The sequence below is a fragment of the Octodon degus genome, unplaced genomic scaffold (assembly GCF_000260255.1).
Source record: "Octodon degus isolate 3935 unplaced genomic scaffold, OctDeg1.0 scaffold00009, whole genome shotgun sequence".
Classification (NCBI taxonomy): Eukaryota; Metazoa; Chordata; class Mammalia; order Rodentia; family Octodontidae; genus Octodon; species Octodon degus.
Genome location: NW_004524585.1, coordinates 10,703,122 through 10,771,300, shown reverse-complemented (window position 1 = coordinate 10,771,300; position 68,179 = coordinate 10,703,122). Strand labels below are relative to the sequence as shown.

The window sequence follows — 68,179 nt, the reverse complement described above, 5'->3', positions numbered from 1 at the left end:
CTCAGTGCTGTCTGGTCACAGGCCTTCCTGGAGAGCTGATTTGTGGAGGAATTTGTGGTGGGTGACAGCATTTGAGTTTCTGTGCCCCTTCTGTTCTAGGTCCTCAAGCCCCACCCTGTCCCCTAAGGACGCAGGAGCGCTGGTGAGCTTAACACAGGTGGGCAAGGGCAGGAAGGGGCCTGTGCTCAGCTGTCTCAGAAGCACAGGCCCTGAGTAGGGGGAAGGGCTTCTGGCATGGCGGATGGGCTGGGCTGTGTCACTTGCTAATTTGGGCTCTTCTCCTCTCCAAACAATGCCAGGGCAGCAGGGGCTGACAGGTGTCTGCTGTGGAGCAGACAGGGCCTACCCCATAATCCGTGGCCTTACAAGGCCTAGCACTTTTGGACAGACATTTCCTTCCCTTACTCTGAGGACTTCAACTCCATGGAAGGACAAGGACGACCCTGGAAGCTGGGGAAACAAGCTGGAAACTCCTCCAGGTCCCCTTCTTCAGCTAACACCTATCTGAGTTTCTCCTGCTTTCCGGGATGGGCCCCTTCCTTCCTAGGCCTGGCTCTCCTCCCTTCTCCTGGTTGTGTCTCCTTAGTTTCCCACTGAGCTAAGAAGCCACAGAGCTCTGGGAGGTGCTTATGCTAGAGACCATTCTCGTGAGGCCCAGCTCTGGTCAGGGCCACTTCAGACTCCCTGGACACAATTTTACTTATGGTACCAAGGCCCCACACATGCTAGGCAAGTACTCTACCACTGAGCTACCTCAACTTCCCCCCTCTTTCTGTTTTCTTCTCTCTCTCTCTCTTTCTTTTTTTTTTTTTTTGTATTTAGTACAGGGTCTATAGGGTCTATAGGGTCTCACTATGTGGATCAGACTTACAGTGATTCTCCTGTTTTCAGCCACCCAGGTGCTGGGATTACAGGGGTGCACCACCACGCCCAGTCTCAGGTGCCATCTCAGTGCACCTTAGGTGGTAAAGCTGGCACGGCACGGTGGGGATCAAACCCTGGCCACTGCGCTCTGCCTAAGCAGGCACTTTAGTCCACTGAGATATCTGGCTGACTCTTCTTTCTGTTTTTTTATTTTTATTTTTATTTTTTGGTGGAACCGGGAATTGAACTCAGACCCTTGCACTTGCCAGGGAAGCGCTTATTCCACTGAGCCATCTCCCAGATCCCCTTCTCTGTTTTTTGAGACAGAGCCTCACTATACAATTCAGGCTGGCCTTGAACTCATTACATAGCCCACATTGGCCTTGAAATCACAGCAGTCCTCTTGCCTCGGCCTCCTCAATGCTAGGATTATAGGCATTCACCACCATGCCTGGCTTCTCCCTAGACTTTTAAGAGAATGTGAGGAGGGGGCCGGAGAGATAGCGCAGTAGGATAAGTGCTTGCCTGGCAAGTGCAAGGGCCCGAGTTCAATCCTTGGTTCTGCCACCCCCCCCCAAAAAAAGAGAAAGATAGTGTAAGGAAAAGCCAACCATGTTGTGTGAAGGAGGGGGCCTCCAGGAGGGGAGGGGGCACCCCTTGGAAGACAAGCTCATCCCAGGGTCACTGGGCTCACTTAACCCACTTTATAAATGAGGAATTCAGGGTTCAAAAAGTTGGGCCATTTTTGCTATGAACCCGAGTTTGGATCAGAGTTCAGAAGGGTCACAGATTCTGCAGAGCAGGGCTTGTAGATGAAGCTGTGAGAGGCGTGGGAATAAAACCAGTTTCAGCATTTTCCTGGTGTGTGAATGTTGTATGGATTAAAAGAGGGCAGGTGGCCAGCTCAGGAAACCAAATGAAAAACGGAGCGGGTCACAGAAGGTGCTAGGACAGTGGGGGCGAGCCTATGGCACGCATGCAGAAGGGGGCATGCAGGGCCCTCTCTGTTGGCGCGCGAGCCAAGGGTGTGAATTGTCTTTTCTAAACTAAAACCTCAGGGTTCAGGTTTAGTTGCAGTGTAGGCACTTTGAGGTAAATAAGTGAATTCTGGATTGCAGTTGGGGCACTCGGTCACTAAAAGGTCCGCCACCGCTGTGGTAGCAGTTTGGTGGGTGCTGCTGAGCACATGGTTCACCTCAAGTGGGAGCAGGGCCTGGAACAGCACACAGCTGGAGAAGCCCTGGACCAGCCAGGCAGCCTGCACCAGGAGAGGGCGCTGTCTTCCAATTTGCGCAAAGGCCATCTATAGGTTCTGGAGTCTGTCAGAGTAAAGGCAGGGACAGAGTCATATTAGGATTAATTTTGGAAAGGTTTTTTTTTTTTTTTAACAGGGCCTCACTATGTAGTTCCGGGTACCCTTGAACTCTGTACGAAGCTGAGGCTGGCCTTGAACTCATGGCGATCCTCCTGCCTCAGCCTCCCAAGTTCTGGGATTACAAGTAAGCACCACCACATCCAGCTATATCAGAATTAAAGGGAAGGATGGCAGGGGAATTAGAGGCTGAGCAAAGTGTCTGCTTGCAGGACAGTGTGGGACAGAAGCACTGGGCTGCCAGGTAGGAGACCTGAGCCCCTCTTCAGTTGCCTCTTCTCTTGGCCCTCATTTCCTTCTGGCACGCTGGGTGGACTGGATTTTCCTCCTCTAACATCCCAGGATGCTCTCAGCACTCTCAGAGCTGGAGTTTCGGAAGGCCCAGCCCCCAGGAGCCTGGATTCCAGCCCTGGAGGTGTGAGGCTGTGCCCTAGGGTTGCCTTGAACTGGGCTGGTTCTCACTGACCCTCCAAGTCCGCCTATGGCCTGCTGGTCCTCAGCACATCTGAACTATGACATCCAGGATCCAATAAGGCACGTGTATTAGTTTCTTATTGCTGCTATAACAAATCAATACCATCATTCTTCAGTGATTCAACACAACGTAAGTTTATTATCTTCCACTTGTGAGGTTATAAAGTCCAAAAGCAGTCTCAAGGAACTGAAAGTTGTTAATGGAGCCTGCTTGCCTCAAAACACCAGGAGAGGGGCCATACCTTGCCTTTTTAGCATCTAGAGAAAGGCTGTGTTCCAGGGCTCACGGCCCCTTCTTCCATCTTGAAGGCACACAGCATCTCACCTTTTCTTCTTTCCCCTGTTTCCTTTGTCACATCATCTCTAACCATCATCTTCATCCTTGGTTTGATGAAGGTCCTCAAGATTAGGTCAGGCCCATTTAGATACTGCAGAATAATCTCAATCTCAGCCTCTCTATGAAGCACATCTGCTTCATTCCTTTGTCATATAAGGTGACACATTTGCATTTCCACACAGACATGAGTGTCTCTGGGGGAAGCATTGTTCAACTGGCCATAAGGTGCTCTGTGAGAACTCTGCCTGAGCCATAACTTGACTTCTTGTGCGGGGACTGCCCTCCATGGCTCCTGGGCTACACACAGCCCCAAGGCTCCAGGACAGCTGTCCCTGCTCTGTAGGTAGAGTGGGAAGTGGTGTGCTGAGAGGAGGTGACCTCTGTAGCTAAGGAGGGCAGGAAAAAGGCTGCAGAACACACTTGGTCAGGACAGCATGTAGGGAAGGACAGAATCATCCCTTGGAGGCTTTGTTGGGGTGGGAACACCTCCTGCCACAGGTCACTGGGCCCGTGGTGGGCTCTGGGGTTTTCTACACCTGCTGCATAGATGAAGGAAGACTGGGGCAGGTGCACTGACAACTGGGTATAACAGTGTGTGTGTGTGTGTGTGTGTGTGTGTGTGTGTGTGTCTAAATCACTAGGGCTGGGCTTAAGCTTGTTATCCTTTTGCCTTGGCCTTAAGAGCACTGGGTTAGAGTGTGCACCACCACACCTGGCAAGTCTTGGTTTTGAAAGTCATCTGTGAGCAGACAGCAGAGCTTCCTAGAGGAGCTGGTGTGCTGGAGGAGGAAGCCATCACTTCCCTCCATGCCTGAACTAGTTAGTGTCTGAGGTAAGGGTGGAGCTGAGAGTAGACAGCTGGATGCCACACGGGGTACAGGGCTGGAGGGTGGGAATGGACTCAGGACCCTGTACCTAGGATGAGGGACACAGGCCCCCTCCTGTCTAACAGTCAGAGGATGAATAATGCTCCCCAAGATCTGTGGAGCCCATGACCTTGTGGTTGCTCCAGAAAGGAGGTCCCCTTGGTGGGCTGTGTAAACCACATCTTGCTGAAGACACCTGGTCACCTACTTTTTAGGTTTGGCTTGATCCTCCTTTGGGCTTCTACTTCTTGAGGCTTTATTTTTCCTTTTCAAAAAGCAGGATGATTCATTGTAGACAACTGATTTTTGGCATAAATTACAGTTTATAAGAAACTGATTATAAGGGACAGGGATTTAGCTCAGTGGCATTGCACCTGCCTGGAAAGTGTGAGGTCATGAATTCAATTCCCAGTACCAAGGAAACTGCCCCCATGATTCCTTTAAGACAGGTGTGGTGGCACATGCCTACAATTCCAGCACTCAGAAGGCTGAGGCAGGAGGATCATTGAGAGTTTGAGAGTTTGAGACCAATCTGGCTACAAAGTGAGCTCAAACCCAGCCTGAACTGCATAGTGAGAGCCTGTCTAAAAAAAGGAAAGAAAGAAAGAAAGAAAGAAAGAAAGATATTATATAAATTATAAACACAAAAAGACAAGGCACCAGGCATAGTGGTGCATGCCTATAATCCTACCTACTCAAGAGGCTGAGGCAGGATGATCCTAGGTCTGGGACAAGACTGGGCAACCTAGTGAGGTTGGAAAACTTCATCTTAGAAGAAAGAAAGAGGGATAAAAAAATACAGTTCAGTGTTCCCTGGGTTCAATCTCCAGTACACACACACACACACACACACACACACACACACACACACAATGTTAAGAAGCAATAAACTCTGGCAACCTCCTCTCACCAATCCCTAGATTCTCCTCTAACCTCCTTCCTAGCCACTCATGGAGTGCATTTTTCACCCAGCCCCTCAGCTTGGAATCCTCTGTCTCCACCCCATACCTTCCCAGACCTTGTCCTTGCTCCCTGGAAGTCTCCCAGCATGGAGCTTCCTGCCTAGAACAGGATCAAAACCACCTCTGGTAGGCAGCAGAATGTCAGTGTCCACAGGGTGGAGCCTCTACACTTCTGTGGGCCCTGAGGGAGTAGGGGTGGACACTCCTGCCCACTGACTCTTTCTCTCCCCAAATGAGGAGCATGGTGAGAGCCCCCTTTTCTTCTGCTGCTTGATAGGCCTCTCTGTAGCCTCCAAGAGGGGTCAGTGTCCTGCCTGCCCTGCTCCAGCCTGGGGTTCTGGCTCATGAGATGACCGACTATAATAGCCACAGGATTAACATAGCAGGCATTGTCTTTCTCTGACTATAGGATGGGTATTATGTGTTCATCAACAGTCCTAAAAATAACCAGCAAACAGGTGCAGTCCCTGTGGCCCCCCAGCCTCCTGCTGCTGGCTGGCTGATGATTAGGTGGGGAGAGGTGAGTTGGTCTTACTGAGATCTAGGCGTGGACAGAACCTGGGAAACTACACCCTGGAACCATGCCTGGAGGGGGTGTGAACCCTTAGGCTTCTGCAAGTGTAAAGGTGACCCTGTGCCATGGCTGCCCAGCTTGGCCCATGAACACCCCCAGAAGCCCAGAACCTTCCAGGCACCCTCCTACACCTACACCCTATGCACCAGACACTCAACAATTCTCCACAGCCAAATCTTTGGCTCTCTGGGGCTTTGGGGAACGTGGGCTGGGACTTGATTTCTGAATTTCCTTGCAGGAGAGGCAGGGTCATCTTGGTGGCTCCCTGCTGGCTTCTCTGGGTCTTCCAGTGTCCCCTGCTTTCCTTCAGTACCCTCTCCCGCTTCTGTCCAGCCCCCATATCTAGTCTGGCTCCTTCTCTCTCCCTCCCTGTGGGTGCTGGTTTAACTCACTGGGTGTTCTCTGTGTGCACAGCAGGTGTGTGTGCACACACACTGGTCTTCCAGCCCGAGCACCTGTTGCGTGTGAGCATCCCAGTGTGTGTGCCCCTGAGGTGTGTGTGGTGGGGGAGGGGCAGTGGGCTGTTCTATTTTTACTGGCCAGTTGCCTCTGGGCGCAGTTTTCATAGCCTGCCCCCGGCTCTGCCCCCTCAGTGTGCAGTCTGCAGGGAGGCTCAGGCCAGCCCAGCACTCAGGACTAAACAAGGTAAGTCTCTGCAGCCCAGGACTGCAGACCTGGGTTGAGGCCGGGCAGAGAAGTTGGGGTTTGGTTGGAGGAGGAAGCGAGGTTTTGGAAATGGAAGCTATTTCCTGCCTGTACAAGTGTGTTTGCTGGGTGAGCAGTCCCCTGACACTCCCAGTCTTTTGTTCTGTGTGGTGGCATCTCTCCCAAGAGGCAGCTGAGGGGGCTAACCTTTCCCAGCACAGGATGTCCAGCAGCCTCTCTAGAGCCCGAGGCAGGGCCTAGTGTATTTTGTTCTCACGAGGCACTGCCTAGTGGGTTGCAGAAGGAAGAGGGCACCTGGGAGAGGGTGACACTGAAGCTCAGAGAGCATGCAGTTTGAGATGAGCCTGGTAAGCAACAGCAGGAGGGAGAAAGAACTCATGCAAGTGGAGCTTAGGAATCCAGACCAGAGCCCCTGCCGCCCGAGGGCTCCCTCTTGCTTCTTTGTTCTTTGCCTTGGAGGGGTGCTCTTGGCTTCCTTTGTACACCCCATCTGTTCAGGAAAACATGAGCAGGTGAGGGTTTACTACCAGCCCTGCTTTCCCAATGAAGCTCTGAACTGTTGAGGTTCTTCTTGGGGTAGCAGTTGTTAACAGCACTGAGAGGGCACAAAGCTCAAGACCACGTAATGTCTAGTGTGGTCCCATGGTCTCTGGGGAGAGAACTAAAGACTAAAGGCAGCACCTGGCCCAGGCCTGGGGTAACAGGCCCAAAGCACTTCTGAGGTCAAGGCTCTCCTATTAGAAGCTCAAAGGGCAGGGGGTGGGGTGGGGTGAGGTGACAGGCGCTGGCCACAGGCTTGGGGTCCAGCCTTGTTAGCAGCCAGCCAAGAAGTACGATACCCTTGAACTGGGGTTCAAGGATGAGGGATAGAGAGCAGGGGTACAGCATGAGTCTAACTAGATATTTGTGGCTTCTCTTTTTTTTGTTATACACACACACACATGCACGCGTGCATGCACACACACCCCTATACTTACCTGCGCACACATACAGCCTTCATTTCACCTCTAGTTGACCGGCTTTCCCCCTAGAGGGCCAGGGCACAGAGAACCAAGCCTAGGGCAGGCAACATGGACTCTCTTCTCTGGCATCCAATCATGGACTTTCTAATTATCTCCTTGCCTTTCCCTTGCTGAGGAGATGGAATCCAGCACTCCTGAGCCTTGCATTTGTTGCTATCTGCATCCTGACTTCTTATCAGGCCCCTACTTATCTTCCCCTAAGCCTGTCAAGGGGTCCTGTCTGGCGGGTGTCAGAGTCCAAGCCAGGCCTCATGCCTGAAGTGAGACCCCTGGGCCTGGCATTTGTCAGCAGGGCGGGCCCTGGGGCTTGGCAGGAGGCCCCATGCTGGAGACAAAAGGAGCCCTCTGAGGGACGGGAGAGTCACTGGGGCTGAACATTCATCAAAAGTGAGGCCCATCCTGGGGAAGACAGATGCAGGACCTTCTCAGTTGAGACCTGGCTCTGCCTGGAGACTGGCACTCCCAGGGGACAGACAGACTTGGTGTCTTTGGAGGAGTGGAACTTAGAATAGGCAGCTGCCTATAAAATCTAATTTCAGCCAAGCATTTCTGGAATTTATAGATCGTCTCCACACCTCTCCCTTGTGCCCCAGGGAGACAGCTGGGACTCTAGGGTCACACTCCCCCCACCTCCTCTACCTCAGCCTCACTCTCCTCTGGGGCAGACAGAATAGAGGTGGGGTAAAGAAGGGTGTCTGACTCCAGAGAGATCCAGGGGAGGTGACCAAAAGCAGAAAGCCCTGTCACTGGGCCTTGGAGGATGCTTCACGGCAGGAAAGGAAAGGAGAGACCAGGGCAGAGGGAGAGGGGCTCTGGAATGAAATTCCTGGTAGGCACTTTGCAAGTGTCCTTTGGCTTCTCTCCCTGATCTGAACCAGGTTCTTGATTGAACTGAGTCCTGAGGACCTTGAGCTCCCTCCTCAATACACATGGCTTCCCACACCCTTACTTCATGACCTCGCAAGGCTTCCTGTCTTACCTCACAACCTGTTCCCAACCCCAGCAGCCCCCTTCCCCTGAGCTGTGGCACAATCCCTTCCTTTACCTCCCCTGGGCCAGGCAGGATGGCCTGTGAGCCTAGTCCTGGAGGATGTCCTCTGCACAGGAGGCTGCAGTCTCTGCTCCTCAGTCACACATACTCGCAGACCCTGAGGCTTTTGTGGCAGCCAGAGGCAGTGCCATTCTGCCTTAAGGACTGAACTTGTTTGGCTTTCAAGTAAGATGTGGTTTGAATGAAGGACTCAAGGGCTCATGTTGAATGGGAAACCACTTACCAGTCCTTCATTTTACAGGGAGGAAAACTGGCCCAGAGAGGGTAAGGAAAGACTGAAGTCAAGCACAGGGTCCATCCTGGCTGGCTGGAGGTTCACCTCTTCCCTTCAGGACCTCCCACTCCCCTACCAAGGCTTTTAGGCCCCCTGCACCTACTGAATGGTGCCCCCTGGTGTTGGGCCCTGATGTAGCTGACCAGCTCCTGCTGCTGCAGTTGCTTTCCAGCCTCCCCTTGAGTCCAGCCCAGTTTCAGTGTGGTCCTGGAGCCCCACTTTGCTTTCCAGCCATGACTACTATGGGTTCTCTTCTGTACTCCACAGAGGTTGGCAAGCTTTCCCTGGAAAGGGCCATGTAGAAATACTTTAGGCTCTGCAGATCACTTAAGGTTTTTGTTAAAAGATTTTTCCTTGTTTTATCACCATTTAAGCAAAATCAGATTTGGGGCAATTTGGCCTGGACACTGTGGTTTGCTGCTCCTTGCCTTGGTGGAATTCATTATATTTGATTTTAAAAAATTCTTTAATTAATTATTTTCTTTCTCAGTACTTGTGGTTGGTACAAGGCCTTTGCCCTTAGCCCTTTATTAAAAAATGCTTATTTTGAGATAGGGTCTCATGAAGTAGCTTTGAACTTGTTCAGGGCAGGTCTTGAACTTGCAATTCTCTTTTCTTAGCCTCCTGAACCAGTGAGATTACAGGTGTATGCTATTAAACTTTTTAAAAAAGATTCTTTCATGGGGCCGGCAAGATAGCTCAGCAGAGCAAGTGCCTGCTTAGGCAAGTGCAGGGACCAGGGTTCTACCCCTAGCACCACATGCTGCACTGGCCCAGCCCCGGTGTGTTGAAATGGCCACCGAGTTGGGCATAGTGGCACACACCTGTGATCCCAGCACTAGGGAGGCTGAAAACAGGAGGATCACGATGAGTCTGAGCTGGGTAGTGAGGCCCTGCACCAAACGCATAAAAAAAAAAAAAAAAAAAAACAAAAAACCAAAAACAAAAACAAAAAAAAAACCAAACCTTTCAGGCTGGGGAGATAGGTCATGACACAGCGCCTGCCTGGCAAGTACAAGGTCCTGAGTTTGACTCCCAGTTTAAATATATCTATATATCTATATATCTATATATCTATATATCTATATATCTATATATCTATATATATCTATATCTATATCAATGTATACCTACTTTAGCAGTATTTTTTATTTTTACTTTATTTTATTGAGAAATAAATATGAATGAGACAGTTTCAAAGCTGATTAATAGGACAGTTTCAATAATCAACACATTGTACATTGTTATCTTCTAAGTGGTTATCCATAGTACAAGATGCAGACAGGATACCCTGTCCAAACACTATTAGTACACCTCCTTCTTCTCACTGAATTAAACGAAAGTAGCTGTATATCTATCCTATTTTGTGTATACAAATACAAAATGTTCTTTCCTTTGTATCCCCTTTTTTTAGTCCTGTCAAAAGTGGGTATTCTATTGGCATCTAAATACTATAGGTGCTTGAATTGAGCAAAACAATCCAACACCGTCCAGCAGTCTGTAATAGTAGTGGGTTATCCTCAGAAGTTATTGACTTGAGCCATTTACAGCTCATCATATTAATATGGCTTTACTTTATATATCTTACTTTAGCAGTATTAAAATAGATTTCTCATACATATATTGCAATTAGTTCTTTTATAAATTCATAATACCAAATGTTGAGGAATGTCATAAATTATAATAAAAATTTAAAACCAAGTTCTTTAAGAATCAGACAAAAGACTTCTGAATTATTTTGTAAAATTTCTAGTGCAAATACAGAACACGAATAAGGGATATGAACGTTGATCTTCCAAGCAGCTCTTCCCCATTCTTCATTTCTCAGCTCCCCTTTCCTCTAAAACACTACAGAAGCATTCACTGTGTACTGGAAGCACAGAGTTCTTAAAAACCAATTGGATAGGTTGGTGAGATGGCTCAGTGGTCTAAAGCACCTACTTAGAACAAGCTTAGCAAAGCACAGGGTCTGCGGTTCAATCCCCCAGCACCACATGCCAGCCAGTCCCGCCCCCTGGTGGGCTGAGCTGACCACACACACACACACACACACACACACACACATAAATAAAATAAATAATTTTTTTAAAAAAGAGTAAAAAAGAGATTAAAAAAAAACAACTGGACAATGAAATATCTGAGTCTCTTAAGAGGTACACACTACTCTTCAGCAACCTAAAAGCCATTGAGAAAGTGAGCTTATATCCAACCGTATTGTATTTGGAGGCCTTCTTCCTGCATGTGACCTCCAAGTCCTGGCTGGGTGGGAGCATGAGTTGCAAGCTTCTCTCATTAACGATTCCCGTGTTCCCTCAGGTGCAGCGCCACCTCCACCATGCCAGAAGTGTAAGTCATCTTATTCCTGTCTGGGTTTCCAGGGACAAGTCATTTTGCTGCACATTTTAGCCCCACAATTGAGGATCTTTTGCTCAACTCCTGGGTGCCTGCATCAGTGCTGAGCAGTTCCCCGGGGGGCCAGGTGTCCTGCAAGCCTTTGGACAGATAGCAGTGGGAGGACCTTTGTGGCCTATGCTTTAGAGTTTGCCTGTCTGCAATGAGCTAATGAATGTGCCAGGTCGTGGCTTCACACTGACCAACAGATGGGCAAGGCTTTGGGGATTTAGCCAAAGCCCGGGCAGGGAAGCACCCTCATGGGTGCAGCCCTCTGTCAGGGCTCCCCTGACTTCCCACCAACTGTCTCCAACTTCCAGTGACCAAGGTTGTTGGGTTTTCATCCCATTCTGCTGCAACTCTCAGCCTCAACTCCCTGCTTAGTGCCTGGTTTCTTTTGGCCCATTGTTGTCACTGCCACTTCATCCCCCTAGCTGGTCGCCATGGTTCTGCTGCTACATATATGATGTACTTTGTCCTTACTCTGTGTTCTGGTCTCTCCTCCATCCTTCCTGTGCTGGATGCTTGAAGCGAGGTGAGTGATACTTTGGGCACCTGTGTGCTGATTAATTCTCGAGATGGGTGAAGGTGGGCTGGGCATCTCAGGATAGTAGAACATGGGGCGAGGCCAAGGTGGTGGTGGTGGTGCTGGTGCTGGTGGTATCCAGTAGCTTGGAAAAATTTCCAAGAGAACAGACACCTTGAGCAAGATTTTGGGTGTGGGGTTTCCTAGGATCCTGGGAGTTGCTGCCCAGTTCCTAATGTCACTAGTGGTGCTCCTGGGGCTGGGACTGCATGCAGCAGGTCTTGGTGTGACTTTATACCCTCCCTGAGCACAAGTTCCCCTTCAGTCACTCTGAAAGCTCTTCCTTTCCTGGCAGGTCCGTTCTGTCCCTTGAGAGGTGGTCCTGTACAAAACCACATTTTATGATAAAAGTTATTCCATTCTGGCCCAGTGCTGGAACACTGAGGAAAGAAGAAAGCTGTGCCCTCATATCCTTTCAAGTCTTTGGTGACCTTCACTTTAGATGTCACCCATAATCCAGCTTTATTCAGGCTGCCAAGGACACAGCCTATGTGTCTCCAGTGATAGAACATGTGGGGAAAGGCTGTGGACTCTGTGACAGCAAGGGTGTGACTTTGTGTCACTGACCAAGGGGTGACACTTGCCATAGCCTTGACAATGAGAATCAAGCATGCTGTTTTTCAACAGCCATGAGAGTTTCTAGGTTTTACTGCAGTTCTCCATTGATGGATAGCCAAGTGGTATGGCCCTATGCTCACCGTGTGTGGGGACAGAGGACTGCAATAGAACCTTCCACAGGTGCATGATAGGGTGTGAGCCATGGGCAGCAATGGCTGGAGCACGAGGCCACTGCTCTCAAGGTCACGGGGGTCAGAAGTGTAGCAATGATGTAGGCACTGGAGAGGAAATGATAGCCGCTCTGAATAGCTGGATCGGAGGCTGAGCATTCCACGGGCTAAAGCTCATTACTTTTCTCCCAAACTGCTCACCTGAAGCTCAATAATTCCTATTCTCCACACCACAGTCATGAATTTGAGCTGTCCTCTCCCCAGCATCCAGCACCTTAGAAGTGGGTAGAGAGCCCACTGGTAGCATAAGGAGGCAGCCTACAGTCCAGAGGAGACATAAGTCTCATTGCCTCACAGTCTTATTAGTTGGGGTGGGTAGAGGCAGCCCTCTCACTACAACTGCTCCTGTAGGACCACTTCCACAGGGCTGAAACTTTTTCTCTTTTTCTTCCTCTTCCTCCCTCACTTCCTTTTTCTCTCCCTCCCTCCCTCTCTTCTTTCTTTTTTTGGTGCGGTACTGGAGGTTGGACCCAGGTCTTTCTTTCTTTTTTTTCTTTTTTTGTATTTTAGGGAAGGGTCTACAAGGTGTTCAGGGTCTCACTACTAGATCAGACTCACAGTGATCTGCCTGTTTACAGCCTCCCAAGAGCTGGGATTATAGACATTCACCACCATGCCTAGTCTCAATTGCAGTCTCAGCATGCCCCAGGGGCAGGGCCAGCATGGCAGGCCTGGGGATCAGACTCCCAGTTCCTGCACCTGCTTTCATTTTTCATTTTGAGAAGGGTCTAGCTAAGTTACCTGGGCTGGCCTCACACTCAACACCCTTCTTTCTCAGCTGCCTGAGTAGTTGGATTACAGGTGTGCTCCACTATGCTCAGCCAGGGGTTGGGGCTTATTAAGACCTATTATTACAGATTAAGTTGGCAAGACTATTTGGTCTTTTGATAAAAAACAATCTTTTTACATATTAGGAAATTTTACATAGACAGTGTTAATAGTTAAACATTTTGGTGTCTGTATGAGTATCTTTCATCTATTTAGGTGATTCACAGTTTCTGCTTCCGGCATAAGACAGCTGCAAGATATTGCTGTTATTTACTTTCCAGAGTGCTAAAATGTGTTTCTCTTTTAGCTTTTCAAAATATTTTCATGTTTGCACTCTCATTTTGTTTGTAGCAGCTCTGTGAACTAAGTTAGGTGGATCTTGGCATCCACATTTATAGACAAGGAGGCGTCACTTGCTCTGCCCAGTCTCTCACAGAATTCTGCTAAGAGTAGGCAAGGCATGGCAAGGCAGGGCCTCAGCCCCTATGCCAAGGTCTTGGGCTGCAGTGTCCTCTGAATTTGAGGAGTTAAACACACAGATGAGCTTGAAAGGGACGCTCAAGTGAGTAGAGGATTCTGGGTAGTAATGGTGAACCCTGCGGAGACTTGACTTGGAGCAGGATTCCAGCGTCACGACCTCTACCTCATCGCCTTTCTCTCTCCCTTCTCACTCCCAGAGAAAATCGAAGATCACAGCTTCTCGAAAGCTCATGCTGAAGGTGAGGCGGGATGTTGGTCTGGGCATCAGTGGGGGCAGCTATGTGGGCAGTAAGCTGTGGGTGGTGTGGGATGAAGAGAGAAAGGAGCCCAGCCCGGATGATGGGAGGCAGAAGCAGCTGGCTTTGCTGGAGCAAGATGCAGATGGGCAGGGCTGAGCCCTAGGAATAGGGGCCCTGGCACCCTCCTGGGTCCCATGAGGAGGCCATGACCAGCTCCAGTGTGGGACTCTGCAGTGGAGGCAGAGGGATGTGATTTGTTTTTGAACTTGTTTCTCTCTTAGTGCTGTGTGGGGCCAAACTCACACAAGTATGTAAGAGTAGGACTGTATGTGGGGAGGGGGAGCAAGCCAGGGCCCAGGAGTGTCATGTGTGGTGGTTGATTAGTGTTTGCACAAGGTCTGCTGGCAGTCACCACACACTTTCATAGGGACACAGGCTCTCAGAGCTGGGTTTGCATGTCCACCGTCCCCTCTGTCCCTGATGCTGGGCGGGAAACACAAGGGCTAGCCCCGACTCACTGGGTTGTCCTGTCCAGAGCCTGATGCTAGCCAAGGCCAAGGAGTGTTGGGAACAGGAGCATGAGGAACGTGAGGCCGAGAAGAGGCGCTACCTGGCTGAGCGCATCCCCACACTGCAGACCCGTGGACTGTCACTCAGTGCCCTCCAGGTGAGCCTGGCAGGTGGGTGGGCTGGGGGCTCCACATGAGGGGGGCCCTGGGCCCAGGAGATGCAACTGACTAGGGCTCAGCAGCTCTGTAACCCACAGGTGCCCTTCTCCATGTGGCTTCATGTTATTTTCCTAACCACCCCAGATTGAGGAAGTTAGAGCTCATTTTACAGGTGGGGGCAGTGAGCTCCAGAGGGGAGAAGGGACTTTCTGGTGCAAAGACCTAGCCAGCCACCAGGTTTTACAATAGCTAGTGGGGTGGCATGGAGCAGGAGTTGGCCCAGCTCAGGAAGCCCCGTTCTGCCAAAGACTTGGCTCTTCTTCCCCTAGTGGTAGGCCTTTGATGTTTTAAAAAAATTGGTAATTGTTTAAATGCCAGCAATTGAGGAGACAAGGGACTGCAAGGATACCTATCAGAATGTCATCAATCCAGACCTGTGTGTGCAAACATCGTATTAGCTCTTTAGTGTGAGAACCTGAAAGAAAAAAATGGAATCTGAAGGATACAATAGATACTGGGAAGGGAATGAACTTACTCAAAGGGAAGGAGTTACTGAGTTGAGGAGAAGGACAGGAGAGAGAGTGGGGGAAAGAGCTATATCTATGTATATAAGCAGGATGGTTTAGACAACTGTACTGTGCATTTCTGCTGGTCTGTGGAAAGGAGCAGATAATACTTCATTTGTTTTGTCTCCTTTTTTCAATTGATTGTACTTTTTCTCTTAATTTCTCACACACTTCTTTCCTTTTTTCTTTCTTCTTCCAATTTTACATGCATATATATGGTAATATGAATAATTAGTTGGAAGACAACACTATGTATTACAATGAATACAATGAAATTCATATTACTTTAAGTGAAATTCTATATCACTTGTAATTTTTTCTGTTTTAATTCTAATTTGTACTCTTTTTAAAAATAAAATTAAGACACACACACCCACACACCCACTCCAAAATGTCATCAATTTTTTTTTTCCAGGTAGTGCATTTACTAGTTCTTTTTCTTTTTCTTTTTTTTAATTTTATTTTTATTTATTTATGTGTGTGTGTGTGTATGTGTGTGTGTGTGTGTCCAGCTCAGCCCCAGGGGGCGGGGCTGGCTGGCATGTGGTGCTGGGGGATTGAACCACGGTCCCTGTGCTCCACTAAGCTTGTTCTAAATAGGTGCTTTAGACCACTGAGCCATCTCAGCAGCCCCTACTAGTTCTTTTTACTTGTTATTTTTTGTTTAATACATAGTGTTCAAAATTCCTACACTTATATTACTTTTGTCATGTGCAAACTGTATCTTTGTAATAAAACAAGTCTATACAGAAAGGAGAGCAAAATGCTTATGCTTTGGGCCGTCACCCTCAGAGGGAGCCAGCAGATTCTGGTCTCAAAGAGAGGCTAGAGAGAGGGTGCAGGGCAGGCAGGCAAAAAAGCGGGGCTGGAGCCTGCAGCCGCTTCCCTCTCCTCCTCTCACACCCCATAACCCACATCCCCAGGACCTGTGTCGGGAGCTGCATGCCAAGGTGGAGGTGGTGGACGAGGAGCGGTATGACATCGAGGCCAAGTGCCTCCACAACACCAGGGAGGTGAGCTGGGGAAGGGGAGGGGCACAGCTGGTGACGCTAGGTGGGAGAATGGGTCATGTCCAGGTGAATCTCGTGGGCAAGGATGCTGTTCCCGTCTTCTGTGGAACCTGGGAGGTGGGTACACAGCACGGGGATTTGTTTTTCCACACCAGCCACAGAGCTGGAGCTGGGCGGGAGCACAGGCCTACAGGAAGAACGCAGGCTTTCTCCCCACCTGCCGCATGGCCTCTTCAGAAGCTGCCTTTTATTCACCCACACAAGTAATCAGATGCCTGTTAATGACATCTTACCTTTGTGAAGGGCTTTCAAGTGCATCATAGCCTTTGATCCTCCTTGCACGCCTGGGGGTAAGGCGAGGCGGGGCTAGGATCTGCACCTCACTGATGAGGATGCCCGGGTCACAGCATGGGGATCCTGGCACCTGCACTCGCTCTGATGCCTGCTCCAGTGGGCAGGGACAATTGGGAAGGGCAGGCTTGGGCTGCTGTGGTCGGTTTGCCAAGCAGAGATGGGTGTATTGGGGGGACACAGGCCCCTTTTTGCCCAGCAGGACAATGATCTATGGGGGCTAAGCTTTCAAAGATCATCGTATGTGAGAATTCCTTGGGAGACCTGGGGCCTGGAGGTTTTCTCCATGCTGGGCTAAGCCTGGGGGCTCTAAGGAAGGCTCCCTGGGCAGGGACCAGCAAGGAGCAGGATGGAGGCCATGGGAACCACAGGAGGCAGCCCACACCCAGACAGGGCTCAGACCAGGAGCACTGGCACGGTGGGCCCCAGGCATGGGATTAGATCATGGACTCTGTGTGTCCCTTCATGCATCAATGTATGTGGGGTTATTTGCAAAGGGACAGATGATCCTAAGTGTCCCAGAGGGTCTGGCTTCCAGGTTGGAGAACTTGGGGTATGGCTCTGGCTGGAACGCTGTGGTCTGAGGTCCTGTGGCAGGGACCCTGTGGCCTGCTGCCCCTCAAGCAAGCATGGCTCTTTCTTGCCTTCAGATTAAGGACCTGAAACTAAAGGTGTTAGATCTCCGTGGGAAGTTCAAGCGCCCACCACTGCGCCGGGTCCGCGTCTCAGCTGATGCCATGCTGCGGGCCCTGCTGGGCTCCAAGCATAAGGTGTCCATGGACCTGCGGGCCAACCTCAAGTCTGTGAAGAAGGAGGACACAGAGAAGGTGAGGGCCCCTGCTCAGCAGCTCTTCCCTGTCACCCCTCAAACAGCCTCAAGCAGGCCCAGGAGCCTATCAGTCAGAATGTTCTAGAACACCCTAGGAAAACAGGGACAGAGAAAGACTCCCTTCCTTTCCTCAGTCTGCTTTCAGTCTGAGGGACAGACTGACACATGGAAAAGGTTACTCAGGGAATAAAGTAAAGCCTCTGCTTTGAGCGTAAAGAGCACATGGGTGATGGGGGAGGAGAGGGCTGCTCCTGCAGAGCAGAGATACATGAGCACAGAAATCAGAGAACTGAACTTAGTCACTTGCTCAGCCACAAATCTCTCCAAGTTGGCAGATCTCACAGTATTATGTACCCAGAATTGGAACTTGTAAGATGTCATGTTCCCTGGAAGGAACAAAGGTGACAGACACACAGTTTCTGGCCCAGAAAGCTTCATAAAGACAAGAATGGGGCCTGCAAAAATGCAGAGGATGGGGCCGGGGAGATGGCTCAGTGGAATAAGCGCTTCTCTGGCAAGCGCGAGGACCTGAGTTCAATCCCCAGTTCTCCAAAAAAAAAACAAAACAAAACAAAACAAAAAACCAAAACAAAACAAAAAAAACCGCAGAGGAAATGGAAATGAAAATACTGGGTAAGGCTTCTTGGAGGAGGTGATCAGGGGTTGCTGGACCTCAGAAAAGGGGGTGGTACGAGACAGGGAGGCATCTTGGGGTAGGAACTGGCCCACCACCCTCCCATAATCACCCAGAAAATCCTCCTTCCCATGGCCCTTCAGCTGCACCTACATCCCCTGTCTGGCTGAGTCCTCAAAACTTACCACTGGGCAGGGTTGCCGGGATTTCAGGGTTGCCGGGATTTCCTGTGGTTCTGATCAGGCAGAATTCCAACAGCCCAATTTCTCTTGAACTTGGGATATCCTGGCTGCCCCTCCATCCCAGTGAGTCTCTGATATATCTGGTTCACCCTCAGGAGCGGCCCGTGGAGGTGGGAGACTGGAGGAAGAATGTGGAGGCCATGTCTGGCATGGAAGGCCGGAAGAAGATGTTCGATGCTGCCAAGTCTCCAACCTCACAGTAGAGGTACCTGGAAACTGGTACCCTTTTCTTGGGGGGCCTTCAGTGTCTGAAGGGTAACTTGTGACTCCAGGATGAAGCCAAAGGGTGCTTAATACATGCAGGAGAAGGGACACTGGTGACTCAGCTCTCTCGGCTTTGCCTGCTCCTGCACCACGAGGCCCCGGGCACCTTTTCTACTTGGGGCCCTTTCTGTTCTCATCTGTAAAGCTGGGGTTGTAGCTGATCAGTGGTTCTCAAGTTTGGTCCTGGGATCAGCTGCATGTACTTCACCTGTTGGGTGCATGATGAAGCTGCCCCCAGAATCACTGCATTGAAAACTGGGACCAGGCCTGCCCTGCGGGGGTACTGAGGCATGCAAGAGTGTGAGAACACTGAGTTAGATTGTCCCCGAGGTCCCATCTCTCCTAAATGCCCCCCGATGATGACCTTTACTTGTGTACCCTGCAAAACACGCAGGGTGCTCCTGCCGAGGTGCTATCCAGAGAAAGTACAACCTCTCGTTCTCTGAAGAAGTGTCTGGAAAAACTGAACACAGCGGTAGAACTAGGCCACCTGAGACCCCCTGTGGGAGGGCTGGGAGCCTTGCAGTGGGGAGGGTCTGCAGAAAGCATGCAGCAGAGCAGGTTTTTTGGGACAGGGAGCTCTCTAAGCAAGTGACAGGCAAGTGTTTGTTGGAGGGGTTGAGGGTGTCACAAAAACAGAGATGGGAACAAACAGGCCATGGAGGATGATGGCAAGACGAGGCAAGAACTGAGGAGAGGTCTAAAGGGGAGAAGGAACTTGGGTTCCAGGCTGGGGAGCTAAGCAGGAGCCCCTGTGGATGGTGATTCTTCCCCTGGGGTGCTAAGGATGAGAAGCCCCAGGAAGCGCAGGTGTTGTGAGGAAATGAGGCCCTGCTAAATGGCCCACGCCACCAGGACTGGTGGCTTCTGCTTCTTTGTCCCTACAGGACAGCTTGCTATGGGGTTCCCGCTCCAGACTTCTTCCTCTACCCTGCTCACCTGTCTCTCTGCCCCATGTCCAGAGTGTACCCCTGCACCCTCTTCCCTCCAGCCTGCATGGTCTCCTCTGGAACCTGGAGGAATCACACTCAAGGGAAAGACAGATGCACACCTGAGGACCTCAACCCAGCCAAGGGGCTTCCAGCCTCCCAAAGCAACGAGGGCTCCTTGGCCACCATGGGATGCAGTGCGCTCAGGAGGAATCAGGGAGAGCAGCCCACTGCTGTTGTGACGTGTGACACCCACAGACATCATATCTTCTCCATTAAAAACATGGTTTCCTAGTAGTTTCTGTAGCTTTGATGGTGGGTGCTTGGAAGAAAGGGAAGACAAGTTTGAGTCAAGAGGGCTGGGCCAGGCCAGGCATGGTGTGCACTCAGGAGTGCGGGGTCAGCATGGTGGGATAAGGATTTGGTGGCTACCTGTAAGGTCCCATGGTGGTCCCCACAGGGTGGGCCCTTCCCACTCTGCCCTGGTGACATCATCATACACTTACTACACCCAGGATGCTCACAGAAGCCCTGATATTTGAGGACACTGCTGGTCCCACTTGGGACTCCAGCCACCAAGAGGGCCGCTCTGTGGAGTCACTTGTCCTGTCTCCAACACCTGGATCATCTGGTGGACCCCAGAGAAACACCATGCAATTTCAATCCTGGCCACCAGGTGGCTGCTCTCTCACTCTCCCTGGTCCTTAGGGCCCTTGATCTCTCCACTTCACCCACTCTGCTCACCGTTCTCTCCCCCCTTAGTCCTGCACCTGATCCCATTCCCCAAGACTGCTCTGAGGTGGAGCAGCCAGGCCCACTCCTGTCTCCTGGGTCAGGTCCTTTCTTCACTTCTCTGATATCTGAATAATCCAAAGCTGGATGCAGGCCTGCTGGGTGGCATGGAGGGCTGGGTGGCTCCTTCTTTCCCACACATGGAGAAGGAAAGAAGCTATTAAGGAGCAGAGACCAAAGATCTGGGCTGGAGTGGAGCTTGACCTTTCAGGGTGATGCCATGGGGACTTCTGAGTTGACTTTATGTGGAAGGGGCTGGTTCCAGGCCTTCAGCCTTTTGGCTTTTTGACTGCCTCAGCCCTGACTCCAGGAGAGGCTGAGCTGTCTACATAGCACCTTCCCCTTTCTTTTGCCTGTTCTTGCTGATGCCTGCTGTACCCTCTGATCTTAGTGTATTGTCTGTCATAAATGCCTGACTGGTGCAAAGTGCAGTGCTGGCTACCCCCTGGGGTGAGGTCTGGCACCCAGCCAGCCCCTTCCAGGGATTCTGGCAGTGGAGGCAAGCAAAGTGGGATGCATGAAGGGAGACGGCACTTTGCACAGGGCCCTTACCATGAGCAGTCAGTGGGCAGAGAGGCAGATGTGTGCGTAAGAGCACATCTTTCGCCGTATTCACCAGCCCTCAGGTACTGACACACCCAGTCACATACATGCAGCTGGGGAACCTGACAGGGCTGGTCTGTGGCACGGAGCATGGGTGCGGTGTCGTGCCTGGGCAGCCACAGAAACCCACCCTGCCTGCCTCAAAGGCTCCTCCCAGCTGGCTGGGCTCCAAAACGTCCCTGTGCTCTGCCTCTTCCAGCCCTTTGATAGAGCCTGGCTGCAAGTTCCTGAGCCAAATCTCGGTTTGCCAGTGGTCTATTAACCTAGGGCCTCTGCAGACTGGGCTCTCCACCCTGCCCTATAGAGGCGGGAGACCAGCCCTGGGCCTGACTCAAAGCAAACACAGGAGTGTAGAGGGCTACTGGGAGGAGGGGGTGGGGCCCCCAACACGCCCAGGCCTGTGGCCTTCTGGGAAAGGGCAGAGGCCCATGTAGAGGGCTCCTGGAGGTCATTAGGTTCCTCTGGCATCCAGATGGGACCAGACCTCATCCATCCCCTTGAGGTCAGGTGGAGGGTAAGCCAGGTGCCAATGGTTCCTACAGAAGACCAAGGCCCACAGTGTGCAAGCGGAAGAAGGCTCCAGCAGGGGCTCCCTGGGGTGGGATGGTGCCCAAGGGGCTCTATAGTTACGGCCATGAACAAGGCCTGGGGTGGAGGCACGGTTTGGGCAAGCCTGGGCCCTCTGCCCACCGAGCACCCACCCAACCCTGCCTGGCCACAGGTGACCGGGGCTGGGTCCCCTCGCTGACTGAGTCCGCACGCACAGCACGTTGCTCGGCACCAGGTGCTGCTCTAGGTACTGCAACAATTAACCTTCACAACAGCCGAAAGCACTGTTACCATCCCTGGGCAGGACAGGGAACACTGAGGCACAGCCACAAGGCGGATGGTGGGACTGGGATTTAACCTAGGACCTCTGTCAGAGTTCACTCACTCATTCCCTATTTCCCTGACACTAGACATTTTTCAATAATTACAGAAATGAGTATATTATGTGCTTTTTCAGAATTGCACCATTGTGTTCTCACAAACCCCAGGAAGTAGACACAAAGCTCTCACATTTCTAGGGGATCAAATGGAGCCTGGGAAGGTTTAAGAAGCTCATTCTAAGGTTCAGAGTCTGACAGCTGCAGACTGCAGACGGGAACCCAGGTTCCCCTATGGGGGCCCTTTTCTGGGGTTATACTTGCTTCAGTAATGTCCAACAAGTCACTGTTTCAGAGAGACACGGCTGGGGTCAGGGTCCTTGCATTTGTACCAGGAGAGTCCTCACATCCCCACCAAAAGGGAAACACTCAAGTGAGATGCCAGTGACACCCTGATGGGCAAGGGCGAGGCTGGGCACCAGTTGTAGGGAGAGGCATGGTGGCCTTTTGGGGGATGACTGTCATGAACCAACACACAACATCTGGATGGTATCCTCCCCCCACAATTGGAGATGAGCCTGCTGCTCCTTCTTCCTTTTTAGGAACGACCAGGTGAGGATGCCTGTCCTAGAGCCCTCAGGAGGCCAGATGGCAACCCTCTTTCCCCCTTGGGACCAGCTGTGTGTTTGGAGCCCACTTAGCAGCAGGGGTGCTTAGACAGGGCCTGCACTCTGTGCTGCTGGGGCTAAAGTGCCCTGTGGAAGGAGGGACTGTGTTAAACATTAGCCACAATGGCCCCCTGCGAAGTGAGTCACACACGCCACAGGGCTCTGGGCTGGGCAACCAGGGGGGCAGTTTCGTTCCAGGTGGGTGACCAAGCTGCTGAAGCCTAGGACAGGTTGCTGGAACCAGACTGTAGTTTCCTCCCCTGACACTATCCAGGCTCTCTCATTCCTCCAAACTCCATGATGCTAACCTGCCTGCGAGTCCCCAGGTTCTATACTCCTAGACTTACTCCCAAGCTGGCCTGTGGGGCCCCTAGAGCCCAGGCTGAGCATGGTGGGCTTGGTAACCCTGCAGCACTGGCACAGAGCCCTGGAGGCCCACCTGGACACCCTGAGAAGAAAAGTGACTTGTTCAAGTTCACAGAACTGACTGGGGCTGGGACATAGGCCTCTGGTCCCTGGATCTACTGAGAAAATCCCACACAAAGGCTGATGCTGGGAACCTGAGTACCTGCTCATCTCTGGTCCTCGCACAGCATCCGAGTGACAGCAGTGGGCCTCCCTCCCTGGTGGGCACAGGCCGTGGAGTCTAGGACTCCTCCGGGGAGGAGTGTGTGAAACCCTGCCTGCTCATTAAAGGGGTACCTGGCTACATGGGGGCACCTGTACAGGGAGCTGGCCGACTGGCTAGCTGTAGGGTGGATGTCCTGTGGCTTGCACTAGTACAGAGGCCTTCCTCTCAGTGGCTCTATGTGACCCAAGTTTGAACCACTCTATCCTACGGTGACGAAGCCAAGTCACGAGTGCTGTGGTTTTCATAAAACTAAATATTTGTAATGCAAAAGAGATGTGATTGATTGATTGATTGAGTGAGTGAGTGATATTGGGGACTGAACCTAGGACCTTTGCACAGGGCCACATCCTTTTTTTTTTTGAGACAAGTCTGGCTAAATCTCTAACTTTGTAATTCTCCTGCCTCAGCTTCCCAGAGTGCTGAAATTACAGGCGCGCACCACCATATCCAGCTAAGGCGTTCCCTTGTTAGGAAAGCACATAGGCCTTCACTTTATTCAGTATTAAAACAGCCTTTACTTTATCCAGGTGGAAGGATGGTAGGTGGTAATTATCATTTTCTCATGCTCTTATCTCACAAAATAGAAGCAACATTTTAAAAAATATTTATATTTAAAAATAATATGTTAGTTTATAAAAACTAAAAGCCAAGGGGCTGCTGCCCTGGATTTCTTAAAGTGTGGGTCTTGTCACCTCATTAATTTTTCCCCCCTCCTTTTCCTTGAATAGCACCAAAGGCACAGAAGTTGCTCAAAGGAGGAAAAAGGGGAACAGAATTGAAATGTCAAGTGTGACATCCACACCAGCTGGTCAGGGCTGGGATCCCCCAGATTTCTGCTATGGTCTTCCTGGAAAAGAAGCTGCTTATGAGGCTTGAACTGGGGGTTTCCAGAGCCTGAAGGTCCATTCTGGAGCCTCAGAACCTCCAGGAAGGGCCACGGAGAGGCGACTCCTCCCCCAGCTCTGGCTGGGAACTGGTGAGAAGTCCCTGGCCTTCTCCAGGGGATTCCCAGTTGTGATGACCCTCCCTTGGTGGACTCTCCCTGGAGGAAGTGACCAGCATAGTTTATTTAACAAATTTTTTATTTATTTGGTACTGGGGATTAAACTCAGAGCTTTAGAAACTTGAATTCTATCTCCAGTGATTCTTGTTTGTTTATTTATTTACTTAGTTTTGAGATAGGATCTGCTAAATTGCTAAGAACTTGCAGTCTTCTTGCCTCAGCCTTATAGGGGTCACAGGCAAGCACCATCATGCCCAACTTCAGCTGATATTTCTCTCTCTCTCTCTCTCTCTCTCTCTCTCTCTCTCTCTCTCTCTCTCTGTTTACCATGGTTTTTTTTAAAAATTAATTTTATTGTAGCTGACATTTCAAATGTGTGTACTTCTGCTTAAGGAGTTATGAAGTGAACACTCCTTTACCAACCGTTCCTTTTAAGAAATAGGATATCGAAAATATTTGTTTATTTATTTGGTACAGGGTTTCCCTACGCAGCTCAGACATGTAGCGATCCTGCTGTCTCAGCCTCCCTAGTGCTGGGATTACAGGTGTGCACCACCATGCCTGTTTTTGGTGACCAGCATGGGGTGTCCAGGGTTCTGGGGCTGGCACAGCATGCGATGCTAGGGATTGAACACAGGTTCTTGCACTTGCCAGGCAGGTGCTTAGACAGCTGAGCTATCTCCCCAGCCTGCAAATACATTTGAAGCTCTGTGTGCCCCTTCCCAATTGTACTGCCTTCCTCACCATAAAGGTAAACGCCATCCCCCACTCTGTCTCATGCCCCTTTATCCATGGTTTCTATTTCCTGGGGTCAACATGGGCCCAAGAATATTACATAGAAAATCCCAGAAATAAACAGTGCATAAATTTAAAATTGCACGTAATCCTGAGTGGTGGGATTAAGTCTTGTGCCATCCTGCCCTGAACATGAATCATCCCTTTCTCCAGCAAATCCACACCAGTAGCTTCCTAGTCACCTAGCAGCACCCCTGGCATCAGGTCAACTGTGATATGAGTAATGCTTGAGTTCAAGCAATCCTGATTTCACTTCATAATGACCCCACAGCTCAAGTTAGTGATGCAGGAACTTTTATCACAACATATTGTTATAATTCTTCTATTTTGGGCCGGGCAGATGGCTCAGTGGAAAAAATGCTTCCCTAGCAAGCGCAAGGGCCTGAGTTCAATCCCCGGTTCCGCAAAAAACAAACAAACAAACAATCAAACAAAAAACAACTTCTATTTTATTTTATTATGTAGTGTACAATATTGGACCCAAATCCTTCACATTGAGCTGCATCTTCAGTCCTTTTTTTTTATTTTTGAGACAGAGTCTCAGTAAGTTGTTAAATTGTCCAGATTGGGTTTGAACTTGTGGTTCTCCTGCCTTGACACCCCAGAATGCAGGGATTACAGGTGTGCACCACCATGCCTATCTCATTTTACTTTATTATTACTTCTCTTTTCTTCCTCTTCCTTCCTTCTCCTACCCCCTCCCAATTTTAGGATTGAACTCAGGGACTTGTCAACCCCCTATTAGTCATTGCTGTTAACCTCTTACTGTGCCTGATTTATGGATTAAGTTTTATCATAAGTATATATGTAGAAAACAATAGTACACATAGGGCTTAGTACTGTCTGCGGTTTTGGCTTTCCCCTGGGGGCTTAGTATGCATCTTTAAGCAAGAAGGGGGACTACTGTACAGTTTAGGTAGAAAAAACTCTTGGACATGAGCCTCAGAAGAGAGGCCTTTGTACAGTGGTTTGCCTTATAAACACTGCACATGTTTGGGAATCTCTAATCAACACACTGTTTAGTTATGCATCATTTTTTTAAAAATTTATTTATTTATTTACAAAATCTCAAAACAAGATTTTAGGATAGTAACAATGGTTAGTACATTGTGTATTGTTACTGCCAAAGTAGTTTCTAGTTATGCATCATTTTGTAAGCTTTTTTTCCTCTTCCAACTTCAGGTTGTAAATTCATCCCTTTTGGTAATGGAAATTGATTCATTTTTATTGCCATGAAATGATGAAATCACCATTATTTATTCACTCACTTTCCTGTTGATGGACATTTGGATGGTTCTCTTGTCACCAAGGCTTTGAACACCTGTGAACCTCCTCTGAGGCTCATGTCCAAGAGTTTTCTCTATCCAGGACTGCAACTGTTGGTGGATAAGAGTAACATTTTTTTCATTCTTTTCCTGTTTTTGAGACATGGTCTTGCTATGTAGCCTAGGCTGCTCTCAAACTCACAGTAAGCCTTTTGCCTCAGCCTCTGAGTGTGGAGATTATAGGCATGGGTCACCATGCCTAGCTCTTCACTTTTGTTAGGGTGTGCTACTTAACCTCTGAGAATTTTGAGGCGTCACATCCTGGCTTTGCCAGACCCTGAGGATTAAGTGTCCTAGATGCTTAGAAGCCCCGACTGTAGGTTCCCTGTTACCCACCCTCGCAGAATAACCCATAGTGGGGCATCTTGGACTACCTGGGTTTTCTTGTTCTCGTATCAGTTGGTGGGAAGGATTAGTACAATTCTCCAAAACCTCATTGAGTACTAACCTTGCCAAGCATAGAGTTGAAGGGACATTGAGGTGAATAAGACATACTTTCTCTTCCCCAACACCCCACAAGATGCTCGAGGGACCAGGACATGAGCATAGATGCCAGCCTCCCTGCCCACATGCAATCGCTCCTTTCTCCTTCCTACTCACTACTCATCTTTGATGCTGTGGGAGACACACTGGAAAAGCTCCTGAGTTCCTCCACTGACATCCTGTCATCAGTTAAATGGCACCCCTGTCTATCTTTAGGGACCTTAAATTCCAGTGACCGGAAGCCAGGGTGCTGTGGCCCATCTTCCAACACACACAGCTCTCCCACAACCAAGAATTTTCAGGCCAAAACGTCAGTAATACTGAGATTGTGAAACTCTCAGTGACCTATGGTTACCTTCTTCCCTGCATCTCCTACCACCTCCTCAATTCCTGTTTCACCAGCGGCATCTATGCTCATCCAGGCTTTCAAACCAGGGAGTGGGGGTCACCAGCACGAGTGCATCAGCTCTGACCTGATGATGCAGCCTCCAAAGCTCTTCCCAACACCGGCTATGAACGTTCCTCCTGTTGCCCTTGCTCACACTCCCTTTCATTCATTTGTGGACTATTACAAAAGAGCTCTAAAGTGTGTGAGTGTGTGTGTGTGTGTGTGTGTGTGTGTGTGTGTGTGTGTGTACCAACTTGTGTGTCTTTATTGTCAAACTGGAAATGTCTTTCTTGGGATATAGTTTTTTTTTTATGAGCAGAATATATTTATTGAGAGAAAGAAAGCTCCTGTCCAAGAGAGGGACAGGAGGGGGCCTGAGTGGGTAGTTCCTCCAGGATATAGTTTTTCTTTTGGCAGAACTGGGGATTGAACTCAGGCCCTTGCGCTTGCCAAGCAAGTACTTACTCTACTGAGCTATTGCCTCAGCCCCAGGAAATGTTTTTCTTGAGGTCAGGAACTGAGCCTTTACCATCTCTGTGTCATTGACTGTCAAAGTTACTTGCTGATTGCAGTGGGTAGAATTAAAAAGTTGTGTTTAATTCATAACCTATAATTATGACTTTTTTTGGAATAGGGTATTTTCAGGTGTAATCAAGTTAAAACAATACATACTGAATTAGGGTGGGCTCTAATCTAATCTACTGTCCTTATAAGAAGAGGGAAACTTGGACAGAGACAGACAATGACATGTGAGGATGGATACAAAGACTGGAGCAATACATTTGCGAGTCACAGACCTTTAAGAATTGTGAGCACTCACCAGAAGCCAGGAAGAAGCAAAGGTTCTCTTCTACAGCCTTCCTTCCATAGGAATATTTCTCTACAGATACCATGACCTCATACTTCTAGCCTCCAGAGCTGTGAGAGAATAAATTGCTATTGTTTAAAGCCATGAATCCGTGGCACTTAGTTATAGTGGTCTTAGAAAACTCATGCACTGACCCAGCATCAAACACATCAAGTGTCCAGTACATATATGATGCCTGCCCTCAAACAACTTTTTGGATACTTATTTCTAGAGTAATTTTTTTTTGTTTACTATTATTTTTACTTCTAAGCTGTTTGCTACTGGCGAATGAACCTTTAGCCTTGGTTCTTGGAGGCTAGACAAATGCTCTACCTATAGTGGCACTCCCAGCCCTTTCATACTTAATTTTTTGTGGCACTGGGGATTGAGCCCAGAATCTTTGTACTGAGCTATATCCTTAGCGCTCCCTTCCAATGTTTGAAACAGGGTCTCCCTTCTTTGATGCAGTGTGGGGGTTTGGGCTCAAACTTGAGGTCCTCCTGCCTCAGCTTTCCAGAATGCTATGATTATAGATGTGTGTCACCATGCCGGTAGGGCTTGGAGCTTTTAGACACCTGCTTGTCCCCTGGCTTCATGAAGTGTTCCTACCATGGCCAGGCTTCACATGACCAGGAGCATTTTTCTTTCTGTTGAGACGCCACCACTTATGAAGCAGTCCAGGGCCCCTGTCTGTTGCCTGTCCTTCTTTCTCCTTCCCTTTAAAGGCTTAGAGTCCTGCCTTGGTCTCTGCCCAGGTCTCTGCTCAGGGTCTTGTCATCCTCCACACTGCTCACTCCAGCTTCACAAGCAGGGAACTCACTTGATTCTCACAGCCTGGAAGGTGGCAGAGCAAGGTGTCATTAGTCCCACTTCACAGGTGGGGAAGCTGAGGCCACGTTCCTCAATCACAGCACTCAGAAAAGGCAGAATGGAGCTCAGAGCCACGCCTCCAAGATCCCAGCTGAGCACCCATCCCCTGTGCCTCACCCCTCACCTCCTCTGATAAGAAGGCAGGCTCTGGGAAGAGCAGAGCGCTAGTCGACTGACTGTGGCAGGTCAGGGCTCAGCAGTGAGCCCTTCACAGGGTGCTTGGGAGCTGCCGGGCTCTGTGGAGACCACCGGTCTTGGGATAGCCCCAAGAGAGGTTAGGGCTGGCGGTCGGTCGGCAGAGCCCAGGAGAGTCCTATCTCCATCTCGTCCAGCGCTGGCTGCTGGCCCTGTGCCCACTCCCTCTCCAGGCTGGAACTACTGCGGCAGCCACTGGCAGCACGGGTGACCATCAGGGAAGATAAGATTCCAAGAGCACGTGCGCCTGACCCTCCTTCCCCGCGCACCTAGGGGCTCGCAGGGGCTCCCTGAGCTCGCTCTCCCAGGAGCCAGGTGGTACCTGAGCCGCTTCAGATCGCTCCAGACCTCCCGTCCCAGTTATTTATACCCATTCTTGTAGAGAGCAAAGCCGAGCCTCTGCTTTGCAGAGAGCTACAGGCTGGCGTCTATGGTGCATCTGGGGTTCAGTGGGCTGTGGGTGCGCCCGTATTTGTGGACATGAGTTTATGTGTCCTTTTGGGAAGGGCTGGCTTTCTACGGGGTGGGATTTGTGTGCAGGCCGAGGAGCTGCCCAAGCTTTAGAGCCCAGATGGCGGGACCGTTGTAACTTTTCTGCTCGGCTGCCTGCTCTTGGGTTTCGCCCCGCTAAGTCCATTTCCAGGCAGGGAGCTCAGTCTGACCCCGATCGTCGGGTCCCCGCCCTCCGCCCCACTCCCTGGCACTCGGGCAGCGACCCTGCGCGGCAAGGCGGCCCGGCGCCAAGCTGGTCCGACTGGTTCTGGGTAGGAAGCCTCCCGCCCTCGCCCGGGGCCGCCGACCAGCCCAGCGCCAGTCCGGGCGTCCGTCGGTGCTGCCCGCGGCCTGTGCGACCGTCCCCGCAGCGATCGTGACCTGCGGCCGGTCGGCCCGGCCCGGGCGGAGATCAATGCGGCTTTGTCTGGGACGCCCACACCCCAGAGGCCACTCCCGGGTCGGCAAATCGCAGCGCAGCAGCTCGGGGCGCGCAGGGTGAGATAAGCGGCCATGTGACCCTACCTGGGCGGGGGAGGGGCGCAGGTGAGGCGGCGGCGGCGGCGCAGCAGGACGCACGCGGCGACCGCGGCTACAGCGATGTCCGGCGGCAGGAAGGACTGGTCGGCGCTGTCCAGGTGAGCGGTCCGCGGTGGCTGGGGTCCGCGGCGTATTCTCGGTTTCCTCTTCCGGGACATCAGCTTCTCCGGTCCTGGGATCTTGGCTCTATGGGATCCTAGTCTTGCTACTTCACAGAGGGGGAGCAAGGGGGGGTCGAACGCGGGACCCTTCCGGTGATCAGGCAGATACTGTTGCACCTTCACAGTTTCCTGACCTCCCCTCGGGCCTGTAGTCCCAAATTAGGCGTGTTAACAAGGCTTGGACCTATGGTGTGATCCGTGTGCGTGTGTTCATGTGTGTGTGTGTAGTTTTGGGAATTTGGCAGAATTCAGCCTTATTTCTGAGACAAGCCTTTCGCCCTGCTCCACGTCTCTGGTAGAGTTGTAGAGTGAACTTCGGAGAAGTGTTGCCCAGGCCCTCTTGGGACAGAGAATAAGGACAGTGACGTCTATGGGATCAGCTGAACAGGATCTGTGAATAGCACCAGAACCCTCCCCACCCACCACCCTGCTGTCCCCTGGCAAAAAGTAAGGGAGGCTCAAATTCTAAGTATGACATCTTGGGGTGGCATTGGGGCTGACCTCTAGAGAGCTGCGGACTCCTTTATGTTCTGATCTTTATTTGAGAACCGGTCCTCCAGAGGGTCAGGGGACCGGACCTCATCCCTGCCTGCTGGGTGCCATGTCAGTGTCTGAGGAGTGGGGAAGGGCTAGTGTTCCTCAGGCAGTGCCCAGGTGGTTGGTGCCTCCTCTCGGGGCTGCCTCTCCTCTCTCCAGAGCTACTGAAATGATCTCTACCTCTCATCCTTCCAAAAGGAAGCAGTCCCTGCCCCTCAACCTATACATACCTTGTCCTGGATGAAACTGAGGCCCATGCAGTAGCCCTAATTCTTTGACCTTTTGGTTCCTCCCAGGTGGGTGTCATCAGGTCTTTCGAGAGATCAGGGCAGTTTCTGCAGGTGCAGCCCAGGATTCTCCCATCAGTGTGGGCCCCACAGGCCTTCCCCATCAAGGCAGCTTTTGCAAATTTTCTATCACGTAAGATCTCCTCCTGTCCTGTCCCACCCTTGACCCTGAAGAATTCTAGAGCTTCTCCTGAACTGCAGGTCACCTCCCCAGACTCTCAGGACCTCATGCTGCTCTGAAGCACAGTCACCCAATAACACCAAGTGCAGGGTTCATTGGGGTCTAGAGAGGGGGAGAAAGGTAATCCCTGAGGGTAGAAGGAACACAGCACTCTGGAAAAGGAACCCAGGCTGCCGTCCAGGTGGGACACACCCCAGGCAAGGTCGGTGCTGAGGGTGGGGCTGGAGGTCAGGGCCGTGGACTCTGCATGTGGGTCAGTGTCCATGGTGGTTGATGTGGCAGTGCTTCTAGGTGTGGGCAGATCTGTGCTTCTGAGTGCATGTTCAGATATGTGTGTGTGGCCGGCTATGTGGGCGAGTGTGTTTGTGGCCGATGTAGTGATGAGATGTTTGTGTGGGCAGCAGGTTCTTGTGGTGCTGAGTTTGGAGCTTGCAAGTCTGAGTATGTTTAGTTTGAATGTTTATTGAAGACTTCAGTATTATGAATGGGGTTAAAAGTACAAACCAGACATTACTTTCTCAGAAGCTCACATTCTGGTGGTGATTTTGTGTCTGAGAGTGTTCATAGATGTGTATGAAGGGGTGTGTGTGTGTGTGTGTGTGTGTGTGGCAGGTGAGGCACTGGGACTTTAACACAGGAATGGGGTCCAGTCTTTTTGCTTGGCCACTGCTGAGATGGACATGGACTCATGTGGCTGCAGAAGCAGGGCCCAGTTCCCATGGGATGTCCAGGCTAAGCAGCCGGAAGCCTGGGGAACCAGTCCTGCCACGGAGCCCCTGCCCACCCTCCCCCGAGCCCTGTGGGCAGACACAGCTGCTGCCAACAGTCACCCTGAGGAGGCACCTGGAATAGAGGACCGCTCCCGCTCTGATCCCTGACTGAACAACAAGCCTCAGCGAGCCGGCAGGAAAGGGCTGTGAGTCACTGTCAACCGAGGCTCTGAGGCTGCAGAGGGTGTGAGCAGTGTGGCCCCAGCCAGCGCCCAGGTGGGGAGGTGGGAGGGGTGCTGAGGCCAGCCTGCAGCTCGCTTGGGCAGTAAGCTTCCGATGCTCCAGCCCTGGGATGGGGGCTGTGGTGAGCAGGCTGGCTGGCTGCTCTAGTCAGCAGCCTTGTCCTTTCCTCCCTGGGCTGACCTGGTGACCTGTGAGGGTGAGGCTAGGCCAGGCCTGTCTGCAGGGGGTGAGGGGCGGGTCTGAGGGTGCCTGGACAGAACAGCCCCTGGTTAATCATTTTCCTGCCTGGGCCTTGAGCAGCCCTCCCACCTCCAAGCACTTCCCTGGGCTCTCCTGACACTTCCCCTAGACCAGCTGGGCCTGAAGGGACCTCAGACCACAGGGAGCCTCAGCAAGTGGAAGGGGAGCCTAAGGCCTGCTCAGGGCCTGAAGGTTGGCCCAAGGTCATGGACTCCTAGTCTGTTCTCTCCTTCCTAACTCTTGTCCCTTGGGTCCACAAAATGCTTCTGGGGCAGCTCTCCCATCCTCTCCCGACTTTAACCAGAGCATCTGAGCCTTGTGATGCTGTATGTGATTCAGCTTGGGAACATAGGTTCTATTGCTGAACAAAACACCTAGCAAGCAATGCACTTAGACTTGTGCAGTAGAATAGACTGAATTTAGACATCAGGAAGGCCCTGTGCCCCCACCTCAGAGGTCAAAACACATTTTCCAGTGAGCAGCAGGGCAGGATGGCTTTCAAATTAAGAGAAAGAGGATGAGGACTCTGTCCCCAAAGGCTAGAGTTGGTACAGTCAGGAATGGGGAAGGAGAGCAGCCCTATAGGGAGACAGGAGAGGCCTGGGATTCCCCAGATGCAGGCCAGGAAGTACAGTGCAGGGTTCTGGAGAGGGAAGGAGGGCTGGGGATCTTCCCAGGGCAGTGGCATCAGCTGATGGGAATGACTGGGATCCCTAGCTGTTGAGGCCTGCAGGTTCCACCTAGGGCCTGGCTCTGGGGCTTGGGGTCATTTGGTTCCCTCAAACCTTTCTCTCTGAGTGCCGGAGCTCTGGCTTGTCCTGGGGTGGAGAATCCTGGGCCATCAGAAGATCTCCCAGGGCTCCTTGTTCCTTTACTATGTGCTTGGCTGTTGGCCTCCGAAGGTGGTGCTGCCTCTTGGTTAGAACCAGTGGCCCTGACCCTTCTGTTCTTTACTGGCAGTTGGTATCATAATTAAAGGCATGATGTTTGAGAGGCCAACTTAGGTTGGAATCTTGGTTCCTAATTTTTTTGTATTAACTGTGCTGTCTTTGTAAAGTTATTCACCCCTCCGTACCATTCTTTTCTGTGTGCAAATTGGAGATAGCACCACCTCATCACACAGGATTGTAAGGATTAATGTCCAGGAACTGTGAAATCTTACAGCAGTGCCTGGCATTCTTAGTGTTCTCATCTCCTCCTCTATTCTCTGTTCACATATTCAACCAATGTGAAGTCCTGCTCTAAGCCTTGTCATGTATTTATTATTAGGGTTACAGCAAATGTCCCTGCTCAGGTTCTGCCTGGGGACTGACCTTTGTCTTTTGATCCTATTCCTGTCTATTTCCTCATCTTTAAAGGCCAATAATCTTTGCTTATTGGTTATAACATTCCTCCTCAGGGTGGTAATGTGGGTATTGTATTCTGTGATTCTCGAGCAGCAGGGGTAGTGACCATGCCATGGGTGAGAGGTGGGGTCTTCAAGTAAAGCTTGAGGCTACTGGTGGACTGCTGGGGCCCACCTCCTATAGCAGCCGTGGAGACCCCCCGGCCCAGCCGGGGAGTGAGTCACTTCTGAGAAGACCAGGCTCAGGCAGATCACACGTCATATATGGCTGTACAGAAGGATAAACAAATATGTAGTTTCCCCGAGGGCTGAGAGTGGCGTGTGGGAACCAGGTCGCTCAGGACCAAAGAATCCTGGAGGCAGTAGCCCAGCCTTGCTATGGGTGTGGTGGTGGTGGTGGTAGGACGAGCTTGGGTTTTGGAGGGTCAATTTCTGCAGCATATGTGTCCCTTTTTGGAGGGTAAGTGCTGTTCCTAAACTAGGAACCAGGGCAAGGGTACATCTAGAGCGCTGATGAGGTGACTTCAGAATAAAAGCAGAAGAGCTGACAGGAAGCCTGAATAAGAGAAGTTAGAGAGAGGTGGCTGTCAGCCTGGCTCATAAGCGCAGGTTGCTGAAGAGAACATGAATGAGCGAATCTGCAGATATGTGGAGCTCACTGGGCTCATATTACTTATATGAGCCCAGGGGAATATTACTTAAGTTCTGTGGTCAAGGCCAACAGGAGAAAACTTTGGCGGGGCCCCTTCTCTGTTGCCATCCAGGTAGAGTAGAGGTGTGGCTGATGGGAATGAGGCTGTCACCACGAGAAGTTGTTCTGAAGGCAGAGCAGGAGGATTTGGAAGCACTTTTCCAAGGCAGCTCCTTCCCTGTGGGCTGATGTGTAGGTGCCCTCCCTATGCTGGTTATCTTTTGGGGCCCAGGCTGTGCTCCCCACTTTATGCTTTTCTGGATCAAGGAATAGGCTTGGAGATTCCTAGGGAGGAGGAGGAGGAGGAAGAGGAGGAGAAGTAGCAGTAGGAGAATGCAGTAGCTTGGAGTGCTGAAAGCTGACATTCACGCTTGTCACCTGCTGTGTGCAGACCACCATGCTGGGTACTAGGACTCTCCTGGGCCCTCTGCTCTGCCCTTGTTCCCTACCTAGCTTGCCTGCAAGCTTCTCTCTGCCCTGGCTTGCCCTTGTCTGCTGAATGCCCAGCTCCTCATGCCAGGGCTCTGCTCTTGCAGTGCCCTCCTCCTGGCTTCTCCTTGTAGACTGAGTCTCACAGAGGCCTCTCCAGCAGTTCTCTCTCACATCACTACCTGGGCCTGTTGTTCTTGAGACACTTAGCTGATGTCCTTCTGTTCATGGGCTTGTGTCCTTGCTCACTGTGTGACTCCTATCATGCACTAACGTTATGAAGGGAAGGACTCCGTGGGTCTCATTCCCGACTGTATTCCAGCTCTGGAATTGTGCCTGGTAAGTAGGTGCAAACAAGTATTTGTTACATGAATATTGGCACTGCAGATGTGATGCTGGACCTGGAGAGACCAGGCCCACCATGCAGCTCCTCTTCCTTTCAGGAGAGAATAACTTGTCTAGGGAAGGAGGGCCAGAAACCAGGCCAATGACTCCACCTTCATGAGGTGTCTGAGGAGGCTTTGAAGATGCAACTCAGTGTATAGAACTAGTGAGTTTGCATGATTTTTGTTTTTTTTCAGAAATATGTCTCTGCTTTAAACCAAGGCTTGTTCTCCAGGAAGGGAAAGGCTGGGAAGGCAAGGGGGAGAGCAAAGAGCTAGGACCTGACAGGGCTGCGGGGAGGCCATAGGTCTGGGAGTGGGGAGTTGAAGGCCTTTTTCCTGAATCTTCTGACTTGGGCATCAGAAGGCACAGGGAGCCCCAGGGCAGTGCCCCTCGCAGCCTGCTGCTGCGCTATTTGAGTGAGGCTGCCTTTCTGGGTAAAGTGCAACATCGCACCCCCTACAAGCCCTGCACATTTGATCTCATCAGCTTGCTCCATCTCTCCCTTCTGCCCAAGCTGCTGATTTCTCCCCAGCCCCTATCACCTTCCTTGAAATCCTGTTCATTCAGTGAGATCCTGGCCTGCTTCCCTCTCTTCTGTGAACTTTTCCTGCTAAGATCGGCCCATAGTCGTCATTCTCTCACTCTGCTGAGCAGTTTCTGCACTTGGTTATGACAGTTGGTAGTGGGCATGATTCTAGAACATTCGATTGTGGGTGTCTTCAGGGCAGGGGCCTTGCCATGTTGTTCTGTGAGCTTCACAGAACACAGTTACTTAGCTGGTATTTATTTGCTCTTTTTTTTTTTTAACAAGTATTTATGTGTGTGTGTGGCTAGCTCAGCCCACCAGGGGGCGGGGCTGGCTGGCATGTGGTGCTGGGGGATTGAACCGCAGACCCTGTGCTTTGCTAAGCTTGTTCTAAGTAGGTGCTTTAGACCACTGAGCCATCTCACCAGCCCCCTATTTGCTCTTTGGTTGGGTAAAGGGTGAACAGATAGGAGAAAAGATGGGCTGGTGGAGAGGTGGGTAGGTGACATTAGGACAGGTGGGTAAGGAGGGTGGAAGTGACCTGGTGCCTGGAAGGTGGGTGTTTGGATTGACACATGGCTGGATGGGCAGATATATAAATGGAGAGTACATGGGGGTTGGCTGGTTGGCTGCTGGCTGTGAGAGGCCCTGGCTGGTCACATAAGTGAAAGGTAACTGGAGATAGAAACAAGAGTTTGTGGGGTCCCCTTTTTCCCCTGAACAAGTTATAAAAGGTGATGAGGGTGAAAGAGTCCCTGGGCAGTGAAGGTGTACTGAGGTCTTTGCCCGGTGTAACTGGTCTATTTATGAGTGTTACCCCCCCCCCCCACCAAAGGCCAAGAAACTTCTTAGGGAATTAGCTGAGGAAATTCCTGTGTGATTGTACATTGAGGGAGACTGCCTAAGAAAGAGAATGGACCTTGTCAAGTTTATCGGCTTCCTCTAGGCAGAGCAAATCCCACCTTTCTTCATCCATAGCTACCCCAGAAAGGGTAGCCCCACCCCATCCCCCCACCCCCGCAACTCTTCCCTGCAGTCTAAAATAGAGTCCAACATGGTGGTTTTCATCTGGGGTGATTTGGGCCACCAGAGGATATTTGGTAATAATGGGAAGTACTTGGGGTTGTCACCACTGAGGGGCATTGCTAAACCTCCTCTATCCAGCCCTCCAAATGGAATTATCTGGCTAAAATGTCAGTGGTGCTGAGAGAGAAACCCCAGTCTCTCAAATTCCAACACATTTCATAGAAATTTAATGGTCCTTGGTCTTCATCACCTTCCTTTGCTGAGACACGGGATTAGATGCCCACCACTTAAAAGGGCTTATGGTTTTAGGTGTTTCAGTCCATGGCTGGCAAACTCTAGAGCCTGGGTGCTCACCTCATGGCCACCAGGAAACAGAGAAGGAAGAGCTGGGGAGGGAGATGAGCTTCTGGGTCCAGGCCACAGTGACCTATCTCCTAACCGCACACTCAATTCAGCTGCTAAATTCTTTACTGTGTGAATCTATCCACAGATGGACATAGTGCCCCATGATCCAACCACGTTCCACACACATGAGTTTGGGGGGACATTTTAGATGCAAGCCATAACACTCTGTGGTGTGAACTATGGGAATAGCTCAGTGGGACAGCATCTGCCTGGCAAGTGTGAGGTCATGAGTTCAATTCCCAACACAACAAAAAAGAGTTGTTTAGTAATCGCATTAAAGCAAAGGGATGGAGTTGGGGAGATAGCTCAGCAGTGTCAGCACCTGCCTAGCAAGCACGAGGACCCGAGTTTGATCCCCAAAATCAGGCATGGTGGTCCACACCTATAATCCCAGCACTGGGGAGGTTGAAATAGGATCACTACCAGTCTGAATTGCATAGTGAGACCTCATACTAAATAAATAAGACTTTAAAATAGTAAAGAAAAAAGCAAAGGGAAAGAGATAAAATAATTTTAATAGTATATTTCATTTATCCCAATAGATCCAAATATGATCATTTTGACATGTAATCAATACACATCATTTTTTTAGGTGAAGGTCTTACTATGTTGTCCAGACTGGCATTAAAGTCCTGGGCTCAGGTAATCGTCCTGCCTCAGCCTCTTAAGCTGCTGGGGTGCAGGTGCCTGCCACCGTGCTCAGCTGCACAACTCTGAATAGCAGGTTCTACACTTTGCCTTTCATCCTGAGTCTTGGAAGTACAATGTGTATTTTACAGCACGTCTTGGTTCTGAGTGTTGCCAGTGCTGTGTGGCCATCGGTAGCCCGGGCAGCCTGGAGAATGCTTTGTCTGCCTTGGGGAAGGGTACTCGGTTGTCCAGGGGCTGTGTGACCCTCGCCTTGTTTCCCCAGCCTGGCCCGGCAGCGGACTCTGGAGGATGAGGAGGAACAGGAGCGGGAGCGCAGGCGACGACACCGCCACCTGAGCTCTACCACGGACGATGAGGCTCCCAGGCTCACCCAGAATGGAGACCGGCGGGCTGCTGAGAGGTACTTGGCTTGGTGCTGGCTGGGCATCATGGTCACATCCTAGGTAACAGGGACTGATTTAGCTGCCCTGGGTTGACTGCATAAAATGTGCTTGGCCTCCCAGAGACTGAAGGCCCAGGGAGTGAGGCTGAAGGGTGTGAATGTGAGCTTTGGGCTCCTCACCTTCCTCTGCAGCCCACCAGGGACCATGCTCAGCCTAACGGGTTGAGACCACTCTGGAGCCCATCCTTCGCTGGACGTTTTATGAACGTAGCTCACTTAATCCTTATGTATTCCATTGTTTTGCAGTGGGAGCACTGGGGAGGAAGACTTTGGTGACTCGAAGGGGCTGTATACCTAAGAGTAGGGAGGCCAGAATTTCCATCCAGATTGTCAAGTTCTGAGGCTCAACTCTGACCCTTCGGCCCCAACCCTCCATAATTCCCACCTGAGTGGAGGAACCTAGGGATTACATTTTACATTTTGGGATTAGGAGATGAAGGAAGAGAAGAGCCTGGAACATAGTGGCTGCTACTTCTGCACCCGGACAGTGCTGCCTACTCTCATGTCATTCCACCTCCCAATAAGGCCAGCTTGCGGATTTGAAAACTGAGCCTCAGATAATGAGTTAATTGGCCTGAACTCAGATGGAGAACAGGGTGAAGGGAGAGAAGACTCCTTTTGCTGGAGATGAAGTGCTGAGGGCTTCAGGCAATTCTTTTGTGGTGGTGTTGTTCCTTTGTGTCCCCCAGAGAAGGAGACCGGGGTGTATACCCTGAGCTCACCTAAACCTGTGGCTACCACCTAGTCCCAGGCCTACCCAGATGACATAGGTGTGTGGGATGATGCCCAAGAAGCTTTGGGTTCTACTTCCGGCTTCCTGCCATTAGCTGTGTGACCTTTGACAGGTCCTGAACACCTCTGATCTCATTCTAAGCTCTAAGGGGGCTGCATTTGCTCCTTTTGACCACTGATGCCCAGCACATGACCTGACACATGCTTGTTGACTGTGTCTGATCACGGAGCGGTTGGACTTATAAGGGCTGTAAACATTTTAAGAAGTGTTGGGCTGGTGAGATGGCTCAGTGGTCTAAAGCACCTACTTAGAACAAGTTTAGCAAAGCACAGGGACTGCAGTTCAATCCCCCAGCACCACATGCCAGCCAGCCCCGCCCCCTGGTGGGCTGAGCTGGCCACACACACACACACACACACACACACACACACATAAATGTGTAAAATTTAAAAAAAAAAAAAAAAAAAAAGAAGTGTCGAATACTGTGTTCAAATGAAGCCCAAAATAGGGCTGGTCTGATAGCTCAGTGGACTAAAGCTCTACTTTCCTGGACCCCTCCTTGGTGGCCCTGGTGGCTTCTCTATCAGGTCAAGTTCCCACAGGTTCCCTCCTAGCTCGGATATCCTTTGATGTCATCTCTTGTCTTCTGCCTCAGGCTGCCCAGTGTGGAGGAAGCAGAGGTACCCAAGCCACACCCCCCAGCCCCCAAAGATGAGGAGGAAGACATCCAGGCTATCCTCAGGACACGGCAGGAGCGGAGGCAGAGGCGGAAGGCCATTGAAGCTGCCCCCATGCAGGAAAGGCTGGAGGCAGAGGACGGAGGGGGCGGCTCCAGTCCCGAACAGGCCCCGCAGCAGCTCCCAGCACCCAAGAAGGAACCGGAGGCCCTGCCTCGCCGGAGACTGAGCCGAGAGCAGCGGGGCCCCTGGGCCCAGGAGGAGGAGCGCTTGGTGAACAAGGAGCCAAGAGTGGGGAGGAAGGGGCTTCCAGAAGAGGCCCCGGCTGTAGAGAAGACCTTGGTCTTGGAGAAGTCCTCTGCACCAGAGAAGACACCCACAAAGAGACTGGCCTCAGAGAAAGCCTGCTTTTCTGAGAAGGAGCTGACCCTGGAAAGGACAGCTGTGTCCCAGAAGACAGCAGTGCTGGAGAAGAAAGGCGGCCCAGAGAAGTCTGCTCCAGGAAACTCCAGTGTCTTTGAGAAATCACCAGCCCCTGAGAAAGCATCTGTGTCTGAGAAGACAGCAGTGTCAGAGGAAAGGTCCACACTGGACAAGAAAATAGCTCTAGGGAAAGGCAGTGTTGCTGAGAAGCTGCCAGAGAAAGCATCTTCTCGGGTGTCTGAGAAAGCATCCTTCTTTGAGAAGTCCTTGGCCACAGAGACAAAGCAGTCCCCCAAGAAGGTGGCAGCATCTGAGCAGCCCCAGGGCTCTGGGGGAGGCCAGGCCAGCACCCCGGAGTCAGGAGAAAGGCCTTTCTCTAGGAAAAGCCCGACTTCCTCAGCAGTGGAGCACAGGGTGCCAGGCTCTCCAGCTGTGGCTTCACGCTTCCCACCCATCACACTCCAGGTTGGCGGTGCCCACGTCTCTCCTGTCCTTCTCCTCCCTGACAAGGCCTGCCCTTGTGGCCTCTGCTCCTTGCTGCCTCCTATCCTTGCACCTGCAGGCTGGCTGTGATAGCTATTGTCAGAACAGGGCAGGGAGGCAGAGGCAGGCTGCTGGAGCCGAAAGTGCCAATAGCCATGTAGCAGGGAGCAAAGGGAAGCCAACACCACACTCATCCATCCCAGCAGGAAGCCTCAGGTCCTCCTGGAGGCTCTCCTAGAAAGCTCTTCCTGGGAGCATGGCCCTTGGGACTGTGCTGGCTGCCCCAGAGCAGAGGCAGGAGGACCATCTCAGTAAGAGGGCCATCTCACTGTCCCTTACTCCCAGAGCCCCTGGGATGAGCCCGCCACATGGTATGCCCATGACAGCTGGAGCTTAGGGGCTGCCTGGGCCTGGTAGGGCCCTACACCACTGCCAAGGAAAATGAGTTCTAGACTGATTGTGTGACACTTCCATTGCTCCATTCAGGTGAAAATCCCCAGCAAGGAGGAGGAGGAGGCAGACACATCTTCACCTACCCAGGTCACCTATAGCACCTCTCTCAAACGCTCCAGCCCAAGGACCATTTCCTTTCGGGTGAGAGTCCAGGGTACCTTTGTCACCTATCCACTGGTGGGCAAACCAAGGAAAGCAGCTTCCATTACAGCATGGTAGCCCTGAGTTAGAGAGCCAGAAGTTCCTCTGAATAGAGAGGGGCTTTGGATTCCTACGGTAAGCGGTCGACATCCTGTGTCAATAAGCATGAGCAGCGCCACCTAGTGGGAAAGTTCAGAACTGCAGGAATATGGTATCCATCCCCAGCCCAGCTCTCTGCTCTCATTCTACCCTTACCAGGAGGGAGGCTCTCCCTAGAACCAGAGGCATTAGGGGTCTCCTGGGTCTCCTAATGCTCTCTGCTCTGCCCCTTCCCAGTTGTGTGTCTAGGCAAGTTTCATCTAGCCTTGTCCCAATATGTATTCTTTGTTCATTTGTGTACTGGGTCAGGACACTCTCTGTGCATTGTGGCCTCGTGCATGCCAGGCCCTGGGGAGGAAGCTGGAGGCCCAAGGTTGATCCGTGCTGTCAGGGCTCTTGAGCAGGTAGGCAGATAGGTGATCCAGGAAGAGGAAGTATTCCAAGAGCAGGGTCTGTCCCTTGAGGGAGGGGAGGGCCACAGATCTCCCAGGGACTCCCACTCACCAGCAGCCCCCCTTCTCATTTCAGATGAGCCCCAGGAAAGACAACTCAGAGACCACCTTAACCCGCAGGTGGGGGCAGCCTGGAGGCTTCGACTCTCTCCTGTCCTGTGTTTTCTGAATACCTGCCCCTTCTCTGTGTGTCAGGCTGTATTGCAGGGTATTCAGAGGATGGGGATATAGTTCCCCTGGCCTCCAGATCTGGTGGGCAGGAGTGGGGATTAATGGAGGGATTTAGGGCCTGCAAGGTAGATGGTGGGAAGGTATCAGAGAGCTGCTTGGAGGAGGTAGTGCTTAGGTGGGGCTCTGAAGGGGAGGAGCCTTTAGACTGGGAAGGAGGGGGAGAAGGGCTTTGCAGGAGGGAGGCTCTGAACAGTGCAAGGAAGGGGAAGCCTGTTTTGGCAGGCCTGAGTTGGGGGTCTGGGCCTGTGCATACTTAACAGGTACCTCCATGACCTGTAATGTGGACACAGGTATTCTGAGGGCTGCACTGAAAAGAAAACTGCAGTAGGGCATGAAAAGCAGCTGTGCTAGTGTTAGGAATTTCATTCACTTGAGCTGCACCCAGCTGCCCTCTCAGTGCAGACTGAGGCCTTGTATGCTAGGAAAGGCCTGGGGCTTGGGGAAAGAGGACAGGGAGGAACAAAGATAAGACACAGTGAGCCCCTCCCACAACCCATTGAAGGCCACTAAACACACAAGAGGCTGCCAGGCGGGGTGGAGGTGGGGTGGGGGGGGTACAGGACGGGAGGGCAGTTAGGAGCTACAGTGAGTTGGGGAGGTACGACCAGGCCAATGATGTTCCATGTGGCACTTCACCCGTGAGATGTCCAGGTGGAAAACTAGAGGAGTAGCATTTAACTGTTGTATTTTTGGTGGTTTTGGGGATTGAACACAAGGCCTTTGCATTGAGCTACATCCCCAATCCTTTACAAAGATATTTTGAGACAGGGTCTCATTAAATACACAGGGCTTTAACTTTCTATCCTCCTGCCTTAGCTTCCTGAATGCTGGGATTAAAGGCATGCTCCACAATGCCTGGATAGGAATGGCACTTTAAATAAAGGGAGCAGCATGTGGGAAGGCACGGTGTGGAAAGCATTAGGTGCCCGCTGGCTGGCACGCTGGCATGTGGCAGTGAGGGCACGTTGAGATGGAGGCGGGGGCAGATTCCCAGAGCTTTGTGTGCTGGTACACCAGGGAGTTCACTCCCTGTCCTTTGGCTTCTGGGGTCTGGGCTGAAAGGACAGGAATGGATCTGTTTGAGGTAGGGATATGACTTGGTAGCCCTGGGAGGATGGCAGGGAAGGTGGCCAAGGGGAAAATCTTTGGGAAGGGCTGGTCTCCGAAGATGGTGTTGGTGGAAGAGACAAGTGACAGGAAGTGGGAGATGAAGAGAGGGAGACAGAGCTGTAGAGGATCCTGGGGTATCCTGCTGAATGGGCTGCTTCTGGAGAAGTGAGGACAGCCGCTAGGGTGTGTAATCTTGCCCTTGGCCAAGTCAAGGCCATGTGCACTTGGCCAGAGTGGCAGGATGTGAGAAGAACACTTCTCAGACCTGGGGACAGGCATGGCCACCTCGAGGTGGGGGTCTCATCTGGTTTGTCTTGTCTAGTGCCAGTGTGAGGCTGCCGGCCAGCACAGTCAAGCTGGGAGAGAAGTTGGAGAGATATCACACGGCTATCCAGGTGGGCTGTGGGGATGATCTAGGGTGTGTGGAGGTCCCTGACCAGAGCAGTGGGAGTAGCTTAGTGGCTTGTGTTTCTGTCCCTAGAGATCAGAATCCGTCAGGTCCCAGGGCTCCTCCCGTACTGAGCTCTTCGTGGCTCCCACGGGGGTAGCCAGCAAGCGCCACCTCTTTGAGAAGGAACTGGCTGGCCAGAGTCGAGCAGAACCAGCGTCCAGCCGGAAGGTGAGATGTGAAGCCCAGCTGGGTGTCTCTAGGCTGATGAGCCTGGAGGTCTCTGGAGCTGCGATGGGGCTGGAAAAGGGTTTTCCTGTGTCAGTGACGGCAGGAGCTCAACCTGCCATTTAGGTTCCTGAGCAGAGGTCTTTTGGCTGCTGGGGTCTCAGGACTGCCTTAGGAACTCACCATGTATTGGGGGAGATGTGGGCATGGGGTGGAGTCCTGTCCCCATTCCAGGGCTTTTGCAAAGGATCTGCTGTTGCCAGTGGCCTCAAGCCCTGAGAGGAAGCCTGTCTTCCTAGGACAACCTGAAGCTGTCTGGGGTGGTGACATCAAGGCTCAATCTGTGGATTAGCAGGACCCAGGAGTCAGGAGACCAGGACTCCCAGGTACCCTGTCCCTCCCTGCTGGCTCTTATGGGGCCATTTTGGGATGGAATGATCTGGGTCAGAGGAGGGACAGCCCCAAAGCAGTGGATCATGTCAAGGGAGGAGATAGTGTGGAGGGAGGGTGGCCATGGGGGGGCCTGCAGCTCAGAAGGTAGCAGAGAGGAGGCAAGGGGGGGGGTCCTTCTCCACTCCACACTGAGAGGGTGTAGCCAGGAGATCCCATGCCCTGTGCCAGATTTGCCTTAATCTCTGGTCTCTACCCCCAATGCCCCCAATCAGGAGGCCCAGAAAGAGTTGGCAGCTTCCAGGAGGACCCAGTGGGCCAAGAAGTCAGACTCCTCCCTGGATGCTGAGGTGAATGGAGTGGAGGGCCTGGCCTGGGGGCAGAGGGCTGCAGGTGTGCAGTGCACATGATGCCCCACCCGTGTGCACAGGTTCGCTGGCCTCCAGTCCCACAGTGCATGTCTCCAGAGTGCCCCACCTGCTTCAGTCAGCAGACTTTGGGTCTCTGACCTTGAAAGGGGATGGATCTTGGCACAGGGATGTCTTTCTGTCCAGAGACTGTCTGCCCTCATCCTTACTCACCTTGCCCCCACAGGTGTGACATGCCCGCCTGTCTGCCTACCTGCCGAGACAGTCCTACCAATCTCAAGGGCCTCCTTCTAGCTGGGCCCTGCCTCCCGAAGCAGCACCACTGCCCCCCACTTCTTTCTGCTTCTGGACCTGTCTGGCCAGGGTCCTTGGGGGCCAGGAATGTCAGTGACAGGCAGCCAGCTCCTTCCCATTGCAGCCTCTGGGATGGCTGCACTTGGTACCTCATTGGCCTGCTGCAAGCTCTGTAGGTCCAGGACCCAGCAGCAGCCTGTCAGCGCCATGGGGCCTCTGTGTCCTCCTTAGAGGCCTCCCTCCTGCCCACTTCCAGCATCTGCACAGGGCCACCTCTGTGCAACTCCAGGGTCACCATTACATCTGCTCCCTGCTGATGCCTCCATGCCTGTGAAGTCTCCCACACTGAGGCCTGGACCTACACACCTTAGTCCCTCTGGGCTGCTCCTGCCTGCTGGGCCCTCAGGCCAGGCAGGGAAGGAGTCCCTGCACTCACCGTCCATGTGCCCCATCATGCTGCTCTGTTCTTGGCACTCCACCCCCTCCCTGGCCTTCTGCCCTGGCTGAGAGCTCCGAGCCTTTATGTGCTTGTCCTACCCTCTCAGAAAAACCTGTGCTCAGGAAAGATCTGATAAACTCATTCACTCTCAGGTGTAAGTGGTGGATGCTACTTTAAAAACAAATTTCTTCTGAAGGGAGGCTTTGCTTTTCAACTAGTCATCTGCAGGGTATGAGGAGGGTTATTTTGGCTGAGGTGGGAGGGAGGATCATTTTCCTAATTGACCCTGTTCTCCCAGAGTGGTGGCGGTTCTGCTACTTGGTGGTTGTAGCTTAGTGCCTTAGGAGCCTAGAATTGCCACATACACACCCCAACATTCCCCCCAAGTCAAGTGCCCCATCCCTCTAATACCATGGCCTGTGGGGGCCTGGAGAAGGTTGCATCCTCAGGGAACTCAGGACAAAGGGAGCCTGGAAAAGCAATCTTGTTCCCTACAGTCTCCTTAAGGTGGTAGTATAAAAAATAGCTTCTTTAGTCATCCAAACTCAATGCCCACTCCCCATCTGCACACCTGGGGACCCCAAGTGTCTCAGAGCATGTCCTCTAAGGTGCACCAGGCCCCAGCTCCCTGCCTTAGTCTGTGATTCTGGGTGGGGCACCTGCTTTGGGTCTGTGGTCCAGGACGCAAGTGTGCAGGCTCCCTGATGTCCCTGGCTGGGCCCTGCCTGTGCCGAGCTTGGGTGGCACTTCCTGGAGCCTGTCCTGAGCACCGCAGACTGCATCTGGACTGCAGTTTCTCCGAGTGCCCAGCCCCGCAGCTGAGCTGACAGGAGCAGGCTGAGTTCTGCCCTGAGATGCAGGACACCACTGCTGCTCTCGCCCTGCTCTGAGTCCCACATGTGACCCTGAGACACTTTCCTTCTGAGCCCTGGAGTATAAGCAGGTGACCTCCCATGATTTTCAGATGCTCAGGTTGTAAGCTTTGGAAGGTCCCTCGGCCGGTGAAACAGCCCATCTCAGGCAGCGAAGGGCTGTATGGCAGCTTTAGCCTCTCTGAACAGTGCCCTCTGTGCCCCTCACTGGGTTACCCATCTGGGGCAGGCTTTTAGGGAGAAGACTGGGGCCACAGCTCCATGGCACTGTGTCCTCTGTACCCACCCACCTATTGCAGAAGGGCCCTGCCTTCATATGATAATCAAAGAGACAAATGTACAAGGTGACTCCAGCTGGGGCTGAGGGGCAGTATGGTAGTAACCATGACAGGTGGACAAGGGAGCCTTCTTGGAGGTAGAATGTGTCTCCAACCAGCTCATCATCTTTCCTGCCCTCCTGCTATGGTGGCCCTAGGACTCCGAGTCCTGTCCGCGGTGGGGCCTCCAGTTTGGGTTCCAGCATGCTGCTTCTCTTCCGGCTACCATGGCTTTATTTTCCCTTTCACCTCCCATTAGCATGGGCAGGTGACTTTGCAAAGATGCAGGCGTCCGGATCAGCTGGGGACCAGCCCCACTCCTACCCCATGCCAAACTGGCTGCTAGAGCATGACTAGCTTTTCTCCTTGGCTGTGTGTGTTCCCAGCACTCCGGATGAAGCCCCTGACTCAGCCATCAGTGAAAGCCTCATACTCATGGTCTGTGGATACCAACAATCTACTGGGTTTTTCTTGGGGGACTTTGGTGGAGATTTGTGTACAAGATCCCTCGTCAGGCATCTATGCAAACAAGTTATGCCCTGTTGGTAGGATTGGTGGGCTTGCTAGGAACAGTGATGTACAGAGAGTGGGTAAGGTTAAAGGAGGGTTTAGGAAAAGCAACTCTTACATTTCAGGAGATGCCAGGACATGGGGCAAGACTGGGCCTTGGTGGGAGAGGGCCGCCAGGGGATGGAGGAGGCTGCCCCTGCTCTCTCCTTCTCTGGACAGCCTGGGCCCTTCCCACCATCCTTCTTGATCTGTTCCCTCCATCTGTGTATGTGGAGCCTCTCTGCTTTCCTGTGGCCTCCTCTTAGGATGCTAGCTGGCAGGCCCATGGCTCTAGCTTGCTCTGCTGCACAAGGTCCAGGATAAGCCTGGTGCTGGGGAATGGAGGCTGTTGGGCTCAGAGGCTGATGGGACTATTGAGAGGACGCAGTCTCAGCTGAGTGATGAGGTGAACATCTGCTAGTGGTGTGGGTGCAAATCGAGGTCCATGTGCTCAGGGTTCTTTGAGGGCTGGTAGCAGTGACTGAGGCCATTGTCCCTCCCATTCTCAGGACTGGTGAGCAAGCACCAGGAAGGTGCTCCTGGGGTCAGGTGAGGTGAGGAGGAATGAGAGTGAGGCTGGCTTTCTTCGTCTAGGGAAAATCAAGGGAGAGTTTGGATCACTTATGAGCAAGATTGGGAAGTGTTGGGGGCCCAGGACACATGGGGAGAGATGGGCTTGGCCCAGAGCAGGGACTTCCCTCAGGGTCGGGCAAGATGGCGACGGAGATGCAGTGGGATTGAGGGCAGAGTCAACTTGGCTGTCACCAGACTTGGTTTGCACTGCTCCTGTTCATTCCCATCATGCATTGTACTTGAGGAACATGCATATGCAAGTCAAGGGCAGAAAGCCTGGGCCCTGCATGTACGGGTCTTATAGTCTAGTAGGGTTAGCAGGTCGTAGTCACTGATCATGATTTTGAAACCCTTAGGGGATGAATGTCAATCTCCTGCCTCCCTCACACAAGCCAGCGGCCCTTCCAAGGAAAGTGGCCATCCTGACTCACTTCTGACCTCTCTAGCAGTTCTGATCCCTGCCTTGTAAGGAGGGCTTTACACATGGCCTTGGGCTCCTGGAGAAGGCCCACTTTACAGAGACTGTTGTTGAGGACCCTAGAATCTGCAAACTGCTGGAGGGTGCTTGAGCCATTAGAAGTGGCCAGCAGCCCAGAGGACCTCTTTACCCCCAGCGTCGTTCAAGATGGAGTTACAGATCAGTGCCTGCCTCTGTCCTCAGAGGCCTGGGGCAGAGACTCACGAAGTATCTTGGAAGTCATCTTGCTGTCATCCCTGCTCCCAGCCTGCCATCCCAGGCCTGGGTGCTGGCATCTGTTTTATCAGGATTCTCAAGAGGGACAGCTGGTTTGTGTTCCAAGCCTGTCCCCTGCATATCTGGTCTGGTTTTAAATAGCTTATCTGAGCAGCTGGAGGGCCACATGGGCTTATATGGCGTGGGGTACATGTTCCTTTAGCCCTGTCCCCAGCACCTGCCAAAATAGCAGCCAACACCCCTCCATTGTGGTTCCCCCCCCACCCCATCTCCTGCTGCACATTCCTCCCACCGCAGGGCTTGGCTCTTAAGGCCCCAACCCACATGCCTGCTTAAAGCCCTCTCCATCCCTGCCCTCACCCAGTCCCCGGCAAGGCGAGCGGATACCTCTGAGACCTGCCGGTAGCCCCTGTTCAGAGGTAAGACTGGGCAAGCCTCCAGGGAGGGGAAGGGCTGGAGGGGGGCATGAAAGTCTTGGTCCTGCAGCCCCTCCTAGCGCTGCCTGTGCCTACTTGGGGTAGACACTGGGTGGAGAACAGTCTACAGCCCTCAGAGAGGGGGCCACTTTAGAGGAGATGTAGGGCCTGGACTCTAGACTAATGCAGTTGAGCAGGGAGGGCCCTGTATTAGCAGTTGGGGACAGAAGACTGTATCCCAGGTCTGCCACTAAGGAGGCTGTGCAGTTGTAAAGTGTTGGGACCTCAATTTCCTCATCTATAGAGCAGCTCTGGTCATTGCTGGGCCTTTGCCCATCATAAATACAGTGATTCTGTAGCCACTGGGATCCCCCAAATTGCTTGGTCCCTTGGGTCTGGGCCCAAACCACCTAAACCTTTCCAGGCAGGTTCCCCTTCCACAGCAGAGTAAGCTCATGGACCCATGGCCATAGTGTTTTCTGGGAACTCAGACACTGTCCTAGAAGCACTGAGAAGCCCACTGTCCAGAGGCAGGTGGGCCCCTGGGCTTTCCAAGCAGATGTGTGAATTCCACTGGACTTCCTGACCCCACATCCTTGCCCTCCCCAGAGGAGAGCAAGGGCTGAGTAGCACTGGAGGGCTGATGGAGACAGCACCCCGCAGAAAGGTCCTTTGGCACACTGAGCCAAGCTTGTTGGCATCAAAAGGTTAACTCTGCCAGCTCCCACTACCACCATGGCCCTTCAGTGAGACCCTTGCCCCACCCCAGCCCAACACATCCACAGGGACCAACCTTGCTCTTTGCCTGGGAGTAACAGATGGAAAAAGATTTTCAAGTGGTTGCCTGGTGTGCAAAGCATTTCCAGCGCATTCCACAGGGAGTACAGCTGGGAAGCCACCTGACCTTCCAAATTCCTCCTCTGACCCTGTCCGTGGGGCAAGTCCTCCTCCTCCTCCTCCTCCTCCTCCTGGGCAAGAGAGGAATCTGAGAGGATCAGGTTACCTCTGCCCTCCCTCCTGCCCCCACCCACTCTCCCACCCTGCCTCTGGGACCTCCTAGTGGGCTGACAACGGCAGGTTTAGGAAGATCCCAGCCGAGTGCTGGGGACAGTGGCTGAGGGCCAGGTCTCTATTCCTCAGAAACATGGAGATGATCTCTGCATGGCTGGAACCGGAAGTTCATCTAACCTAAAGCTTGGTCAACTGAAGGCTGGAGGGTTTATGTGATTGAACTGAAGTCACATAATGAAAACTGAGTTTGAAACCCTGATTATTTGACCCCTAAGGCCAGTGTTCTTTCAATCTTTTGTTATTTTTCTTTTACTCCCCAGGAAAGGTGACCCCGACCTCCCGCTGAGAGGCAGGAAGCAGCCTGGGGAGGCTGGGGGCTGGCTCAGGTCGCTCAGAACCTTGCCCTGCCAGGTTCCTGACCTTCTCCCGGTCTGCAGCCCCAGGGCTCAGCCTACAGCCCCTTTTTCCTTCATCAGCTCCTGCTTTGACCAGTGCAGGGGCTGGGTCTGTCCTTCCTGCTGAAAGCCCTTCCCTCTCTGTGGTCTGGTCTATTTTAGGAGCTGGACTGTGCTCCCTGGAGCAGGAGGAGTCTAAGCTGCTCTATCCTACTTTGAGCCCCAACAATATGCCCAGGGCTCTGAGCTGGTGGGAGGCCAGAGGGCAAAAATGACGTGCTGCAGCTCAACCCCACACAGCCCCCCAAGAAACTCCTGCGTCCTTCCTAGGGCAACAGGCTCCCACTGCGGCTCAGGTAGCAATGCCTTAGTTCTCAGGTCAGGGGCTCTGGCCAATCCCTTGGGCTTCAGAGCCTCTTTTCATTGGCCATCATCATCCTGAGACACTTTGGGAGATCCTCTGAGGCTTGAGTCTTCACAACAGAATGAGGTTTTTTCCTTATTATGACGCCTTACACTGTTGACATCTCCCCCCAGCTGAGGGCGATGTGGGACAGGTGGTACAGTGGCTGTCTGGAGCAGCCCACTCCAGCAGAGGGAGCAGAGGGGAGGCTTGCGCAGTGGCAGGCACGCTTGTCCCCAGTGGGTGCTTATGTGAGAAATCTACCCAGAAGGACAGCCAGGGAGTGGTGGTAGCTCCCTGGGAACCACCCAGCCTCAAAGGAGCAGCCTTGCGGTGGCCATCACTTCAACCCACGAGAGCACAGACTCTCACAGGCTGTCCACAGAGGGCTGCCGGGTTGGTGGCAGCCCCTGCAGTCAGATGCACAGGGAAGGGTGGCAGGACTGCCTGCATGCGTCGACCTCAGCCTGGCAGCACGAGTCAGGCTGAACCCGGGGCCTATGCACAGTGCTAGCAGGTACCAGCATCTACCACCCCCCTTGGCAGCAGTAGCTCTTCACATCACAATCTCCCTTCTCTCCCTTGCACCCCAATTGTAAACAGCAGGGGGCGCTGTACGCATTTTAGTCAAGGCGACGGTGGTTTAGGGATATGCTGTCAGGGTTCAGATGGAACGCTGTCAGGGGTGGAATCATTATTAGCTGAGTGTCTACTCTGGGTCAGAAACTTACACCAGCTCCAGTCCTTGCATCTGCCCCAGGAGAGGACCAAGTCGTAACAGAGGGGCAGAGGCATGGGGAAGGGAAAGGACAGTCCCAAGGTCACACACAAAGGCATCGCGGAGCCTCGGCTCACGGCCAGGTTAGCTTCACATTGCAGGTCTTGTGCCTGTAATTATACCCGACTTCGCCTAGGGCCTTACACTTTCACTAAGATTGATTTGATCCTCACAAAGACCTCTGAGCGCCAGGACTGTACACTTTATCTCTGTAATACCGGGTGGCAACCGAGTTCAGAGATGCTAAAAATCTGTTGCCAACTACTCTCAGCAAGCGAATGGAAGAAGCGTTAGACCTGATGGTGTGCTCCTGTCACGGCAAGGGGGTATCTCCAAGTAAGTTCTCTAGGCTAATGTTTTTCTTCCAGTGCTGGAGATTGAACCCAGGGCCTTTGCACAGAGCTACATCCCCAACCCTTCTTATGTATTTATTTATGTATTTTGTATATTTATGTATGTATTTATTCAGGCAGGATTTCACTAAATTGCTAAGTACCACATAATTTCGCCACTTCAAGAATGCTATAGTGGGGCTGGAGAGATGGCTCAGTGGTCTAAAGCACCTACTTAGAACAAGCTTGGCAAGGCATCAGGGACCGCGGTTCAATCCCCCAGCACCACATGCCAGCCAGCCCCGCCCCCTGGTGGGCTGAGCTGGCCACACACACACACCACTCTCTCTCTCTCTCTCTCTCTCTCTCTCTCTCTCTCTCTCTCTCTCTCATAAATAAAAAAAAAGAAACTTTAAAAAAATAAAAAAAAAATAAAAAAAAAAAGAATGCTATAGAAATAGACTCACCCAAGTATGATCTTTAGAATCAGTCTTCCCAATTGGCAGAATCCCCTGGGGATTCAGCCGAGTTGCTTTGGGTATCGGCATATCAATGACACATACGTTTTTCATTACTCAGTGGTATTCCACACGACCCACATGATGTGACCGCCCTTGCGAAGCCCTTGTGTGGGGATGGAGCCGCTGGTGAAGGCAGGGCTGGGGCTTGTCAGTGCTCTGCTCCCTGAAATCTTCTGGGGATAGGAAAGGTGGAAGATCTGCCCACACTGCTTACGGAGTCGCAGACAGCAGGGATTCGGAAATTCTGGAGAGCATGTCTGCTTGGGGGCAGGGAATAGAATGGGTGTTAGCTGGACACCTTGCTGTGACATGGGACTGTGATATCCCCCTTGCAGGGGAGGAAGCAGGTCATATAGGTCATATATATATGGAAGGAGTGAGATTCACTCAGGCCTCCTTGATTCTTCTCTGGGAGCCAGAAGTCCTTTGCAGAAGATGGGCTTCTCTTACCACCCATGCTGACACTTTTCTCTTTCTGGAGGGACAGCAGAGACCATGTCCGACACCGAAGAGGTGGTGGAGGAGTATGACGAGTGAGTATCTGGGAGTGTCCCACCTTGAGTTTTGTCCCCTCTATGTGACCCCCACGCTGACTGCAGGAGCTACCTAGCTGCCTTAGGATCCAGGTGGATCCTAAGGCTGGCTCTATTTCCAGGACCCCAGGAAAGGTTGACCCCGTCCCCAGCCCTGAACCACTGCATCTGGATAGCAGGTGCCCAGCCAGCCTCTGGCTGCTCAGCAGGTCCTGAGGTCTGACCCCCAGTGGAGCAGCCAAGATGCGGACTCCTGATCAGATGAGAAAGGTTCAGTGATGCCTGCAGCCACAGAACTGACCGAGCAAAGCACGCCTATCCCAGAACCCAGTGTCATCACTGCCCTGGGCCCTACTCATGCCTGACTGTCCACCCACAGTCCTTGCTGAGAAGCAGGGCTGGGAGCAAATGACCCAGCAGTGCGCTCGGGTGGCAGCATCCCAGGAGGATGCAGAGCTGCAGGAGGTGTGTCCTCACAGATTTATTCAGCTGCAGGGATGCCCAGGCAGAGTGAAAGAAGGAATCCGCAAGAGGGCGTGGCTTGTGGAGGGTCTCCGGAGAGGCTATGTGGAGGAAAGAGACTGGGGAGGGGAAGGACTTTCTAGAGAGGGGAGCTCCCTGGGAGGAGCAGCAGGCAGAATGCTGCCTGGCCGGCTGAGCTGGCTGATGTAGAGGTTTCCTGGGGACAGTAGCAGGGGTATTGGATGAGGAGAGTGGGCCAGGGTAGGCAAACTGTGAACTCCATTAAGCAAGGGAACAATGCAATGTGGGGCTATCCTGGGGCAGGACCAGGGAGATCTTGCACCCCACCGAGCAGGGGCTGACGGTCTCTTTTCTCATGCTCAGGGGCCAGGAAGGTAAGCACACAAGGGGGTGCTCACTGGAGCCTGACATCGAGCTTGGACACTGACCCACTCTTCTCTCTCCTCTTGCCTGGTTTTCTCTTCTGAGCAGAAGCCGTGGAAGGTATGTACCTTGGGCAGGTGGAGGCCACCTTGATCCTGAGAGCCCAGGAAGACAGCGTGCGTGTCACTGCCCCAACTCGCAGCTGAGCAAAGATCGCCTAACAACTGTGGCTCTGTGGGCGTCCTTCCTATCTTGCTTGTTCAGGTCTAGGGACAAAAGTTTAATTAAATCTGTCTCTTCTGTTGGCTATTTCTTCACCACTTTATCAAGTGATTTTTGCCCCCCCCCTTCTTTTTGTACTAGAGATTGAACCCAGAGCCTTTGCACTGAGCTACATTCCCAGCCCATTATTTATTTATTTATTTATTTATTTATTTATTTATCTATCTATTTATTTGTTACTTCTAGACAGGGTCTGTCTTACTAAGCTGCTCAAGCTGAGCTTGAACTTGTGTTTCATTTGCCTCAGCCTCCCAGAATATTAGAATTACAGGTTTCCTATCTTTTTTTAAATTTGGAAAATTTGAAATAAATATAAAGATAGCAAAGAAGAAAGAAAGAAAGAGAGAAAGAAAATGGTATACCCCTCCATCACCTAGCTTTAATAATGGCCAACTCATACATTAGTGTGTGTCTCTAACAGATGAGCACTATTAAAAAAAAAAGAAAGCCATAGTCACAATACCATGATCACACCTGAACATTCTATTTAACAAGTTTCCAAATGAGGGTCTGTGTGTGAAGCGCCAGAGAAAGAAAATGGTATACCCCTCCATCACCTAGCTTTAATAATGGCCAACTCATACATTAGTGTGTGTCTCTAACAGATGAGCACTATTAAAAAAAAAAGAAAGCCATAGTCACAATACCATGATCACACCTGAACATTCTATTTAACAAGTTTCCAAATGAGGGTCTGTGTGTGAAGCGCCATGTGCTCTGAGGCATTCCCTCCTGGCCTGCGGAGTTCTGGTCCTCCCTCACGAAGGGCCCTCTGCTGCGCCTGCCCTTAAGTATAGTAACATATTAAGTGTGGTAAAGTACCACCCTCCACAGTCCGGGCTCTGTCTTAGCTTGGCCTTTGCTTACTCTGAGAGCTGCTGCCCAGGGTGGATAGGAGACCTGGCTCCGGTCCCACCCAGCCCCCAGAGCCCGGAATGCTCAGGTGTCGAGCTTCTGCTCTAGGCAGGCAGGCCTGTCCCTTAGCTGCTCTCAGAATGCTCAAAGACACGTGAGGCAGCTCTTGCACATTTAGGGGTGTCCCAGAGGTGTCTCAACAGAGGAGATGAAAGAGAAATTCTCGAGCAAAACTGAAAGGGCCCACAAGAGTCGTTTTGATTTTTAAGGAACGTCAAGCCCTTGGGTGCAATCTGAAATGCCCTTCGAGTCAAAAATCTGGCTGGCTGTAGCACCTGCTGTGGCCTCTGTACACACTCTGGGCCTGTTGGGCCTCCATTTGCTTGGAGGATTTCCCACTTTATTAGGACAGGTTTGGGGTGGTGAGGTTGGGGAAATAGACCTTGGGCTTGGGACCAACCTGCCTCCTACACACAGTAGGTTTTGGTTGTGAGTCAGCAAAATAACTGCACAGTGAGGATGGCCTTGTTCCATGCAGCCCCACCGTGCTCACTGGGAATGGCCTGCAGCGCCCTCCCACACCCCACTCAGCCTGGCTGTCACCATCAGAGAGAGAAAGGTTCTCGGCCACAGAACCCGCAGGATGGTCAGTTCCGAGTGTCCTTTCCTAGGAGAGAGATTGTTCTAGCTGTCGGAGGCTCTTTTAAACTGGGCAGAGGTTTGCATCTGGGGCAATGGTGGAAGCTGCAGTCTGTCCTTAGGGTGATACTGCTGGCTCTGCCTTAAATGGTACAATTTCCTTCCCTGGTGTCTCCTGCCCAATAGGGCTTCTCAAATGTGACAGCTGGAAGACAGATTTATTTTTTTTTAAACATATTGAAGGGCAGGCACAGCAGAGGGCACTTCGGTGCTGGGAATTGAATCCAGGGTCTTTTCTGCGAGCTACCTTCCCAGAACTTTTTTATTTTGAGACAGGGTTGAGTCACTGAAATTGCTTGGTCTGGGCTTGAGTTTGAGACTCTCCTGCCTCAGCCTCCCAGGGTGCTGGAATTACAGGTGTGCACCACCACCCTCAATGGGTTGTTTTTGTGACATATCCTAGGACAGGAAGGTAGGAGAGTTTTGATGGGAGCAAATCGCTCCTCCTGCTCTACCATGTCTTAGGAAGAGGAAAACAGAGGCTCTGTGGTCTAGGGGCGGCAGGAAGCTGCTAGCTGGTGCTTACCAAATGCTTTGCTTGAGCCAGCCCCTGCTGGCCATGCTAGGCCTGCGGGACCCTTCCATCCCCACAGGGGCCGGGATACAAGCATCGGGGTTTCCTTGTTGCTGATGGGATCATAGCTCAGGGATGTTCCTGAGGCCGGAGGTGCCCAAGTTGCTGTAGGCCGTGGCCCAGGAACTGGACCTCAGGCCTAGCCCCAGCCGTGCTCTGGGAAGGTCTGTGCTGGCCCATGCCGCTGCTGGCCCATGCCGCTGCCTGGGCTTTCTGCTCATGCTAACCTGTCTGCTTCTCCCCTCTACTGCTGCTGCTCCCTGACCCAGAAGAAGAAGACTGGAGAGAGGACGAAGACGGTAGTAGAGCTTTTCCTTCCTGCTTCTCACTGCCTGTGGTCTGCAAGCCGCCTGCTTGTTTGTGGGGTGGGGGTGTTCAGTGAGTCCATCATTGCTGTCAGCGTCGGGGGCCAGGACCTCAGTCCGAGACCTTTGTCATGTCTGGAGGTCTTGGAGACTGCTGACTCTTTCTCCTGGTTCCTGCCCTTTCCCACCAGCCTTGTCTTTCCTACTCTCTCCAATGTGGGAGGCTCCTGGGGGGAATGAGTAGCCCCCGTGCCCACCCTGCACATTCCCAGTGAGCTGGCCAGCCCTAGGCCGAGTGGCTAGCGGCTTAGGGGCCTGGGACCAAGTCATCTGAAGAGCAGCTGGAGGCCTGCAAATAGCCGGACCAGGGAGGACATGACGTCAGCCTTCCGATGTGGGCTGTGGCAGGGTAGGGTAGACTGGGCCTGTTCCCAGTGCCCAGAGAGAGCACCAGGGCAGGGGAGACAGATTGGGGCTTAATTTTAGAAACAGACTTTCCCCCAGCGATGCCACGAGACACAGTGGGTGGCCTGAGGAGATAATGAGCTCCCTCCCTGGGACTATTGTGTGACCTGGGGGTGATTGGCTATTGGGCACAAAGAAAGGAAACAGCGGCAGGGTAGGAGTGGTGCTGACATAGTGGCCCAGAGAAGGACCCCACAGCAGGCCCTGTCCTTCCTGGCTGGTCCCTTTTGGCACCTTTTGGAAGGGTCTTTTTGATTGAAGTATCTTTCAGGGAAAAGCCACTTCTCAGACCTAGGAATCAAGGACAGTGAGGGGGAGGCAGAGGGAACAGATGCTGCTCAGAACTTCTGTCCTGAGTTTTTTCTTCTCCCTCTGCCAAGACCCACGGCCTGTCAGCTTCTCAATAGTCAAGTGTTGACAAGCACTTCCGGGCACCATCCTGTCTGCTAACTTGTCTGTCTCCTCCAAGTACTGGAAGGGGCAGGTCCACCTCCTGCCAGGCAATGGACGGAAATAGACAAATCCTGACAACCCTCTGGATAGTAGATATGTCAGGCATTGCACCCACTTATATGGTCTTGCCATTTGGTTTCTTTGAGAGGTGGAGGTAGGGTCTTGAGACTTGGCCAGTCACAGGGCCCAGAGCAGGAGCTACCAACCCTGTCCTTAAGCAGAAAAGCCTGCTCAGGGGCATCAGGCATTGGGTAGGACTTCAGGGGTAGGAGGCTGGAGAATGGAGTAGAGTCAGAACCAGGTGGGCCATAGGAGATGGCAGGCCTAAGTGGGACACCAGGAGCCCCAGGCAGAAACCTGCCTCCCCAGGCTTGCCGGGCTCGCCTCTTCTCCAGTGGGGCTCACAGTGCCCCTTACACCCTGACGTGACCACACCCCCGTTTGTGGCCCTCCCATACAATTCTGATTCCCGCACTCCCAGAGAGACAAATTTGTAAAGAAAGGACTCCTCACTAGCCTGCCTGATCATGTCTTTCTGTTGTATTTACTTGGGGGTGGTGTTATTTTCTTTCCTGCAAAGGAACAAGAGAGGAGACATGTTGGGCTTGCACAGTCTCTGTTGCAACAACTCAGCTCTGCTGCTCTAGCACAAAAGCAGCCCAAGCACATGGAGGGATGGATGGGGCTGTGTGCAAATAAAACTTTATTTGTACAAATAGTCTGGGGCCAGATTTGGCTCTTGGGCCATAGTTTGCTGACTTATGGTTTAAACCAAGACCTGAGCAGCCTCCTGTCATCCCTAAATCCACTCCTGTGGCCCTAGATGTGACTGACTTATACCCCACCCCTCCTTGTCTGTCTTCTGTCCTGGGTGCTTTCTGACAGCAAAAGCAGGGGCCTAGTGTTTCACCACGTTTGGTTCACTTCTCCAGAGCAGGAGGAGGCAGCAGAAGAGGAGACTGACGGTGGGGCTGGGGCTGAGGATGAGCCAGAGGTGGCTCAGGCCGAAGGTGCGACCCAGGGCTCAGGGTGTGAGGGCCTGGGGGCACAGCTACCTGCAGCACGCTTCTAACCTGGGGGTGCCTGCTCCCCCTGCCCAGGCTGTCTGCCTGCTGCCTGTCCACTGAACACTGAGAAGCAATGAGTGGTGCTTTGAGTCACACAGTCGGGTTTAGGGCGGCACATATGTCAAAGCAACTCCCTGACTCCGTAAAGCAATAGGCTGCCCTTTGACTAGGACCCGCCATGGACTGAGCTGCTGGGGGGAGATGAGTGTAGAACGGGAATTTCTGAATTCCTTATGTTTTGTTTAGAGGATGGAGAAGAGGAAGCCAAAGAGGCTGAAGGTATGAACTGGTGGGGACATTGGAGAGATGTGTAAGGTTGGCTAGCAGGCCCCTACCAGCAGTTCCGGGGGAGATGGCTTACAGGGCTCCTTCCAGGGAGGCTGGTGGGCAGGAGGGGACAGAAGGTGGTAGCACTAACAGGGTTTTAGATGTTGCATTTGGAGCCTTTGCACCCATCCCTCTCAGCCCTAGGAGGAGGTGCCTTGCCAGTGCAGGAGTAGGAGGGCCCCGGGTCCAGTACCTGTCTGAGTGGGGCAGTGGGACTCAGGAGTCAGATTCACTCCCAAGGTACAGGTGGTCCATGTGGCGGGTCACTGCTCTCGTCATTGTCATACCACAGCTGTTAGCAGGGTGCCTGGTGGTCAGGCCTGCACAGGGGAGGGTGGGGCATCTGGGGCTTGGAACCATGTCCAGAAGCTTCCTGACCCTGTGACCCTGGGGAAGACCACAGCACACCGAGAAGACAGACTTGGGAGAGGAATCTACGGTCGGGACCCCTGAGGATCTGGGGACCTTTCCATAGGACACTTTGTTGAGAAGCAAATCAGCTGTGTCCATGGTGACTGAGAAAGGGCTTTGCAGGCTCAGGTAGTATGTGCCTCCCACCCCCCAGGGCTGCCCGAAAGCTCCTGGAACTTGAGATCTTCAGGGTTGAAAGGGATTCCCTGGTAACTGGGGAAACTGAGGCCCCAGGTGTCCAACTCATCAGGGGTAGGATTGTGATCAGATCTGGGGCTCCTGACCCCATGGCTGTGTGCTTCTCTGTCCGCCAGATGGTCCAGTGGAAGAGTCAAAGCCCAAGCCCCGGTGAGTGGCATGCACCTGTGAAGCCTTGGGAGCAGAGGGCTGGTGAGGGAGGGCGATGGGATGGGACAGGGTTGCAGTGGGCCTGAGCTGGGGGTGTGGCAGGTACAGACAACCACAAACAGTTGTACAGGCTGTGTACTGCAGAAAGGGCTCTCTCTGGTTTGGTGAATGGGAGCTGAATTCCCTCCTGCACTCCACTGTCATTTATGCATCCTGGCATGGGTGGGCCTATGTTCATCTAAAGAAGGGATGGACCAGTCATGTGCCTCAATTAGACATGCTCTCCTACCTTCCGGGGTAGTTAGACACCATCCTTCATGATGGAGCAGCCTGGGAGAAAAGGGAGACAATTTCGGAAGCCAAGCAATAAAACTGTCAGCAGAGAGCTGCGAAGGCAGAACAAGGCAGCTTGGCCAGGTTTGGGGGACAGGAGCACTTCCGTCCTGGTGGTGCTCTTCCTGTCATCAGGGGGCACTTACAGCCTTCCCCCTGCATCAAGGGGAGCCTCTGACACCAGCCCTGCCCCTGCCAGTCCCAGGTCCAGCCGAGTGCCCAGCACCTTCTCCTCTTCTGGCCGCTGGATAGACCCTTCAGTATTGCACTACAGTTCCACTCAGACCTGAGGGTGGATGGGGAAACAAAGGACCAGGGACCCACCTGAAACATTCAGTGTGTGTTGGGTTGCACCCAAGTGTAGCAGTGCTGGGTCAGGAGCAATCCTGCGGGTCAGCCACAGCTGTGTGCAGGCAGACAGTTCTGCCACCTGTCTCAGCTTCTCTGCTTCCCAGCTGTGCAGTTTTAGGGCAAGTCACTTTCTGAGCCTCAGTTTCCTTAAATGAGATGCCACTGCTGTCTCCTCCATTTCACCCCTGTGCTGGGCAAGAGGACTCCTGGGGTAGACATCAACAGGGACATCACTGTGTGGGTGGCCGGGCACCCCCAGAACCCCATAGGGGAAGAAGAACGCCCTGGGGCCCGCGATGGGGTTGGGGCTCGTGACTGCTTATTCCTTTCTCCTGTAGGCTGTTCATGCCCAACCTGGTGCCACCCAAGATCCCGGATGGAGAAAGAGTGGACTTTGATGTGAGCAGAGGTGATGGGCAGGGCAGGCCCTGGCGGGGTATCCATAAGGGCCACAAGAGGTCTTGCAGGGTGCTCTCTTAGACCAGGCCCTTGAGCCCTGCCCTGAGTTCAGATGCCTTCCGCACCAAGCAGGGGTGCAGCCTCTCAGCCCCTGGGGACCCTTACAGGACATCCATCGGAAGCGCATGGAGAAGGACCTGAATGAGCTGCAGACGCTGATTGAGGCCCACTTTGAGAACAGGAAGAAGGAAGAGGAGGAGCTCATCTCTCTCAAAGACAGGATCGTAGGTGTCCAGGGGCGCCCTTCCCTTCCTGCAGCCTGCCCTGCCTTCCTCACCCTTTTCCACCATGATCTCTGGAGAGGCTGACCCTGCTGGACATGAGCTCCCTGCAGCATGCTGCAGTGGCCCTGCAGGTGGCTCCCTGGGTCCCCGCCTCCTCTTCGGCCAGCCTGGATGCTCCTTGATGGCAAGAGCTAGATCTGATGCTTTCTGGGCTACAGCAGGGCCTCACTTGAGTCTGGGCCATGGAATGAAGGTTAAACACCCGTGGTCCCTCCAGTCCCTGCCCTCTTCTCCCTTCCCTGCTAATGCAGGGCATGTGACACTTGCCGTCCCAGGCTACCTGTGCTGGGGAGCAGCAGGGAGATTGATTCCTTTCTCTCTTTGCCTCATTCGCTTGTCCATAACTGTGCTCTGGGTGGCAGCCCATGACTTGGTGTCCACCTTGTCATTACAAGCAGCTTCCAGGGAAGGGCACCTCAGCTACTGAGGCCACCTCCCTCCAGGCCTACACAGGCTCTGCCTCTCCCTGTAGGAGAAGCGGCGGGCGGAGCGGGCAGAGCAGCAGCGCATCCGGAATGAACGGGAGAAGGAAAGGCAGAACCGCCTAGCCGTGAGTGACCTGGCCCAGCCAGGGCCCCTGTGCTCCCAGCTCGCACCTGCCCCAGCCCCCTCTCTCTTCATAGACAGCAAGCCGGCTGAGAGGCAGCCTGCACCAAGCAAGCTCCACCATTGTCTTGGCTCTGGTAACGCACCAGGGAATGAGACCTCCATGGAGGGCCTTGTGGATGTGATATATGGGGACTCTCTACTCCTCCTCCCTGCCCTAGCACAAGCTACCTGGGGAGGAGGATGGTCACCTCCTGTGGCTACTGATAGCCCCTTGGTGTCAGCAGTCCTTCTTGAGCTCCCAGTCACAGTTGGCCAGGAGGACCTTGTACACTTGGGCAGTCATTCAGTAAACTGCCACACGCCCACTCTGTACCCACAGAAAGCTCCTTGCCCAGCAGGGAGAAAGCTTATATTGCCTGGAAACACTGGCAGCTCAGTCAAGAGCCAGGGCGCCCACCCTTGCCCATAATGTGCTCCCTTCCTCCTCCCTGAAAACCAGGAAGAGAGGGCCCGGCGGGAGGAGGAGGAGAACAGGAGGAGGGCTGAGGATGAGGCCCGGAAGAAGAAGGCTCTGTCCAACATGATGCATTTTGGAGGCTACATCCAGAAGGTGGGTGTGGTGGGGGAGCAGAGATCCCCAAGAGGTCAGGGTGTCCATGAAGAATGAGGTGTCTGCTGAAGCAGGCACTGCAGGTTGGATCCCAGGAGGAATTCCCAAGTGCGGTCAGCTGAAGCTGACTTGTGTCTGTCCCTGAGCGGGTCTCAGGCCTCTGGTGGCTTCACTGCAAGTTCCCTGCTGTGGGCAGAGACAAGAGCACACTGCTGTCCTGTCCTGGGTCCAGCTAGGCCAGGACTCCCTAAGTGGCTGGGTGCAGCTGAAGGTGCCATGTGCCTGGTGTCAGACCTCTGGGAGGAGACCCAGCTCAGCTCTGTGTCCTGATGCAGCCTCTGAATCTCGGTTTCCTCATCTGGACCTAGTATTGCCTGCACTGCTGCTTTGAGGTCAAATGCCCCGAGTGTCAGCGTCCTGCGCAAATGTGAGGGGTTTGCCTGTGGGCCTGGCACTTCCACTAGATGCGAAACTGATCTTTATGCGGTGCAGGCATCAGAGTATCACCATATATTTCCAGAGTCCCCAGCTCTGCCACCAAGCCTACCCCATCCCAGCCAAATGTTTGGCATGGTCCTGAGCCCCAGACTCATTCCCTCGTGCCTTGGGTACCTATGCAAAGTCTAAATCACCTTCTCCTGTCTCTGCCTTTGTCTGCCCTCGTGTTCTGTCTTCTCTCTGTGTCTCTGTCACGGTCTTGATCTTTCTCTCTGGGTCTTTCCTGGCTTAGCAAGCCCAGGTGGGTACCGAAGCCTCAAAGGCCCTCTTCCTCCCCTGGGTTTTGGGAAGCTCCCTGGGGAAGGATGGAGCCTCGCTGCACAGAGGAGAGCGGAGATGGGGCTGGTGGGGAGGAGGGAGCCTGGGAGAGGAGGAAGGGGCTGCTCACCCACAGGAGGGTGACCTGATCCCTCGGAGCCCTGCAGGAATCCAGGAAGTGACGATGTGGGGGTGTTGCAGGACCCAGAGGGGGAGAGCCTGGTTCTCTGCAAGCTTCATCCTACAACCTAGGGTGGGAGTGGGGTGTCGGGACAGGAGGGGTAGCCTTCAGTGAGCCAAGGACCCTACTTGCTGCCCCCTTCAGACAGAGCGGAAGAGTGGGAAGAGGCAGACAGAGAGGGAAAAGAAGAAGAAGATTCTGGCCGAGAGGAGGAAGGTGTTGGCCATCGACCACCTGAATGAAGACCAGCTGAGGTAAGCCACGCAGGATGGTCCTTTGGGGACTTTAGGCCTCACCAGCGGGACTGGCAGAGCCCATTTCTCCTGAGAGCCGCCAGAGGGCGCTGCTCCCCCACTCATGTCCCGAGGCGGGCGCGGGGCAGGAGTTGAATACCCAGCGAGAGGGGATCGAAGGCGCCGCTCTCAGGGCCCGGGAAAGCTGCTCGGTTCCTCCCGGTTTTCAGAACACTGCCTGGTAGCTCCTGGTGTCTCTGCGTCGGGATGAGGGTGTAGGCAGACGAAGGGCCATCTCGACCCCCACCCCGTCCCCTCCGCACAGGGAGAAAGCCAAGGAACTGTGGCAGAACATCTATGACTTGGAGGCAGAGAAATTCGACCTGCAGGAGAAATTCAAACAGCAGAAATACGAAGTGAGCTGCGCACGCGGCCGCCCCCTGCCTCTGCTCCTCCTGATCCTACGGGGTGCCAGTCTGCCGCCCCTCCAGCCCCTTTGCCTGCCCCAGCTATCCACTCACCCCGTGTACCTGCGGTGGCTTCTCAGCTCCGAATCCCTCACCCCTGCTCTGCGGAGCTCCCTTCGCCCCACCCCAGCCTCCTAGGACCTGAGCTTCTTGAGCCCTAACGGTTTTGCCCATGCATCTTACAGATCAATGTTCTCCGGAACAGGATCAATGACAACCAGAAAGTGTAAGTCCCGAGGTCCTTGCATGCCCCACTCCCAGCTGCTCAATCCTGGTCTTTTAGCTATGGTCTTTCTCCGCTGAGGGTTCTGGGCTCCTACCTCTTCCTGCCCTCCTCAGCTATTGGCTTCCTTAGTGGGATCCTCCTGGATGTTTCTCTCCATGCCCCTTGGCCTCTGCTCATCAGTAGAGAGAGTGCATCAGTAGACACCAGTGAGGTGTCACTCCTGCCCCCCTTCTGCCTCTGGAGGCAGCTCCAGGCTGCTTCTCTGAAGCCTCAGCACCCCCTATCCTGTGTTTTATTCCATGGAACCCCCTGTTCTGTGTCCCCCACTGACTGGGTCCTGCTTCCCTTGTAGCTCCAAGACCCGAGGGAAAGCCAAAGTCACTGGGCGCTGGAAGTAGAGGCTGAGCCTCTTTTTGGCAAAAATCTGTTCCTGCCCTGCACACCCCCAACTGCTGGGCCTTCCCAGGAACCTAGGGCAGACTCCTGCCTAGAACCTGGGAGCTGGCCCAGTTGGAAGCCAGCACTCCTACCTGCTCCTCTGCCTGCACCGCACCAGGAATAAAAAGCCATAGCACACTGCACACACTGAATGGCATCTCTGTCACTCCCTCTGAGGCAAGACCCTGTCCTCAGGGAGCTGGGATGGCTATCAGGACCTATGGGACAAGTCCCCTGGCATCTTGGCCAGGCTTGGAGGAGCTTCTGCTAGACTGGCCCCTTCCACCTGCCTCCAGCTGGGGAGAGGCTGCTGGCCAGGGAAGGGACATGCTTTCTCAGGGCCTGGGAGGGAAGCACAGTGGACAGGGCTTGTGAATGCGGCCCCTGTGAGTCACCAAGCAACAGCACTCTGGGAAAAGTGCTGTCAAGTGGGGAGGGTGCATTCCCTGTGTGAGTCATTCCTTGGAACAATGGAGGCCTCTCTGGACGGTTTGTGTTTTCTTTCTCTTCCTGGCCTGAGCATTAAGGACCAGGCATCTCAAGGGAGGATGGAGGGTTGGTTCATTGCATAGCTGTTTAGGTCAGCACTGCTGGGAGGTGTGGGCTAGTCTAGGTGCCTTGGTTTCTCCCTTCCTAGCGTCTGCATGTCCTCTAGGATTTAAAGCCACAAACCAGGAAAACTAGTTAGCAGGACACAGAAACCTCGTGGGATGGGTGAGCGTCCAACCCGGAAGCTCTGGGATAAGCCCCTGGGAGGGACATTCTCTCACACCACCATGCCGATGCTCAGGCCATTCCCTCTGCCTGTCATGCCTCTTCCCATTGTGCATTTCCTGTTGGATGCACAGACATACATATCCCATGCTGTGTGCCAAGCACTGTGATGGACGCTAGTGACACGGACTTGAAAAGGCTACAGTCCTGAGCCAGCAGGGCGGGACTCGCTGACCTGTTTCCCATCCATCCATCCATCCATCCATCCATCCATCCATCCAGTAACTATGTCTTGAGTTCTCACCGTACTTGAGGCGCTGTGCTGAGCACAGGGGTGCTGTCGTTGAAGCAGGTGCATCCCCGATGCAGCCAGAACTCCCAGGAGAGAGGAGTGGTACGCAGCAGGTTTCAGCTGGGTGTGACAGCAAGGGTCAGTAGGGGACAAGTGCAGACATTCCCCAGCCCCTTCCTGCCATGGTGTGCAGGGCTTCCTGAAAGGAGTCCCAGGTGGGAAGGAGGAAGACATCAAACAGAAGTATGTGTGCATGTGTGTGCGTGTGTGTGTGTGTGTGTGTGTGTGTGTTGGGGACAACTATACAACATTCTAGAAGCAGCCAGCACAGTGTGTTTGAAGAGCTGCATTTATTAATAGAATTTAAACCTTTTGCGGGGTGGTGGTGGTAAAGAAGGCCTTGGTATAAGCATCAGGGCCACAGGCCCTTGGAGGGTCCCTGTCTACTGCACCCGGCCAGTCCCCAGCCCTACTTCCTTCAGTCTGTAAGGTAGCACAGGGGCTGCAGTGTCCCGTGCCTCTACCCTTGGTGGGCACTGCCACCCCTCTCTTGCTAGCTTGATGAGGTGCGGGCTACCAGAGACAGACACATCAGGTCCACAGCTGGGACACCATCAGGTCCCCAAGGGCTCTCTACCATCTATGCTTCAGGGTCTCCTGGGGCAGCAGGGGTCATGGTGCCTCTCTTCCCCTCACAGCAGATCATCTGTCTGTACCTGCAGATGTGGGCTCCCCTAGAATCTGTACTCAGAGGTGTTTCCCAGAGGCAGGCTTTGCCTCTTGCCCTGGGCTCCGCAGTTGGTATGCCCTTCTCAGTCTTTTCTCCTGAGGTATGTGGGCTCCAGAAAACAGTGTTCTCATTGCCTGCATCTTTGTGGTGAGACCATTTAGTCTTCTTGTTTAGCTGCTGCGGTGGTCCCCCTCCTGTGTGGTTTCACTTTGTCTGGCTTTAGTTGGGCATCAATAAAAGCAGGGGTGAGCAAGAAAGTGAGAGAGAGGGAGAGGGAGAGGGAGAGGGAGAGAGAGAGAGAGAGAGAGAGAGAGAGAGAGAGAGAGAGATTCATGTAACCCTTACTATAGTATGTTGCTTTAACTCCTCTATTTTAGTAAGTGGTACCTTGGTTCACAAACTTAGTTTTTCCACAGTTCTGGTCGCAAACCAAATAGGATGAGAACGAAATCAAAATCAGTGATCAGGTTCAATGTTGACCTTGTGGGAAATTTGATTTGATACCATGTGCTGTCAAGAGCCCTGCAACACCAAGTCTGCACAGAGCTTGGAGATTTGTCTCTAAGTGGAGCCTGGGTTGGGAGCCCTGTTTTGTCCCAGTCATCAGGGGGAAAGTGAGGCATAACAGGGAGCAGGGGTTACACCCAGCCCACCAGCCCTGCATGGGAGCCCTTCCACAGCCAGCAGGCATGGGGTGGGCCCAGGCCCTGTGTCCTGCCCTCTGTGCTGATGGTCCTGGTGTGAGGCTGTGGCTGTTCACATGGACACACACTGAGACAGGCTCCCAAGCCCAGGCCTCAGTTCATCCATTCCCTCCCGAGGCTCCAGCCCAGGACTCTCAGGCTCCTTGCTTACCACATGCTGAGTTCAACCTGTCAGGTGCAGGCGGGGCTGCCTGTGCCAGATGACCCCCAGGAGCTGGGTAGGCTGCCTCAGGGCCACCTCTGACCATCCAGAGTCCCCTGCACACCCCCAGGGACCATCTCTCACCCCTCTCATTGCCTTCCCTGCCTTGCTCTGGGTCCATGTCCCCTGGTCTCACAGATGTCTCCTTGTCTCTCCCATGCGCTTGGGAAAAAAGCACTGCTCATCCTGGTCAGAGAAGATGGAACCCTCCTTCATCCTGTCAGCAGATTTGCTTTCAGCTTCCTCTTGTCAGGGCCAAGCTCACGTCTATGGTGCTGAGAACAAGGCCTCCCAGTTCACTTGCCTTGAGGTTGGCTCTGTCCCTTGGCTGGGCCTCCTGCTCTGACCCTCCCCTTCTCCTGGCTGTGCCACACCCCAGCTCTGGGGCTCTGTCTCTAAAGACTGAAAGCTGTTACCATAACTCCGGACCCCCTCTCCTAGGCTCTAGGGCTGGAGGTTTTATGGAGCTCCAGGGGTCTCTCTTTCTGGGTCTCAGGCCCAGGCCATCCCTGGCCAAACCCCTGGGACTCTAGAGGGGGTGGGCGGTGCTCTGAAGCCACAGCACTCTTGGGCCTGTGCCCTGCTAGCCTGGAGGTGGCAGAGCCTGCTCCCAGGCTGTCTCCACCCTGACTTTGTGCTGGTTTCTGGAAAGGGTGGGGCAGGGGCTCAGCTACCATGGATCCGCCCTAGGGTGGGGAGGGCAGGCTCTCTGAATGGTCCCAGTTGGGGGAGGGCAGGCTAGGGTGCTGGAGGGAGCAGAGTGGCCTCCAGGTTCCCACAGACTGGTCAGTCTCAGGTGTGACTGCCCCCCAGAGGCCACAACTGGCTGCAAAATGCCACCCATGTAGGTGAGCAGCCCACCCCTTCTCCTCTGCACAGCACACCCCATGGATATCTTACTTCGGTCCCCTGCCAACTGCCCATGGTCCCCACCAACACCCCCATGTTGGAGATGAAACTGGGTTCAAGAATTTAAGTGACATGACAAGGCCCATTCAGTTAGGAAGTAGATTTGAACCCAGGTCTATGAGCCTCTACGGCCAGGACTCTTTCCAGCCTGTGGACCTTGTAAATGGAGGGGCACCCCAAGCCTCCCCACTGTGTAGGTCCTGGGCCAGAGACAGAGGCTCCTGTGAGGTGGGTAGGGGTGGCATGTGGTCGAGCAAAATCATCTGAGTACAGGGAGCCTGGAAGTGGCATTGAAGGGCTGTTGCCATGGTGAGAGCCATGAGGCAGCCTCACCTCTCTGCGGGGGCAGCATCAGCCCATCCCCAGGTCCTGCGGTGCTGGTAGTGGCTGTGGGTCAGGGCAGCGATTGTCTTTGCTTTGTCAGTGGATGGCCTCACGATTCTCCAAAGTGTATGGGTCTCAGGGCTTCAGAGACACCCCAGTCTCCCTCTGGTCTTCCTTCCTAGCCAGAGGGGGGTGCTGTTGTTTTCCTCCAATATCCAGGGCTCTCCCATCACAGCAGCGCCTTGCCTTTCCCTACCCCCAGAATGCCTTTTCTGCCTCTCTGCCTACCCAACTTTTCCTCATCCCAGGGCCTTGCTTAAGTCCCTGCTTCTCCAAGAAGCCTCCTGGCCCTGCACTTTGAGCCCCTGGGGCTTCTTTGGGGTCCCCAGTGCTGCCCTGAGACTCCCACACAGGCACCCACTCCCTCTGGCTGTGGTTCTCGGAAACCAGGTCTAGGGGCTGACCCAGCCCTTACTTTCTGGCGCCACTGTGGGCTGCAACCCCAGCACCTGCTCA

At 52.9% G+C, this 68,179-nt stretch overlaps 3 protein-coding genes across 19 annotated transcripts; all 3 read left to right on the top strand.

Moving 5' to 3' along the window:
• Window positions 1–6,000: 6,000 nt before the first annotated feature.
• Window positions 6,001–19,504, top strand: Tnni1 (troponin I1, slow skeletal type). 3 transcript variants are annotated; one of them, XM_023708603.1, is made up of 9 exons: window positions 6,001–6,094; window positions 10,779–10,808; window positions 11,385–11,388; window positions 13,673–13,714; window positions 14,250–14,381; window positions 15,872–15,961; window positions 16,960–17,136; window positions 18,110–18,219; window positions 19,134–19,234. In XM_023708603.1, the coding sequence occupies exons 2-8, from the start codon at window positions 10,798–10,800 to the stop codon at window positions 18,215–18,217; spliced, it is 564 nt and encodes a 187-aa protein (XP_023564371.1). In that variant the 5' UTR covers window positions 6,001–6,094; window positions 10,779–10,797; the 3' UTR covers window positions 18,218–18,219; window positions 19,134–19,234. The 3 variants fall into 3 exon arrangements, with proteins under 3 accessions (XP_023564371.1, XP_023564372.1, XP_012368514.1); XM_023708604.1 differs by lacking the exon at window positions 19,134–19,234 and adding an exon at window positions 18,673–19,120; XM_012513060.2 differs by lacking the exon at window positions 19,134–19,234 and adding an exon at window positions 19,241–19,504 and having other exon boundaries at window positions 6,002–6,094.
• Window positions 19,505–29,429: 9,925 nt separating this feature from the next.
• On the top strand, window positions 29,430–45,028 carry Lad1 (ladinin 1). 2 transcript variants are annotated; one of them, XM_004625449.2, is made up of 10 exons: window positions 29,430–29,803; window positions 37,787–37,924; window positions 39,355–40,264; window positions 40,769–40,876; window positions 41,504–41,547; window positions 43,091–43,163; window positions 43,250–43,387; window positions 43,684–43,770; window positions 44,050–44,124; window positions 44,369–45,028. In XM_004625449.2, exons 1-10 carry the CDS (start codon window positions 29,766–29,768, stop codon window positions 44,372–44,374), a joined length of 1,617 nt encoding a protein of 538 aa, XP_004625506.2. In that variant the 5' UTR covers window positions 29,430–29,765; the 3' UTR covers window positions 44,375–45,028. The 2 variants fall into 2 exon arrangements, with proteins under 2 accessions (XP_004625506.2, XP_023563643.1); XM_023707875.1 differs by lacking the exon at window positions 29,430–29,803 and adding an exon at window positions 32,256–32,281.
• A 3,088-nt stretch (window positions 45,029–48,116) lies between these two features.
• On the top strand, window positions 48,117–63,931 carry Tnnt2 (troponin T2, cardiac type). 14 transcript variants are annotated; one of them, XM_023707884.1, is made up of 17 exons: window positions 48,119–48,299; window positions 52,218–52,269; window positions 53,116–53,126; window positions 53,224–53,235; window positions 55,795–55,824; window positions 57,681–57,758; window positions 58,062–58,094; window positions 58,868–58,901; window positions 59,924–59,984; window positions 60,152–60,268; window positions 60,801–60,878; window positions 61,377–61,487; window positions 62,218–62,226; window positions 62,569–62,678; window positions 62,983–63,073; window positions 63,310–63,350; window positions 63,703–63,931. In XM_023707884.1, exons 2-17 carry the CDS (start codon window positions 52,232–52,234, stop codon window positions 63,746–63,748), a joined length of 900 nt encoding a protein of 299 aa, XP_023563652.1. In that variant the 5' UTR covers window positions 48,119–48,299; window positions 52,218–52,231; the 3' UTR covers window positions 63,749–63,931. The 14 variants fall into 14 exon arrangements, with proteins under 14 accessions (XP_023563658.1, XP_023563652.1, XP_023563655.1 ...); XM_023707887.1 differs by having other exon boundaries at window positions 48,120–48,299; window positions 52,224–52,269; window positions 55,798–55,824; XM_023707882.1 differs by having other exon boundaries at window positions 48,120–48,299; window positions 52,224–52,269.
• Window positions 63,932–68,179: the final 4,248 nt, after the last annotated feature.

Coding starts and splice junctions, on each gene's coding strand:
- Tnni1 (XM_012513060.2), top strand. Junction 15,962..16,959: donor GCCTCCACAACACCAGGGAG/GTGAGCTGGGGA, acceptor TCTTGCCTTCAG/ATTAAGGACCTGAAACTAAA. Junction 17,137..18,109: donor AGAAGGAGGACACAGAGAAG/GTGAGGGCCCCT, acceptor GTTCACCCTCAG/GAGCGGCCCGTGGAGGTGGG.
- Lad1 (XM_004625449.2), top strand. CDS start 29,766: ATGTCCGGCGGCAGGAAGGACTGGTCGGCGCTGTCCAG. Junction 40,877..41,503: donor CAAGGACCATTTCCTTTCGG/GTGAGAGTCCAG, acceptor TTCTCATTTCAG/ATGAGCCCCAGGAAAGACAA. Junction 43,164..43,249: donor GATATCACACGGCTATCCAG/GTGGGCTGTGGG, acceptor TTCTGTCCCTAG/AGATCAGAATCCGTCAGGTC.
- Tnnt2 (XM_023707884.1), top strand. CDS start 52,232: ATGTCCGACACCGAAGAGGTGGTGGAGGAGTATGACGA. Junction 60,269..60,800: donor TCTCTCTCAAAGACAGGATC/GTAGGTGTCCAG, acceptor CTCTCCCTGTAG/GAGAAGCGGCGGGCGGAGCG. Junction 63,074..63,309: donor TCAAACAGCAGAAATACGAA/GTGAGCTGCGCA, acceptor TGCATCTTACAG/ATCAATGTTCTCCGGAACAG.